General features: G+C 43.8%; 1 long non-coding RNA gene across 2 annotated transcripts, besides 1 other annotated feature; it reads left to right on the top strand.

The window, feature by feature from the left end:
• The first annotated feature begins 22,915 nt into the window (after positions 1-22,915).
• Positions 22,916-59,187, top strand: LOC105369608 (uncharacterized). Of its 2 annotated transcripts, none has more exons than XR_931557.4 (3): positions 22,916-22,990; positions 24,743-24,827; positions 58,119-59,187. It is a non-coding gene; the product is annotated as an uncharacterized LOC105369608 (long non-coding RNA). The 2 variants fall into 2 exon arrangements; XR_001748965.2 differs by lacking the exon at positions 58,119-59,187 and adding an exon at positions 29,897-30,834.
• Positions 36,223-36,736: an enhancer, noted in NCBI's record as "OCT4-NANOG-H3K27ac hESC enhancer chr12:4053989-4054502 (GRCh37/hg19 assembly coordinates)". NCBI's record gives its function as "activates a minimal SCP1, AML or CMV promoter by ChIP-STARR-seq in primed H9 embryonic stem cells {active_cell/tissue: H9 hESC(primed)}" and the evidence as "EXISTENCE:reporter gene assay evidence [ECO:0000049][PMID:30033119]".
• Positions 59,188-59,492: the final 305 nt, after the last annotated feature.

Below are 59,492 nucleotides of genomic sequence, written 5' to 3'. Positions count from 1 at the left end.
TTGTTTTTTGTTTTGTTTTGTTTTGTTTTTTTTGAGACGGAGTCTCGCTCTGTAGCCCAGGCTGGGGTGCAGTGGCACTATCTCGGCTCACTGCAAGCTCTGCCTTCCGGGTTCACGCCATTCTCCTGCCTCAGCCTCCTGAGTAGCTAGGACTACAGGTGCCCGCCACCACACCCAGCTAATTTTTTTTGTTGTTGTATTTTTAGTAGAGACAGGGTTTCACCGTGTTAGCCAGGATGGTCTCGATCTCCTGACCTCGTGATCCACCCGCCTTGGCCTCCCAAAGTGCTGGGATTACAGGCGTGAGCCACCGTGCCCGGCCGCCTTTCAATAGTTTTTTGAATAAATCACCAATCAGTAAAAGATTCTCAAAATGTGCTCTGCTCTATACTTACAAAAACCCATACTCTTCAACTAATCAGAAGATTTCTCAATAGTTCCTGGCTGCCATCCCCCAAGTCTCTATAGATCTTGCCACATGGTTGCTAGTCAGAAAAGGTCATATGTGAGTAAGATGTGTTATCCACCTGTAATCTAAAAGCCTATGAGTCAAAGGGTAACCTTCCTTGCCCCTTTCTCTCTTTCTCTCTTCCTCTCTCCTTTCCTCTCTTTCTCTGTTCCTTACATTTTTCCAACACATATTGAGTGGCTACTCAGTGTCTGATACTGTGCAGTCTCAGTGACGAGACCTCCCTGTTTCCTGGGGAAAGAGCAGCATCAAATATAACTTACGACACTATAGAAGTAATCTGAAGACTACCCGCTGTGAGCCTTGGCCTAACTAGCACTTAGGAGCAATGAATAGAAACTCTTATCTCCTTTTCATCGCCTTGTTTAGTCTTAACCTCCATGGGATAATCTATTTAAAAAGGCAAACGGTCTGCGGGACTAGGTATAAAAGGAAACAAGCAAACAAAGGCAAAGAGAAAAGAGCAGCAAAAAATTGCAGAAAGGTCTGATTTTAATTTACTTACTCTTGAAAACAAGTTTCGCTATTTTGTTCTCTGGAAAATGAGGACATTGCTCTTATTTTTCCCTTTAGAAAAAAAACCTGTTTAGATTATTAGAATTGTATCTTGCTAATTTTAAAATGCCATCCTCTTTGATGACCTGGAAGTGTGATGTGACTCTTCATGAGGCATTTCCCACCCTCTCTGCAACAGTGATGTATGAGTCAATTGTTCATACTTTTTTGCCCAGGTGGGGGAGAAGGAATTTATCCTTGTAGCTAGTTATTGGGCATGTTTTGAATTTGTGTATATGTAAATATGTGTGTGTATTTCAGCATACATTCTCCCCACCCCCACTGTGCAATTTTAATGGGACTGTTCTATGTCCACCCCTAGCTAACGGTGGGTACGTGAACTAAGCTAAGCCAATTAGATGATCTATTTTGACACTTAAGATCTTGAAGAGGCCAGGCACTGTGGCTCATGCCTGTAATCCCGGCACTTTGGGAGGCCGAAGTGGGTGGATCATGAGGTCAGGAGATCGAGACCACCCTGGCCAACACGGCAAAACCCCGTCTCTATTAAAAATACAAAAATTAGCTGGGTGCGGTGGTGGGCGCCTGTAGTCCCAGCTACTGGGAAGGCTGAGGCAGGAGAATTGCTTCAACCCGGGTGGTGGAGGTTGTTGCAGTGAGCCGAGATCACACCACTAAACTCCAGCCTGGCGACAGAGTGAAACTCCGTCTCAAAAATAAAAAATAAAAAAAAATAAAAACAAATTGGCCGGGCGTGGTGGCTCACGCTTGTAATCCCAGCACTTTGGGAGGCCGAGATGGGCGGATCACGAGGTCAGGAGATCGAGACCAGCCTGGCTAACACGGTGAAACCCCGTCTCTACTAAAAATACAAAAAATTAGCTGGGCGCGGTGGCGGGTGCCTGTAGTCCCAGCTACTCGGGAGGCTGAGGCAGGAGAATGGCGTGAACCTGGGAGGCAGAGCTTGCAGTGAGCCGAGATCGCGCCACTGCACTCCAGCCTGGGCGACAGAGCGAGACTCTGTCTCAAAAAAAAAAAAAGAAAAAAAAGAGGTGGTCCAGAAGGTGCTCTGATGCCAGTTCTGATCCCTCTTCTGTGTCCATGTCTAGTTCTGCAGCTTCGTATCCATTTATGATCTCTCTCTTATTTCATAAGTAGCTTAAGGGAGCCAGAATTGGTTTCTATGAGCTGCTACCAGGAGCAAAGATGAAACAGTCACCTCCAATATGGGGTACACAAATGATGTAATTCTCCTCCCCACCCCCAAACTCACAGAAAAAAACCACTGTGATGAATGCTGTGACGTACTGCCCAGACGTACTTCAGGATGAAGCATACATTCCTCCAGCTGCTGGACGTGTAGGTGGATGGGGGTACGTAGAGATCCGCTCCACTTCCCTCAGGACAGGATCACTCTCAGAAGCCATTTTGGCCCCAGAGCTCCTCTTGAGATCGTCTGAGGCTGTCATAACTATATTGCAGTTCAGCTTCGCATTTGCTCGTTTTACTTCCTCCACTCCCCAGTAATATTTTTTTCTGCAATAATTCCCCAGTAAACTTTCTGTAAACAAACCTCTGTCTCCTGAAGAACTGACCTAAGACACCCACTCAGGGCAGTAATCCATGAGAAGGGGCAGGGTCTGCTGCCACCTGTCTCTCGTCTGTGTGACTTGGGTTTTTGGCAAGCCTCAGACAAATTCAAAGAGATGCTTTCCTGGGAATTGATATCATTCATTTATTCAACAAATTTACTGAGTACCTGCTATGTACCAGGCACTGTTCTGAGTACTTGGGTTCTATCAATGAACACATCGATTTAAACATTTTTTTTAGGCCACACCAGTGGTTCACTCCTGTAATCTCTGCACTTTGGGAGGCCGAGGCAGGTGGATCACCTGAGGACAGGAGTTTGAGACCAGCCTGGCCGACATGGTGAAACCCCCACTCTACTAAAAATACAAAAAATTAGCCTTGTGTGGTGGAGGGTGCCTGTAATCCCAGCTACTCAGGAGGCTGAGGCAGGAGAATCACTTGAACCTGGGAGGCAGAGGTTGCAGTGAGCCGAGATTGTGCCGCTGCACTCCAGTCTGGGCAACAAGAGCAAAACTCCATCTCAAAAAAACAAACAAATATTTTTTAATCCCTGCCTTTGTGGGGTGTAAAGATGTTCTCATGGTGGGAGGCACAGTACTCCTTCAAAGGCAGTACTTCCTGTATTAAGCCTCTCATCTTCACCTTTCCAGAGGTAACGCTTCCCCTCAGGGATTCTTTATCATCATACAAATAGCTACCTAGTTTGTGTGCAAATACTTGTGTGGGGAGAGTTCCAGGTCCAAGCCAGGTACAGATTTCTCCATCTGCACCTGCTCAGGGCAGCTTGGTTTGTTTTTGTTTTTGTTTTTTAGACGGAGTCTCGCTTTGTTGCCCAGGCTGGAGTGCAGTGGCGTGATCTTGGCTCACTGCAACCTCTGCCTCCCGGGTTCAAGCAATTCTCTGCTTCAGCCTCCCAAGTAGCTGGGATTACAGGTGCCCACCACCACACCCTGCTAATTTTTGTATTTTTAGTAGATATGGGGTTTCACCATGTTGGCCAGGCTGGTCTTGAACTCCTGACCTCGTGATCTACTTGTCTTGCCCTCCCAAAGTGCTGGGATTACACGCATGAGCCACCACATGCCCAGCCAGCAGCTTGGTTTTATTTAATTGCTTGAAACTTTTACAGCTGCTTTCCTTCCCTTGGTTAAGATACCTTTCCCAGTGCTGCTCATTCCACTAACCTTCCAAATTGCATCAGATGGCTTCAGGCCTTACAGATCTTGCAGCTCCCAACCCCCATGTTTCTCCTGCTTCCTCAGGGCCTCTAATACCTTCTGAAAATCTCTCACATTCCCTCACCTGTGTTCTTCTTCTTCCCCATATCATTGAAAAGTACTGAGATCAAATGCTTGTACCTCTTTCCAGTTAAAACTTGCCAGTTTTAACTCATTTACGAAATAAAAATTTGCCTTTTAAGGTCTGATTTGCCTTTTGATTACTCCCACCATGTCCAGTTGTTGCTGTCACTACACAGTTTGGGAGGTAGTGGCCTATAATTTCAGGAGAACCTCTCTTTCTGAGGATATTTATTATTTTTCTTTCTTGTGTTTCAAAACAGGGTTGTGATAGGCTCCACAGGTCTGAGAAGTGCAGCTCTAACAGGTCTATAATGGCCATCCTCAGCCTGGGAACTTCTTTATTTTTGTCTTTTTAAAGCAATATGATTGCACTTGGTGGTTACAGTCATCCCCACTTCTGAAGAGCCAAGTATCATATCTAATGTGTAAGAAAATAGCCCGAACTTTGCAAGGGCAAAGCAGAGTAGTGGATTTGCTTGACTAAAGTTAAGAAGGTGAGTGGGGAAGTCAGGAGAGATGAGGATGGGAAAACAGATGGGGCATGCCAAATTGTGGTACAAAAGAAATTATACATGTTTTACTTTCTGCAACTAAAGGGATCTGCTTCATGGATTACCCAGGTTTCCCTGGCTCCTACCTGGCCATCGTACAATCAATTAGTACAGAAACTTGCCATGGACACAATTATAGACAATTCTTCCATCTCATTGTGAGCCCATTAAGGGCATGGACCATGGCACGTTTCAGCTTGGCCATGACAGATGTTTAATAGAAGGAGGAAAGGTCAAACCAAAGTCAATCTTCTTTGTTTCTTATGAGTTTCTCTAACAGGAGAAAACAAAGGTTCAGAATATCTGTAAGTTGCCTTACTCATTTTACCCATTCCTTTTCCTTCCACCTGCCTCTGCTATCGGCCCTCAAGAGTTGACCAAATACAGTAGCAGAGATGACAAAAGTCATATTGCTAGTTTGCAACTTAAAGGTCACAGTGTCTGAAAATTTAGAGGAAACCTAAAGTTCGACCAGCCGGCTTCCCCTCTTGTTTTAGATGAGCAGACTGAGGTCAGGGAGGTGAATGGTTAGTTGAAGGTCACATAGCTACATGGTGAGAGTTGGTGTTTGTAACTTCTTAACCAGGATCACCACCCTCTTTGTCACTTCACGACGTTGACTGTCTCTCAAAGGTTGGAGATCACAGAGCAAGCCTCACAGAAGCTGATGAGCTCTTCCTAGTGGTTTTTGTGCACTTAGGGTACCCTCAAAGAATGCTGATGTCTGCCCACAGAGTCTAGAGGCCTCAAGTTTTTCCTATAGGTGAAGATAACTTTAAAAAGTGGCCATACTGTTTGAGGTCTGCTTTTTAGTGCATCTTCTACAAAAATGTTCTTTATTAGGTTCACAGCACCCATTTAAATTACTCTCCCATTTCTACTTGTTTGAAATTAGATCAGAGTTCAAAATAATATAATACATGGGTAGTATTAAGTATCTTGGTACTTAACTTCAAAGTTGTTGAACAGTTCTGAATAACATTTTCACCTACTGGAGGGGTCTGCATTCTATTTTGAATAGCCAATCACTAGCTTTTCTATTCTATTGTGGTTGTTTATAAAAGTTAATGTGCAGTTGTTTTTTAAATTTCTCCCTTTAACTTTTTGAATTCTCTGCTCTGTATTTAGCTGCCATAAAGAAACTTCTTTAATGTTAGACAGAAAAACACATCCTGCTTATCTTGTTCGGTTAGCTCTTCGCTGGTCCCTGTATGTGTCTACATTGTAGAAAATGAAGTTAAGTCATGTCTTTGTTATGGATTTTCCCTGGAGAGGTTTCCCCTTGATTTTGCAACTAGTTAAGTTTCCTTTCACTGATTGCCAAGGATTGTTTTAAAACAAACAAGCAAACCAACTTCATCGGAAAAGCACAGTAAATATTAGCCAGCATCACTAATAACTAAACAATGGTATGTAAGTACAGTAAGCTTTAAAGAAACACAGAAGATGCACTGTTTCTCATAATAATAATGGCTAATACTTCCTGTGTGTCAGGCACTGTTTTAGGTGCTTTATACCTTTTTAATGAAATAATCTTTAGGAAAACTGTATTAGGTAGATTGTTTATTATGTCAAACTTATAGATCATGAAACTGAAGCAGAGTGAAGTGAAGCACGTTGGCTAAGGTCATGCTTTCGTTACCGGTGGGGCTTGGATTTGAACCTGGGCAGTCCGAATATGAGTATCACCCGTGACCCTTATCTCCAGTACCTTCTGCTGTACTGTACCAGCCCACTCCCAATCTACAAAACAGAGAAGCAATTAAGCCAGGTCATTAAGTAATTTGTTATACATAATAGTATACACAAGAATGCTTGGGTAACATTGAATTTTTCTTAACTTTGGAAATGACCTTATAGTACTATCTTTTGTGCAAAAGCTGCTGAGGACATAATTCTCGCTCAGGAGTCAGAAGACTTTTTCTGTCAATGGCTAGGTAGTAAATATTTTAGGCTTTGCTGGCCTTACGGTCTTGGTTGCACCAACTCAGCCACTCAGGGCAAAAGCAGTCGTGGGCAATAGGGAAACATGGGCATTGGACACTCAAATTTTACTTTCATATCATATTCATATGCCACAACATATACTTCCTCTTTTGATTTCAGAAAAAAAAAAAAAAAGTGAATTTTTTTTTTTTTTTTTGGCGACAGAGTCTTGCTCTGTCGCCCAGGCTGGAGGGCAGTGGTGCGATCTCGGCTCACTGCAACCTCCGCCTCCCAGGTTCAAGCAGTTCTCTGCCTCAGCCTCCCAAGTAGCTGGGACTACAGGTGCCTGGCACCAGGCCTGGCTAATTTTTGTATTTTTAGTAGAGATGGGGTTTCACCATCTTGGCCAGGTTGGTCTTGAACTCCTGACCTCGTAATCTACCCGCCTTGGCCTCCCAAAGTGCTGGGATTACAGGCGTGAGCCACCGTGCCCGGCCAATCATTTTTAGTTTATAGGCCATGCAAAAACAGGCAGCAGGCAGGATTAGGTCAATGGACCCGAGTTTGTTAAGCCCTGTTCTTGCTAGCTGATTCTTCCACCTCATCGTAAGCTCTCCAAGGCCTGGGACCATGTTAGAGTCAGCTTGGCACACTACAGACATTTAATAGAAGTTTGTTGAGTTGAAAGGAATTGAACTTAGAAAGGGGGAGGAGAAGGAAGGCACTTCAGAAACCCCATCCTGCTTCATGCTCAGACAGGAACTAAACTCAAACAAGCGTGGGACATTCCTTCTTCCCTGCATACCTCACTTGCTTTTTGTAATAGTTTTGTTCACTTTTGATTGCACTGGTACCTGGCTTATCCAGGTCTATAGCTCTCACTATCTCTGTATGGCAGGTTTCAGACTGCAATTTGTAGATAGAGATCTTGAACGAGAGAAGAAGAGGCTCCCAGCTTCCTCTGCTGGGCTCTGGGCCAAGCTGTCCCTGTGGCACTTCAAGAGAGACAGGGACCTTCCAGGGGATTTAGTGGTTCCTCATTTGGCTGAGTAGCAAATCAGAATGCTTCTTTCTGATTTCTGCTCCTGATAGCATGGCACACAGATCAAAGGAAGAAGTGCTCCCAATAATACTGAAACCTTCTGCCTCCAGCTGCACAAGAACTATTTGGAAAGTGTGTGACTCTAGAAGGTATGCAGCTTAGAGCAGAGTAGAGGGCACCTCACTGAGGTTTTCTAAAGATCTATGAATTTGAGACCCTTATGATTCTGGAGCAGGAGAAATTCCAGTTGTCCTATCATATAGGCAGGCTATGACCTCTGAAGCCTTTTCCTAGTTGGAGACTCAGTTACTAGAAACAAAACCCTCATCCTCATCTCCAGATGAATCTGAAGAGTTCTATAGCCAATAAGGGTTAGCCTGGCACAAAGGCAATTTCTGGCTGCTTTTAGAGTGCGGGCGCTTCCTCGTGGGTGCCTTTCTGTGTGCACCTGCAGTGCCGGCATTGGTCACCGCTGAGGAGCCACCAGCCTGGAGCTGGGTTTTGGCAGGACAGAGTAAAAAAAAAACCGGGTTTTTCAGTTTGGATGGGATATATTTCAACTGAGCACGAGAATCTTCCCCCCACCCACGTTCTCCAACATCATCTACTCTGAACAAAACCTCCGTAAGACTGCTTCGATAATATGATTTATCTCCTTTTTCTGTTCAGCTCTGCCTTTAAAAAGTGTTAAACTGGTTAAGAAGGGGATTTCCCCAGGAGCGTGGCATGAGTTCTTTCTCTCTTTGGGAGATGTGCTTCCAATTTTTTGCGTTCTTTGCTGAGATAATCAGCAGTTTTTGTGTTTTTTTTTTAAGATGGAGTCTTGCTGTGTCACCCAGGCCGGAGTGCAGTGGTACAATCTTGGCTCACTGCAACCTCCGCCTCCCAGGTGCAAGCGATTCTCCTGTCTCAACCTCCCATTCTTTCTACTCTTCCTTCCCATTTTTACTGTACTTGTCCCTGAGTCTAGAATTATGCACACACCAAGCAGGGTGTTGCCTAGTCTGGAGATCTGAAGGGATCCCTAAGGTTTTTCCTCAGAATTGCCTGATATTTTACTCTTAGTGACTCACTTCTTTGGGTTAAGCATGAATTCTTTATTATATTTTTAAAAAATCAAAACAAAACAAGAACAAACTTGGCAGGAGTGATGACTTGTCATGGGAACAGTAATTATCACAGGAAAAACCCAGGTTTCTTCCTGATATGTCACGAAGAGGTTCAAAGTAGATGGAATATAGTGTAGGGTCAAGAACACCAAAGTTCCAGGAGCTTCTAGTCAAGAAAGTGAACAATGGCTTCCCCTTCCACTTCAACCAAAACCCCTCACTCTTCACCACAGCCCACAAGGCCCCTCGTGATCTATTTCCTGCCAACCTCTCTCACTCCACCCTGGGTCATGCTCATTTCTTTCATGGTGCTTCAGCCAGAACATCTTTTATTTCTGCTTCTCAAACATATCAAGCTCCTTCCTGCCTCAGAACCTTTGCAGATGCTATTCCCTCTGTCCAGAATGCCCTTCTTCCAGATGCTTACATGGCGACTTCCTGTCATTCAGGCGTCCTTTGACATACCATTTCCTGACCACCCAATCTAAAATTGCCCACAGATATTCTCCATTACATTGCCTCAAATTGCCTCATTTTACTTTCATAGTGTTTACCACTCTCTGAAATCATCTTTTTTTTTTTTTAAAATGTGCTTCTTTCTTGTGATTGTCCTCTCATAAAATGGTAAACCCTATGAGAAAAGAATCTTCCCAATCTTAATTATTAAATAAATGAATCAAAGTAAGGGTCAGACCTTCCAGCAAGGATTAAAAGCAAAGAGATAGGAAGTTTAGGGGGAGGCGTAGCAGTGACCTGGAAGTCATAGACAGGTGTCCAGGTCATCTCTGGGAGCCTTAGAGGTTGGTGCTCCCTGGGAGGGGTGGTGGGTACATCTATGTAAGGTCTCTGAGAAGGCTTAGTCAATAGGACTCCTCTTTCCTACCCTGATTCAGATCCCTCAGATAAATAAGACAAAGGAGGCCGGGCGTGGTGGCTCACGCCTGTAGACCCAGCACTTTGGAAGGCCAAGGCGGGTGGATCACAAGGTCAGGAGATAGAGACCATGGTGAAACCCCATCTCTACTAAAAATACAAAAATTATCTGGGAGTGGTGGCTTGTGCCTGTAATCCCAGCTACTTGGGAGGCTGAGGCAGGAGAATCGCTTGAACCAGGGAGTCAGAGGTTGCAGTGAGCCAAGATCACACCACTGCACTCCAGCCTGGTGACAGAGCGAGACTCCATCTCAAAAAATAAAAAATAAAAATAAAAATCAGCTCATTCATTGCATCATCTGAGCACACCATCCCTTACAGTGATTCTCCCCATTATGTAACCTTACGGCACCATCGATCTCTTCCGCAGAATACGTGCCAAAGTTGTAATGGTGCATTTAGTTGTGTGATTCTTGTATTTACTTTAAAAAAAAAAAAAACCATTTATTATGGAAATTTTCAAACATTTGCAAAAGTAGGGTAAATAGTAAAAATAACTCCATGTGTCCATTGCCCAGTTTTAACAACTATCTACTCATGACTAATCTTATTGATTCATTGTCTTTTATAAATTTTCTAGACAGTGTTTTTTTTTTCTCACCACTTTGTCCCTGGCCTGACTCATATAAGGCACACATCCTTTGAAAGAATGACAGACTGAATGGATGAATGATATGCTGTGCATTACGCAAAAGGACAGCGCAGGCTGCCGAGAACATAGATGATGTGTTGGTTAGCTGGGGCTACCACAATAAAATACCATTGATTGGGTGGCTTATACAACAGACGTTTATTTCTCACAGTTTTGGAGCCTAGAAGTCCAAGATCAAGGTGCCAGCAGTGTCAGGGTCTGGTGAGGCTTCTCTCCTTGGGTTACAGGCAGCCAACTCCTCATTGTATCCTCACATGAAGGGTGGAGAGAAGGAGAAAGCTCGCTGGTGTCTCTTCCTTTAAGGGCACTAATCCTATCCTGAGGCCCCACCTTCATGACCTCATCTAAACCTAATCATCTCTCAAAGGTCCCATCTCCAAATACAATCACATTGGGAGTCAGGACTTCAACATACGAATTTTGGGGGATGCTATTCAGCTCATATCAGGTGAGCAGCGTCTAGCTTAGAGGGAGGATTCTGCACAAGTCCAGCTATTGCCAGCTTGCTTCCCACAGCTTTGTGAGGACAGAGGGGAGAGTACACAGGATGAAGAAGATGGGAGAGGTTGTGGGGGATCCACAAAGCCGGAAGAGGCAATGCAGACTTCCTTAGGTATCCTGGCTGGCAACAGCCCAGTTCGCCTACCTCACTTACTTGGGTTTATTTCAGCAGAATTTTTGCCTTGGCACTCATGGCCTAGAACAGCAATTCCCAAGGAACACTAGTCTAGAGTTCTCCTTCTTGAAAAAAGGAATCGGTGGTCCCTGTGTTTGGGAATGCTATTTACCCTCTTTTTAGGATATTAACTCTAATAACTCTCCCAGTTGTATGTGTTTTTTAAGTTATAATTTTGTCTAAGGCAATTCTTTCCAAGTTTATTTATCATGGATCCCGTTGCCACTAGCATAGATATCATTCACCCCATGGAGAACCAGTGTCTGCAGAATATGTTTGTGGCATATCATAAACACACTTTCCCCTTTACCGGCCGTTTCCAGAAAAGACAAAATTTAAATTTGTCCCTTTTCCTTTTTTTAAGCTTTTAAGAAATTATATAATTAACACATGATCAGTAGAGAAAAAAACAGAATGTAAAAATAGAATAAAAAAGAAAACCGCATTATGATTCCATGACACAGAAATAATACCCTTACCGTTTTCAGTGCTTCTCCTTCTGGACTTTTACAAATGCATAATTACTGTGCATGTTCCTCATAAGATATTTTTAAAAAGAATAATTGAGATTAATTACCACTGACAATGGCAAAACAGTCTTAAAAAGAGAATGCATTCCCTGACAAGAATGGGGTCCTGGCCGGGCGCGGTGGCTCACACCTGTACTCCCAGCACTTTGGGAGGCCAAGGTGGGCGGATCACGAGGTCAAGAGATCAAGACCATCCTGGCAAACACGGTGAAACCCCATCTCTACTAAAAATACAAAAATTAGCTGGGCGTGGTGGCGGGCACCTGTAGTCCCAGGTACTCAGGAGGCTGAGGCAGTAGAATCGCTTGAACCTGGGAGGTAGAGCTTGCAGTAAGCCAAGATCGCGCCACTGCACTCCAGCCTGGCGACAGAGTGAGACTCCGTCTCAAAAAAAAAAAAAAAAAAAAAAAATGGGGTCCTTCCTCAAGAATTCCAATGTGCCTTTTTCACCTTTTGTTTCTTTATTTTATTATGAGTACACTGCCATTGCTTTCCTCTGTTTACCTGACATTCCCCTGGACTGAAGTTAGTCCAATTTGACAGACAGAGAGCTAGTTCAAACACAGAACACAGGGCACTACACTTTTTTTTTTCTTTTTGAGACGGAGTCTCGCTCTGTGGCCAGGCTGGAGTGCAGTGGTGTGATCTCGGTTTACTGCAACTTCCACCTCCCGGGTTCAAGCCATTCTCTTGCCTTAGCCTCCTGAGTAGCTGGGATTACAGGCACCTGCCACAACACCCAGCTAACTTTTGTATTTTTAATAGATACAGGGTTTCACCATGTTGGCCAGAAATGGGTCTCAATCTCTTGACCTCCGATCTGCCTGCCTCGGCCTCCCAAAGTGCTGGGATTACAGACGTGAGTCACTGCACCAGCCGGCACTAAACTTTTAATAACAGTACCACGCAAGGAAAGAATGCAAGCTGCTTCACTTCTTGATATCAAGTGACTTGAAAAGTCCCTGAATAATCTTATAGATGAAGTCGGGCCATGGGGGAAAGGTGGGTGGGAGGAAGGGAGCTAGCAACCTGCCCTAACTATGGTTTTACTTACTCAAGATGAGACCAGGAGATTTAGAAATGAGCTTGAGCTTAGTCTCAAAGACTTGCCTTTGTAGCATGACTAAAACACAGCTCTCCATTCACATGTCCTGCTTTCCCTTCGAAGCTGGGTGACCCTGCCTTTTTGATTTTGCAATGTGTGCCATCTCCTCCCTTCTCTTTTCTGAAAATATTGCACAGCCAAATTTATTTGCATTTGAAATGAAAGGAATTTGGAAGAATTTTGAAAAGAATATCATGACACCTTTTTAATGAACTGGAAGCCTATTTTGAAAGTCTTAAGAATAGCTGGGGCATCTTTCTCTCAGACTTTACATGGTGGCCGATTGATCCCTGGTACCCGTTCTTCAGTCTCCCACAGTGATGTGCATAAACACCTTTGCCATGGCCTGCTGGTGGGCAGCGTGTACTGCCCTGCCCTGGGCTTTGGGTCTGGCATAGGACTTTCTTTGGACAACAATCTGTGAGAAGAAAGGACAAGAGCAAAATTTTCAATATGCTCAGCTGGCGGGTCTTGCCCTCTTGTGCACCCATCCTTTGCTCTGGGATGAATTTTCCCTGGGAAGCCTGTAGCCCCAGCAGGATGAGACATAGAGCAGACCAGAAACCAATCCATAGCTTGCAGCCAAGCCCAGCTGAGCCTACCCTGGGTCAGCCAACCCCTGGATGACCCACTGGTTGATACCTGAGCTAGGAGGAAATGCTTATAGTTGTATGCTGTTGAATGTTGGGGTGGCTGTTCTCATAGCACCATTGTGGTATGGCTAACTGATATGCATAGGATAGTCGCTATATATGGAAACTACGGGATGCTTGATAAAATGGGCAATTAATCAACATTAAACAGTAAACTCGTAGGAGATCTAGGTTGGTGGTAACATTAAGTCTTGCATTTTCCTGGGGCCCAATTGCAAATATTTGGACCCATTTTCTTCTAAGGGACAGTCCCATCCAGGAATAAGTGGATTGAAGAATGTGGATGCCATAACACTGGAAGCTGCCCACTCACCTGGTGTCCTGGGAATTTGCTCAGACTCTCTGTGTTGGTGAAGAAGCCCCACAGAGCACACCCTGATCAGCAGGCAAGCCAATGCAGGCTTTTCCGTGCAGGGGGATCTGCTGTGGCTCACCCACGGCCTCTAACAATTTGGGGAATCTAAAGCATGGGCTGCTTTTCTGGCGGCTCCAACCCGGCTGACACAGCCATCCGGCTAAGGAGATTAAGCAGGCTTTATTTACAGTAGCCTTCTAGTGACAGCAGCATCCACCACACCCAGGTAGAGCCTGGGAAGAATGAAAGTACATTCTTCTCTTGTCACTGGTGAATGCTGGGGCAAAGGCTACATCCACCACAGAGATAATCTAGACAGGTATCCGGGAGGCCTGCCTGGGGACTGTCCCGACACACTGCCAGTCAGCATCGTGGAAAGACTGACACCAGGGCAGGGCCTCAAGCATGATGGTGGTGAGTGCCCGGACAGGGTCTTATGTCCAGGAAGTCCGGCAGCACCTGCACAGGTTTAGCACAGGAAGGGGACGCAATGGCCATTTGCTGCATGAATGAATGGGGACAACCAATGCCTAGCCCCATTGCCTGTGTGTCCCATTGCTTCTCCAGTCTTCATTTCTGGAATAAAAAAAAAATTCAAAAATAATGAGTATTTTATAAACACGAGCATTAATAAAAATGGTTATTATGTTGATAAGCAAGAGCAATACAATACCTCTTAGATGTTGACTTTTCCCTCAAAGTGTTTGAGTGGTCAGAAATAATTTTTTTTTTCTTTTGAGACAGAGTCTCCTCTGTTGCCCAGGCTGGAGTGCAGTGGCACGATCTCGGCTCACTGCAAGCTCTGTCTCCCGGGTTCATACCATTCTCCTGCCCCAGCCTCCCGAGCAGCTGGGATTACAGGAGCCCGCCACTAATTTTTTTTTTTTTTTGTATTTTTAGTAGAGATGGGGTTTCACCGTGTTAGCCAGGATGGTCTCAATCTCCTGACCTCATGATCTGCCCACCTCAGCCTCCCAAAGTGCTGGGATTACAGGCGTGAGCCACCGCGCCCGGCCTAGAAAGAAATTATACTCCCTGTTCTCCCACCGCAAGCCTTGCACTTGGGTGTACACACCCATACACAGGTACGTGCACACACATCTGGAAAGATGGTACGAGATTGTGATAAGAACACAATCTCTGTAGTCAGACCCTTTGGGCTCAGGTCCCAGGTCTGCCATTTATGAACAGGATGACCTTGGACAAGTTACTTCACCTTTCTGAACTGCAATTTTCTTATAGGTAAGATGGGATGATAATAGCCCCCACCTCACAGAGCTTGTTGTGAGGATCAATGAGGATAATGTAAAGTGTCATAAAAAATGGAAAGGGGTACTGCTACCAATAGAGCAGCTGGGAGTTAGGTGAACATGAATATTTTGAGTTTGCTCTGCCCGGGAGTCAGTGAAGACAGGAAAAGAACATGTGTGCATTCCTACTCTGCACAGACAGGGATTGATGGATGATGCTGTCGCTGGAAATATTTCTGTAGAGTAAGTTGCTAAACTTTCAGAGAGAAACCAGTGGGAAGCCAGGGAAGATTTCCTTAAAAGAGATGATTCTGAAGAATACCCGAGATGCCTGAGGTCTCAGTGCTTATCCTCACTTTTTAAAAACCCAAATGCCTCAGTTATCTCTGACACCTTTAAAGATGCTAGTACTGTACTATATCATGACTTGTCTTTCTGATCTCTGTTGTATGATCTATGTGTGCTCTTGGATTTCTGCCCAGCCATGTCATTGTTGATGTCTGTACCCATCAGTTGTATAGCCAGTAGTTCTCTTTGTGAGGATTGCAGCCCCATGCCACAAGCAATTATAACAAATATCAAAACACTTTGAGTCATTATGCTCCTTAGGTCAAGGGGCTGGGTCAAACAGAGCCAAAGGACATTTTCAGGAGCCCTATTTCTTCAGCTGATTTCTCTTCTGTTCTCCCTAACTCCTTGTGTATTCCAGCCATAATTCCTGCTGAACTTGGCTTAATATTTTGATCTTAGTTTTCATCCTGGTGGCCCAAACCTATGAACCATTCTTTTTTCTTATGATATGGAGACTTAACACCTTTGTTGAACATTTTCACAGCAGCCTTTCAGGGTTGGCCACACCACTCAGCAGCACTCTGCTCGTTCTGGGGCAGCCTTCAGGACATGGTATACAGAACGGGAAGAAAACTGACATTCTAGTCTTCTTTATGCTACCAAGTAACTGTGTGACCTTGGGTGAGTTGCCTTACCACTCTCGCCCTCAATTTGTTCATCTGTTAAAATTCTGGGCTGGATCCACGCCTTCTTGCTCTAAAGTTCTGTGATTTATATGTTTTGCCACAGTGAATGGGAAAAAAAAATCCCTGACCTTTGAATTCCTCCAAGGTCCCATCCTTCCTGTGGCCTTCCTGTAGTCTGTTTCTTGTGAACTATTAAAGAGTTAATTTCTCGCTCGTGGTCAGCAGATAGGCTTTGCTTGTGGTCATGTAGGGATGCAGGCACCTTTCCTCTCATGGCTGTGCCTTCTCTAGGTCCAAAGGGGGAAAGAGATTGGGAATGAAACAGTATTGGTTTCTACGGGTCAGGCTGGAACAAAGTATACATGACTTTGCTCCCTTTCCATTGGCTGTGATTTAGTCACATGATGACCTCTCATGGCAAGGGAGGCTGGAAAATGAAATCTGATTGTCTGAAGGAAGAGGACATGGCCACGGGGAGCACCAGCAGTGTGGGAAACCTAGGCACAGCTTGCCTTGAGGCAGAGGCTGGCATGGATCGCCTCTGGGAAGCATACAGATCTCTTTCTGCACAGAGGTTCTCACATACCAGTTTAAGCCAGGGAGTCAGTTGACTGTAATGAAAAATATGTTCATTCAGCAAATAGTTGTTAACATCACATTTGCACCAGGAACTATGAATACACTAAAAATGAATAATTCATAGTCCGAGGCCTCAGGGAGCTCAGTCTAGCAGATGAGCTAAGACAAAAACAATTGTCATCTGCAGTAGTATGTACATACTATAATGCGTACATGTAACCAGTATAGGAGAGAGACAATGTATTATAGGATTTCTAGAATGGAGAATTATAGTGTTTGATGCATGCCTTGGAAAACAGGAAGGAGTCCTACAGAGGGATACATGATTGGGAAAGAGGTGAGCGGAGTTGGGGAGAGATGACAAGATGTAATGCCGTGGTGGAAGGATGAGAGTTAGCAGACCTGGAAGAGTTTAGACTGCGTTTGTTATAAAATGAGTGCCACTGACAGTCTTGAGCATTTGAGCCTGTGGGCTTTAGAGGAAAAAGTGATCTCTGGACACATATCATATTCTCCACCCTTGGCCCAGAGCCTTGCCCTGCAAAGGCTAACCTGGTTCTGGAAGGAACAGGAGAAAATTGTGGATGACTTAGACTCCTGGAAAATCAAACCAAACCCAGGTCCACAAAAGGGGCGGTGGTGGAGAGGGATGGAGAGGTACTACGGGTGATCTACGGACATCGCCTCTCCTGGAGACCCACACTTTGGGGAGAGTAAACATTCACTGACCTCTAGTGGTCAAAATGGCGCCCAAGCGGTCCCACAAGCCCGGCTGCAAATGATAGCTGTTGGGGAAGAAATTGCTTAGATTAAATCCTCGCTTCTTTCCAGACTTTCCTTTTTCAGCCTCCATGGGCTTTCCCCCTTCATCTAAATAAATCTCTCCACCACTCACCGTCCCAACAAGGGTGCCTGGCCCAAGCTGGGGCGCTTCAGGAATGAAGGAGACAAATGGTGCCCATCCCGTCTCAGTGTGGGCCACAGCCTGCTGGTGCTATTCTTGCTTCATGAAGCTTCCTGGCTGTCAGTGGATAGCAATGCATATATTAAAACTCGGTATCCTACTCAAGGTTAAATTTTATTAGATTGTGAAGTGGGGTCAAGTTTTCTAATAATAATCACTAATGCTTAAGGAGCACTATAAGCCAGATGCCATTCTAAGCACTTTATATTGATTGATTGATTGAGACAGAGTCTTACTCTATTGCCCAGGCTGGAGTGCAGTGGCACAATCATAGCTCACTACAGCCTCCAACTCCTGGGCTCAAACAATCCTCCCACCTCAGCCTCCCGTGTAGCCAAGACTACAGGCGCGCACCAACACGTCTGGCTAATTTTTCACAATTTTTGTAGAGATAGAGTATCCCTATGTTGTTCAGGCTGGTTTCAATTGATCCTCCTGCCTTGACCTCACAAAGAATTGGGATTATAGTTATGAGCCACCATAGCCGGTCCTCAGTACTTTACATATGTGTGTGTGTGTGTGTAGTAAATATATATATATATATATGTTTACTTCTTATAAAAACTCTTAGAAGTAGGCACTGTTGTCTTCTCTCATTTTAAAGATGAGGAAATTGAGGCATGAAGGGGTTAAGTAACCAGCTCAAGATCACAAAGCTAGGCGGTATAACTGCAGAGCTTGTGCTTTTAGTGCAGGATATCGTCCCAGGGCCATCTTGGACAAGCCATGCAACACTGACATTTCCAAGGACCCGAGCTTCAGATTCTTCATCTGCCATGTGAAGGGGCTGGACTAGGAGCAGAGGTTTCAGACTTTTCTTAGAGGTGGATCAAACATACACAACAGATAACAGGGCACTTGCTGGAGTTAAAGCCGGGACCCAATAACCCTACTCACTTTTCCTCTCCTCCCCAGCTGCTTTGGTTCTTAAACTCTTGGGAAACATCTCAGGACTCCAAGGAACTACTGGTACTTATTAGCATGTCTTGTATTTCAGGCATTGTATTAGGTGTTTTAGAAATATCACACACTTAATCCTCACAACCGTCTCATGAGGGAGCTGTTATTATGCTCATTTTACAGATGAGTAAACCAAAGCACAGAGAGAATGAAACAGCCCAAAGTCACAGAGCTAGCAAGCAGCAAAGCTGGAACGCGAAGGCCGGACCTTTTCACAGCCCCTCTGACAGCAAGAACTGTGCTGGAAATCAGTATATTGGAGTCTGGTTCCAAGCATACTCCTCAGTCACAGTGCCAGGGAAGGAGAAGGTGAAGATGATCCCTCCTGCTGGGAGTGGGGGAAGCTGAGTAGAGGTAAGCTTACAGCTGGTACCAGGACCCACTGGGGCAACCCTGGCCCAGCTCAGGCCACCTCAAGCACATAGCTAATCACCAGAGCCAGAGCCACCTCTGCCTTGCAGAAGGTGTAGGTCAAAGGAAACCGTCGTGATTTAAGCTTTTACTCTCAGCTTTCTTTCTAGTGTCTGGCACCCACACCTAGGAGGCAATAGAAGCAGAAGTGTGTGCCACCAGCCCAGACATGAGCCGCCTCTAGGAGGAAGCAGCAAGCCCTTGCTGGGCAGGGCTGTGGGCTGAGTCCACGTCACTCAGCCTCCTTGGTGGCTGCTTATCTCAAACTGGCAGTGAAGGAGAAATTGTTGGTTAGGGGCCCCTGGGAGGCTTTCTTTTTTGCAAGCATGTGTTTGTTCTCAAGTTTGTGGTGGTTGCTCTAAATCCAGAGTCTAGACAGAAAAATGATATCAACAGGTCCTCAGCGCCCTCTCCCAGTTTAAAAAAGACCTTTGAAGCACGGCATCTTGGTAAAAGAGAATCAGAAGGTCCGTGTTTTAGTCCTAGCTCTGCTCTTACTGGCTGTATGACCTTGGGTTAAGCTCATTCCCTCTCTGGACTTAGAGAGGGGAAGCGACTTACTAAGTTCACCCAGCAAGCTATGACACAGTAGCACTTAAAGCTCAGCCCCTGCTCCTTTCTCCGGCACCATGGAATGGATGGATTCGTTAAATCACCGGATTTATTCACAGAGTTAACAGACATTTACTAAGCTCTCCCTCTGTGCCAGGGACTGTGCTAGGAACCGGGAATCCTGTCATGAACAAACACACTCCAAACTGGAGGGGAAATCTGAAACCATCTAGTCCTTTGCACTCCATTTAAGGATGAAGAAAGTAAGGCCGAGAGGGGGAAGCAGAGTGACCTGCTCAAGGTCACAGAGAAGGTGACGTGGTGTACAACGACCTTGACGGCATGCTGACCATGAAGACAAACTGCAGAGATTGATGTGGTACATTTAGCTGAATTTTGTGACTGAGGGCTGTTAAAGAACGAGAAGAGAGGAGAGAAAGCCTTATTTGGAGGCCTAGAAGTCACAGACTGAGACGTCAATGCCAAATCTTTCATTTCCCACTGTGGCTTTTTGTTCTCTCTCTAGGAATAGCAAGAATTTTGTACATAGCTGGGAATGAAAGCGAGGAAAATGGTACCGGGATAAAGTTTGAGAAAACTATTTCCTTGTAAAGTCCGTGCTCCAACACTGGCCGTGTGCCAAACAGAGAAGTGCCCCTGCATGCTTTTCTGACCGTCTCAACTTGATGAATCTGAGGATGTATCCAAGGATGGCGGATCATGAGACTCACAGTCCAAAGGCGTGTCAGATCCCAGACTGCTTCGTGATCACAAGAAACACATTGCCAACTGAGTTTTGATGACACTTATTTTTCCTCCTGTGAAACCTGAGCATTCCAGTTAAAGACTGGAAGCATGCTAATTTTGTGTGAACTGAATTATGGGTTATTATAAAGCTCACCATTTCAAGTGAGTCTGAGTCTATTGTTAACCAGAATATCATTCGCTCATTTGTCTTTTCAGTAAGTTTTGATTTTAAATTTTATATCAGATTTTTTTAGTGTCTGACTTATTAAATATGACCATCGTTGAACATAAACTCTAAGATAAATCCAAAGAGGCAGGGAATAAAATTTGAATTCACTCTTTATGGGCTATATACATAGATACTGTCTTCATCATTTACTTACTCAGTCACCAGTGAAGAAACAAAAATAAATAAGAAAGGGTTCTTGTCTTTGAGGAATTTGCAGTCTAGTGGAGGAAACAGTTGCATGAAGAGAATATTTGAGTATAATGCAATGCATGCTCTTACAAAAATATACTGAAAGTGCAATGGTGAAGGCTATACTTTTAAGAAAAGATGAAGCACTTCCACTTTCCTATACCATAAGCCCCTACAAAAAGAGAATGTATTTCATGCCAGCTCATATAATGGAAACATAAGGCCCAGAGCAATTGTGCTCACTAAAGCAAGAATTAGGAGATCCACCGTCCTGAGCACTTTTCCACACAACCTCCAACAGCCCAGCCCGCTTCCCCTGAAAAGCCTGAGCTCAGACAGGCCAGTGCTCCTCCAGGACTTGGGCATCCCCTGAAGGTGATGGGCCTCAGCCCAGTGAACTGCTGGGACTGGCGGCTTCGGAGATCTCCTGGCTGGGAAAGAAGAGGGAGAGGATTGAGCCCCTGCTAAGTCACTCAATGACTTTTTCTTATCAGTATTTGTCCAGGTTCCTGGATGGAGGTCACCTGCCCTGAACACTAAACTCAGAGAGGTGAGGATGGTCTCTTGAAGGGCAAGAGTACTCAAAAAACTAGCAGAACTGGGAAACCAGAAAATTGGGGTGCAGAAGGAAATAGGGTGGAGAGAAGAGGGAGTCAGGCTAATGCGGGGAGTTTATAGTTTCTAGATCTAGTCAGATCCCACCTGGTGGAGGTGCAGACTTCACCAGCCTTACGTCCACCACGAGGGAGGAGCATGTGTCGGCCCTGAGCATTCATGTCCCAGCCAGACCACAGCTGAGTCTCAGGCTGAATCCATCTGTGGAGATTGGCCCCAGGGTGACCTTGGCCTCTTTCAAAACCTGTTCAGTCAGGCCAAGGATGGGAGGAATGGCAGAAGGCCAGATGGCAGGGGTTGAAGCTGGGGTGGGTGCCACGGCTGATGGGTTCAGGGCCCCTGGCTGGACTTCTGTCCTCATCCTTGTCAAACATTCCTGCTTGTGGCTGGCAGGAAGAAGTGGCGGCTGTGGAGAATTAGTAATGAGATACGGAGTCATTCACCTCCAGGTCACTAGTTCAAAACCAGGTCACCAGTGAGGCAAAGTTCCAACCAAGGGGGCAGGGTGGGGGTTTCATCTGAGTGGCTTGAAGGCAGATATTTGCCCTCCCGGAAGACAGCTCAGGCAGGTCAGCGGGGGCCACAGGGCAAGGAGCTCTGTCCCGCTGACATGAGATGCAGGTCTGGAGAGGCCTCCATGGCCTTCTGGCTCCATTCTCTCCAAGACCTCCCTCCTCTGCCCCCAGGCCAGGTCACACATTCAAGTCAAAAGAACCCAGGTAGGTAGCAGTTACTCAGATAATCTGGTGATAGCCCTGTTTACTTAGAAATTTCTGCTCTCTGAGGGCAGAGGCGGTATCTCTCTAGCACATATTTTATTATTATTTTTGGCCTTATCATTATCTAAATTTATTTATTTACTTGTTTGTTTACTTGTCTACCACCTGAACCCTACCACTATTATTACTTAAGCTCTTTAAAAATGGAGACCCCATGTACGCCTGCCACTTTTTAGGTGCTTAAGAATTACTAATTAAATGAATGAGTCCATAAAAAAAGAATGAATTCCTGGTGCCTGCCTCCCACTGTCTGGCAGACAGGATGTGCTCAAAGATATTTGCTGAATAAATAGATGAACAAATAAATGGATGGATCACGGAATGAAAGTTTTGAGAAATAATCAGTTTCCAGCACGCCAATGATAACATTTTTACAGATAGAGAATTAGGAAGTTTTTCTTTTCTTTTTTTTTTTTTTTTTTGAGACGGAGTTTCGCTCTTGTCACCCAGGCTGGAGTGCAATGGTGCGATCTCCGCTCACTACAACCTCCACCTCCCGGGTTCAAGCGATTCTCTTGCCTCAGCCTTCTGAATAGCTGGGATTACAGGCGCATGCCACCATGGCCGGCTAATTTTTGTATTTTTAGTAGAGACAGGGTTTCCCCATGTTGGCCAGGCCGGTCTTGAACTCCTGACCTCGTAATTCACCCGCCTCAGCCTCTCAAAGTGCTGGGATTACAGGCGCGAGCCACCGCACGTGGCCAGGAAGTTTTTCTTAACACCAACCTAAAGTCTCCAAACCCAAAGCAGAGTGCTTGGCTCACATTAGGTGCTTGGAAAATGTTTCTTGAGTGGATGAATGCTAAGTGGATGAGTAAATGGATGGATGGATGGACGGACGGATGGATGGATGGAGCAAACAAATAAGACTAGCATGCATGATGAAGCAAAACCCAAAACAAGTTATGAAAATTAATTTTTTTCCTCTTTATCCAAAATGATAGCCTTTTGGTTCCCTCTCTTCATAACTATAGATCTGGAATTTTCTCATGCATTCAGTTTCTACCTAGTTAAGTTTATTCAATCATTCATTCATTTGTTTAGCCAACACTTGCTGATATGGTTTGGCTGTGTCCCAATCCAAATCTCAACTTGAATTGATCTCCCAGAATTCCCATGTGTTGTGGGAGGGACCCAGGGGGAGGTAATGGAATCACGGGGGCCGGTCTTTCCTGTGCTATTCTCGTTATAGTTAATAAGTCTCACGAGATCTGAAAGCAAGGGTTTCTGCTTTTGCTTCTTCCTCATTTTTCTCTTTCCGCTGCCATGTAAGAAGTGCCTTTTGCCTCCCACTATCATTCTGAGGCCTTCCCACCCATGTGGAACTGTAAGTCCAACTAAACCTCTTTTTCTTCCCGGTCTCAGGTATGTCTTTATCAGTAGCGTGAAAACGGACTAATACACTCAGTGAGTGTGTTCAATGTGCCAGGTACATACAAGGGTGAGTGAGAGAGAGCCCAGCCCTGTGTCCAGAGGTGGAGTCAAGTTCACACTTGTGTCCATGCCAGTCACTATGCCACGGGTTACAACAACGAGTAAGGCAGCCTGGTGGTGTTTTGGTGGTGCTGTCTGCCTTAGATTACAAAAATCTACTCAGTTAGATATAGCAGCAGAACTTAGTCATGAATCAGGACTGACATGTAATCAAAATTGTAGATGGGCTGGGCATGGTGGCTCATGCCTGTAATCCCAGCACTTTGGGAGGCCAAGGCAGGTGGATCACTTGAGGTCAGGAGTGGAGACCAGCCTGGCCGACATGGTGAAACCCCATCTCTACTAAAAATATAGAAATTAGCTTGGCTTCATGGCCTATCCCTGTAATCCCAGCTACTCGTGAGGTTGAGGCACGAGAATCACTTGAACACAGGAGGCGGGGGCTGCAATGAGCCAAGATCGCACCTCTGCACTCCAGCCTGGGTGGGCAACAGAGCAAGACTCTGTCTCAAAATCAATCAATAAATAAGTTGTAGATGGACTGTTTTAAATCTCTTTTCCACGTATTGTGGCTCACCTAGCACCTCTGACAATTAGTGGCTACGTGGAGATTTTTAACAATAAGACTGCTTACGACACCCACAGAGGTCATAATTTCAAACTATACTTCTCTTGGCAAGAATCAAGTAGTCTCGCAATCCAAGAAGTTTGCTATAGCATTAATGAGTAACCACTATGTGCCAGGGATTGTGCTAAGGGTTGGGGATGGTACATAAAACCCTGTGTTGGCCTCTAGAAGATCTGAATCTAGTCGAAACATAAAAACAGAGACCGTGCAATGTAATAACGATCACAAACAAGGAATATTCAAATGCAATGGCAGCATAGGAGAGAACTTGATTGATTGTATTTTGGGAAGTTGGAGTGGGTTTTACAGACGAGTTAATATTTGAGGTTTGCTTTGGCCAGAGAATAAAAGTTTGTGAAAGGGAAAACAAAGACCCTTTGGGAGAAGGGCATGGCATAGCCTAAGTTTGACAGTTGTAGATGTATGAAAATTTGTAGAACCATGAGTTGTCTGTGTGACTAGAACGTAGCATGTGCAGAAGAGAGAGATGGAAATGGAACTGGAAACACAGGTATGAACCAGACTGTTTTCTTTTTTCTTTTTGGAGATGGAGTTTCGCTCTTGTTGCCCAGGATGGAGGGTAATGGCGCGATCTCGGCTTACCGCAACCTCTGCCTCCCGGGTTCAAGTGATTCTCCTGCCTCAGCCTCCTGAGTAGCTGGAATTACAGGCATGCACCACCACGCCTCGCTAATTTTTGTATTTTTGGTAGAGATGGGGTTTCTTCATGTTGGTCAGGCTGGTCTCGAACTCCCGACCACAGGTGATCCGCCCACCTTGGCCTCCCAAAGTGCTGGGATTACGGGCGTGAGCCACCACACCTGACTGTTTTCTAAAGGCAATGCTGAAGAGCTTAGTTGTAATGCCCAGGTAATAGGGGGTCATCAAATTAGGATTTTTGACCACTTACGTCAGGGGGTTAGGTCTCCATTTCCTACAATATGGCAGCTTAGATGACCTAACAACTCTCCTACAAATGCTGAACAAATGATAATGTACATTTTTCTAAATGCAAAGCTGAACTCACAAGAAAATAAGGAAGACCTCCTGGAGGGAAAACAAGCAAGAACTGAAAACAAGTGCCGTCAGTGAATGGAATGAGGTGAGGCAACTCAGGGTGTTGGGACAAGTACTGGGGGGATTAGGTTTTTAGGCATTTCTAATTGTACATTTAAAACGTGTAGAATGGGGCCGGGTGCAGTGGCTTACACCTGTAATCTCAGCACTTTGGGAGGCCAAGGCGGGCGGATCACGAGGTCAGGAGATCGAGACCATCCTGGCTAACACGGTGAAACCCCGTCTCTACTAAAAATACAAAAAAATTAGCCGGTCGTGGTTGCAGGTGCCTGTAGTCCCAGCTACTCAGGAGGCTGAGGCAGGAGAATGGCGTGAATCCGGGAGGTGGAGCTTGCAGTGAGCCGAGATCGCGCCACTGCACTCCAGCCTGGGTGACAGTGCGAGACTCTGTCTCAAAAAAAAAAAAAAAAAAAAATGTGTAGAATGGGTTTTTCAGATCCGCAGGAATATTGACTATGGGGCCTGTGCCTGTGCTGGGTGGAGAGTTGAAATTAGGCCTTCACGTAAAACCAGGAAAGATTTGTAAGGAAGGAAACACTCTACTCACCTACAGAGAAGAAGCTTTTGACTGTTGAGACTGAGCTATGAGTAGAAGGGAAAAAAATGTTCCTGAAATTTCATAACCATGTGACCAGCTTCCTGAGAGTCAGAGGTTTGCATTTACCTTACTTGAATGGTCTGGGAGTCCCTAAGTCAACAAAATAATGAGAAGTCCTCTTTGGTGGATGATACTACTGGGGCCCCAATAAGAATCATCCACAAAATGGACCTGGTAGGACTCAAGCTTAATGCATTTCTCTCAGAATTCTCACTGCCAAAGTGGTGAATTTTCAATTCTGAAGTTATAGTCAGAATTGAGTCTTACAATTATAGAATTGTGAGTTCTACAAGAGTAGTCTCAGCCGGGCATGGTGGCTGGCGCCTGTAATTCCAGCACTTTCAGAGGCCAAAGCAGGCAGATCCCTTGAGCTCAGGAGTTCGAAACTAGCCTTGGCAACAAGGTGAGAACCTGTCTCTACAAAAAATACAAACAATTAGCTGGATGTGGTGGTGTGCACCTGTAGTGACAGCTGCTTGGGAGGCCGAGGCAAGAGGATCACCTGAGCCTGGGGGCTTGAGCCTAGGTGACAGAGTAAGACACTGCCTCAAAAAAAAAAAAAAATAGTAGTCTCACAGAATAGTCTCATAACCTGCTGTCAGCAAACGTCAGCAGGTACAACAGGCAACAGGTGTAGACTACTAAGAATCAGAAAATAGAGCTATTGAAGAGAGACAATAGCTTAGTATTTTTTTTTAAAGTTAAAGATATATAAAGAAAAAATGGAAAAAATAAAAACCGTAAGACACTATGAATGAAACCCAGACAGATTTGAAAAACAAATAGAACTTAGAAGAAAAGTGTGGTAATTGATGAGGCTTACATATAACTGTAGTGAGAATATAAGAGCTGGAAGATTTGAGAAAACTGCCCAAAATACAACACGGAGACAAAAAGAGACAGAAAAGACAAAAGCAAGATTAAGAGACGTGAAGGACAGAATGAAGGTAAATGTATTACTAATAGAAATTTCAGGAGGAGAACATTAAGAGAATGAGGAGAGGAACTAATCAAAGAGAAAATGGCTAAGAATTTTCCAGAATCTATGAAAGAAATGAATCTTCAGGGCAGGAAATGAGTCCTGAGAAAAATCAATGAATGAAATCAGTACCAGGTCACATCACAGAGAAACTCTTAAAAACGCAAAATAAAGATATTTTTAAAACAACTAGAGAGATGTGTGGATTGCCTGTAAAGCAACTAACTGACTTTTCAAAAGCAATGATGGAAGCCAGAAGCCCATGGAATGATATTTTTAAAGCGTTGAGAGAAAATAACTGTCTGCCTTCATTTTTACCTCTTTTAACTGTCATTTTAAAATGAGGGGAAATAAAGATATTTTTACACAATGACCAGGAGAATTTACCATTCAAGGACCCTTGTGGGAAAAATATTCTAGACTATGGACTTCAGGATAGAAAAAATTGAACCCCAAGGGAGGTGAAGGCAAAAAGGAAGAACAATCAAGGAAGCTGATAAACAAGTAGGCAAAGTCAGAAATTCATCCACTGCTCAAAATCACCATAAGCCGGGCATGGTGGCTCACACCTGTAATCCCAGCACTTTGGGAGGCCAAGGAAGGCAGAGCTCTTGAGCCCAGGAGTTTAAGACCAGCCTGGGCACCATAGCAAGACCTCGTCTCTACTAAAAGTAAAATTAGCTGGGCACAGTGATGTACGCCTGTAGTCCCAGTTTCTTGAGAGTCTGAGGTGGGAGGATCAGCTGAGTCCAGGAGGTCGAGACTGCAGTGAGCCATGATCATGCCACTGCACTCCAACCTGGGTGACAAAGCAAGATCCTGTCTCAAAAAGAGAAAACAAAACAAAACACCCCCAAACAACTATAATGACAATAATAACAAAATTGGGGGGTGTAAATATAAGGTGGGCCAGGCACAGTGGCTCACGCCTGTAACCCAGCACTTTGGGAGGCTGAGGAGGGTGGATCATGAGGTCAGGAGATTGAGATCATCCTGGCCAACATGGTGAAACCCAATCTCTACTAAAAAAAAAAAAAAAAAATACAAAAATTAGCTGAGTGTGGTGGCACGTGCCTGTAATCCTAGCTACTTGGGAGGCTGAGGCAGGAGAATGGCTTGAACCCGGGAGACAGCGGTACAGTGAGCCGAGATTGTGCCACTGCACTCCAGCCTGGCAACAGAGCCAGGCTCTGTCTCAAAAAAAAAAAAAAGAAAAAGAAAAACAAACCAAACAAAAATAAGGTGGAACGATCTAAAACGCTGCATGGCGATAACACATGTGATGGGTTACAATGTCTAAATTCCGTCTATTATTTGTGAAGAGAGCAGTAACATTAACTTTAGACTTTAGGTCAAATGTGCTTGACAAAAGTTTAGGGCTCACCACTAAAACACTGGAAATAGAGTGTGTAATTTCCAAATTAATAGAGGGAAAAGGGGAAAATAAAGAAAACTTGATGAAACCGAAAGAAGGCAGGAAAGGAGGAAGAAAAGGCATTAGAAAGCATAGTAAATAGAAACTACAAAAAGAAATGGTGGAAATAAATCCAAATATATTAGGAAACAATAAATGTAAGTGAATTAGACTCACTAGTTAAAAAATGATTGCCAGGTTCAATTTTTTTTAATAAAAAGAAAACTTGCTTATGCTGTTTTAAAAATACATACCTAAGACAAAAGGACACAACAAAAAGGCTGAAAGCAAAAGGATAAAAAGAGATATACCAGGCAAGTAAGAGTCAAAACAAAGTGTAGCTATAATAACTGTAGCAGAAAAAAAGTCTGAGGCAAAAAGTGATCATTATATAATGATGAAAGGATCAATTTATAAGAAAGATATAACAAATGCAAATTGTATTTATCTATTATAGACTTTAAAAATGTATAAGACAAAATTTGAATGAATTACAAGGAGAAAATTTTGAATCTTTATAGGAGATTTAAAAACACACCTTTCTGGTATGTTCAAATCGCATAAAAATTGGCATGAATTTACAAGATTTGAATGACACAATGAACAAGATTGATCAATCTTGTATTCAACAATTGAAGACTGTACATTTTTCTCAAATGCACAAGAAATATTTGAAAAATTAACAAGTTACTAAACCACAAAGCAAGTCTTAACAAACACCAAAAAATAAATACCATATAGTTCACCTTCTCTGATCAAAATCTAATTAAGATAGACATGAACAACAACCAAAAAAGTGACTTTAAAAGAAAACAACACCAAATGTTTAGAATTTAAAACATTTCTAATTAACTCGTGGATCACAAAAAAAAGTATAATAGCAATAAATAAATATTCAGACAGAACAAAATTTAAAATCCTACATAAAACTGGAGGAATATAAGGTACAGAGAACAGTGGTTCTGAATAGGGGGACTTTTGCTGCTCAGGGGACATTTGGCAGGTCTAGGGGCATTTTTGGTTGTCACAACTACGGGCAGCTGTTACTACCATCTAGCAGGTAAAGGCCAGAAATGCTGCCATCCCTACAGTGCATAGGACAGCCCCCTACAATAAAGAATTATCGGCCGGGCGCGGTGGCTCACGCCTGTAATCCCAGCACTTTGGGAGGCCGAGATGGGCGGATCACGAGGTCAGGAGATCGAGACCATCCCAGCTAACACGGTGAAACCCCGTGTCTACTAAAAATACAAAAAAATTAGCCAGGCGTGGGGGCGGGCGCCTGTAGTCCCAGCTACTCGGGAGGCTGAGGCAGGAGAATGGTGTGAACCCGGGAGGCGGAGCTTGCAGTGAGCCGAGATGGCGCCCCTGCACTCCAGCCTGGGCGACAGAGCCAGACTCCGTCTCAAAAAAAAAAAAAAAAAAAAAAAAAAAGAATTATCTGGCCCCAAATGGTGACGGTGCGTAGGTTAAGAAACCTTGACTTAAAGAAAAAGTTATGATCCTAAATATTATATTAGAAAAGAAGAATGATAACTATGCCGGCGAGGTTGAGGATGGATTAGAAAAGGGAGCCCGTTGGCAGAGAAAATTAGTAGGCTATTGTAATAATTAAGACAATAATGAGGACGTAGCCTAAGGCTTTGGCAACAGAAATAGAGAAAGAAAAGAGATTCAGGGTAAAATGGACAAGATTTGGAGATAAATGAGGCAGAGAAACTAGTAAAAACAGAAATGGCTCAGTAGAGACACTCCAGGGTGGGAACAAACCACATAGCTTCACAGATGCATTAGTGTGCCACGGTAGACCACGGGGGCTGGTCCTGATGGGCACCCGCAAGCAGTGCGCCCCAGGGAACAGGGCATCAATGCGGTGTGGGCTCCTGCGGAGTCCAAGAGCCTGCCCGAACTGCAGCGGTGCCCCAGAGAAAAAAATGAGGTTAAGGCCGTGTCCAGGGAGGTGGGAAGATGCAGTGACGCGGGCTCTAGAGACAGGATGCAGTGAAGAGAGGGGAGGGCATTCTTTGTGAATTCTCAGGCACGAGATCACCTGAGGTGCGGGCGTGAATGGGCTTGGTCCCCAAATCCTTGCCTGGTTTACAGGGATACGATGCAAGTCACGGAAGAAGAGTTTCCAATTACACCATGGCGGAGAAGAAAGAAAGAAAATGACACAACCACACGTACCACAGCTCAGAGTTTCAAAGACCACGTTAAGGTGTGATTCAAACAGCCATTGTGCAGCTCAAGCACGTTCCAGACTCAAGTCTGTGTAAACAGAGTTATATTTACTAGCACAAGGCCTGAAATAGAAATCCCGCAGCAAGCTCCTCTCTCATTAACGGGGTCTCTTTCACACCCTAGGGGATACCCATGAGCGGGCTGTGTCAATTGTTAGTGCCAGAAACAGTGGCTGGTTGAGAATGCCTTTTCTTTCACATTTTACAGGGAAATTCACATGGAACCAGATTCAATAGTCTCGCGACATCCTTGTTAGAAACACTTAGATTTTTCTCTTTTTGGCAGTAGCTGGTCTCCATGAGTTGATGTTTGGTGTCAGAACAGCCTCAAACAGGTGGCTGAGGGAATTTGTAGGCTCGTTTAAAATCGTGCTTAAGATACTCACAAAAGCAACTTCTCTAGGCCGCTTTGAAGGTCCTGGGACATTTCTGATCTAAAGAGGTGTTTTGTGGTTTGTTTTGTTTTGTTTTGTTTTTTTCCTATCTAGATAAAAGATAATGTTAGTCAATGCAGCTGGCACTTTTTATTCATTTGTTTCCCATCAATCTCTGTCTTTCTGAAATAGACACAGATCTTTATTTGGTGTGTCAGTGTGTGGGAGAATGGCATGCAGACACAGGATAACAGGCACAGAGACAGTGCCTGGTCTATGTTCATGTGCTGTCCTCTGTTCAGTTGTCTCTCCTGTTCAACTGTCTCTGTGAACTAACAATATGTAGAACATCCCCTAAGTAAATGGTGGTGGTGGTCGTGAGGAGAAGAGAAAGCAGAGAGAAAGACCAAGCGATGTAGGGCAAGAGAGATTAAAGATAAAGAGAGGAAGAGACAGGGAGAATGGCAGGAAGGAGAGGAATGAGTGGGGCCATTTTCCACTGCTCTTAGCCGGCAGTTTCTGGGCTTTCAGTCTGCGTGTGGACAAGACATGTCCGTGTCTCTGAGAATGGATCTACCTGGTTTCCTGGGTCTGCTCCTATTTGGGGCCTTAGGGTTATGAGGGAGGAGTGGAAGGAAAAGGCGATGGCAGCTTTAGTTTCAATGGGTGCAGAGCTGGGATGGTGGAGGGAGGCTGATATCACTGCCCGCCTGGCACTGGGCACTTTTCTTACTCTACCAAGGGTCAGGAAGGGAAATTGGTGGGACTTGTACAGACTGGCTGAAATGTTTGTGGGCTGAAGTGATTGTTAGATTTCAACTTTAAGATGTTAGCCTATTTGAAAGTTTCTTTGCCTACAAAGATGAATTTCTTAGCACTCTTCCAGGAAAAACAAAGCTGTTACAATGAAAAATTTCTCTTTTATCTTGTGGAAGAATTCTTTATGAATACCTCCCTGTATATCATAGTACCTTATGTTTATTTAAGTTATTTTCACAGCTGCAATGTCGTCTGGTTCTGTAAGGAAGTTAAAGGTATACTGTATCTCTCTTTCTAGCCCTAGGACATAGGTATGCTTCCTTCTTTCTGATGATAAGAATTATGTAATTGGTCATTTCTTATTACTTTGGTTACCAGGAAGCTCAGAACCAAATTTGTAGCACAAACATCACTTATTCTATTTGTTCCTTGTGTTGATTTTTCCCTGGGTCTGTTTTTCATTTGTTTCAAAGTATACATTGCCATTCTATTCTGAGTTTAATAAGAAATTAATTGCATTCATTTAACAAATATTTATTTGTTACCGAAACACCAGGGGTTTGGTCTAGGTCCTGCTGCTTACTGCACAGAAAGCCAATAACTGAGACGATTATTGCCAAGGAAGAAGGCTTTTGTCGGGTGCTGCAGCCAAGGAGATGGGAGCTCAGTCTCAAATCCATCTCTCTGACCAATTAAAATTAGGGGTTTTTATAGCAGGGAAGAAATGTAACAATGTGTCAGAAAACAAGAATTAGGAAGGGGTAAGGAAACAAAATGGGGGACCTGGTGTCATTGTCTTGATGTAGTTCTTTGATCTGGTGAGTTTTAGTTCTTTGATACTTTGAGAGGCCTGGGGGTCCTTTCCTGAGGAAGGAACTCAGATAAAACAAATGCAAGTTTCAAGCTTTAAGATCAGAAGGGTCCATTTTTATGTTTATCCAAAAGAACTGTCTGTGGGGCTGCTAGGTTGGTTTCATACTGATTCCCTCATTCTCTATTCTTCTCGGTTTTATTTATCTCCACATCCCTCAATACCATCTAAGTTATATCTCTTATTTATTATTTATTGTATACCCTCTCACTTCCTACCACTGTCAATAGAAATTAAGCTCCAGGGATGCTGGGTGCGGTGGCTCACACCTGTAATCCCAGCACTTTGGGAGGCCGAGGTGGGTGGATCACAGGGTCAGGAGATTGAGACTAGCCTGGCAACATGGTGAAACCCCGTCTCTACTAAAAATACAAAATTTAGCCAGGCATGGTGGTGGGCGCCTGTAGTCCCAGCTACTCAGGAGGCTGAGGCAGGGAAATCGCTTGAACCCGGGAGGCAGAGGTTGCAGTGAGCTGAGATTGCACCACTGCACTACAGCCTGGGTAACAGAGTGAGGCTCTGTCTCAAAAGAAAGAAAGAAAGAAAGAAATTAATTTAGCTCCGTGAAGGTAAGGACTCCACTGCACTCCAGCCTGGGTGACAGAGCGAGGCTCTGTCTCAAAAGGAAGGAAGGAAGGAAGGAAGGAAGGAGGGAGGGAGGGAGGGAGGGAGGGAAGGAAGGAAGGAAGGAAGGAAGGAAGGAAGGAAGGAAGGAAGGAAGGAAGGAAAGAAAGAAATGTAGCTCCGTGAAGGCAAGGACTTTTTCTCTTTTTTGTTCCATACTGTATTTCCAGAGTCTAGAGCAGAGCCTAGCATACTGCATGCAAAATACCTGTCGAGTGAAGGAATTACCTATTGTATGTCAAGTTCTGTGCTAAAAGATGGGAATCAGAGATGCAACCTGTGCAGTCTCACAGGGCCTCAAACTCAGTCCCCTCACTTAGCTTCACGCGCTGCTGTCACTATCATGAAATTCTTAATATGTTTTGAACAAGGAGCCCCACACTTCCATTTTGCACTGGGCTCAACAAATTCTGTGGCCAGTCCTAATGGAAACAGGGTTATTACTTTCAAGGAGGTTTTGATCTACTTGGAAAGGAATTATTAAAAAAGATACATATCCAGTGGCTCATGCCTGTAATCCTAGCACTTTGGGAGGCCAAGGCAGGCGGATCAGTTGAGGTCAGGAGTTCGAGACCACCCTGGCCAATGTGACAAAACACTGTCTCTACTAATACAAAAATTAGCTGGGTGTGGTGGCAGGCGCCTGTAGTCCCAGCTACTCAAGGAGACTGAAGCACGAGAATCACTTGAACCTGGGAGGCAGAAGTTGAAGTGAACTAAGTTTGTGCCATTGCTCTCCAGCTTGGACGACAGAGTGAAACTGTGTCTCAAAAAGAAAAAATATATCTATTTACCCTAAATATTTATTTTAACACAAACGATGTATATGTATGTATTTATATCTACATATCTACATGAATCTTTTGATGCAGAGCCAATGCCTTTTTCTTTGTCATCTTTCTTGTTTAAACCACACCCTTAACGCATCATCTATGATTTCCTGTTTTCATTTCTTTAAAGTGGAGAGAGAAGTTGAAGACACACTTGAAAAGTAATCTGACTGCAGAATTCTTCTTTAGTTTTATAATCCACTGCACAGTCTTTCGCAATTGTCTTACCCATTCCTAAATAAGTAGCAAGTTTTGATGCCTCACCTTTGTCGAGTCTGTCCAAATTATTCAATTTAGTTCTCATACAAACGAATACCATTTGCATTCACATTTCATTGGCTTACGTAATATTTAATTCTATTATGTAAGTTACAAAGATGTGTACAACTTTCAAGTTGATGGAAACAAATACAAATGACTCTTGATAAACCAAAACTGAACAAGAAAGAAGCAGAAATATTCAGACATATTAAAGAGTGGCCTCCCAGCCACCAGCAATCAAGATAAGGCGGACATCAATCAGTATGCCTCACAGAGAGGTGGAAAATGCTGATGAATCTGGGAAGCTGCTTAAGTATAGATTGGTTAAGAGATGTTTTATGGTAATTAATGGTATGAGAGCAGATAACAGGAAGATTGAGCTAGGTCAAGGAAATCACAGAAGGCTTTCCCGAGGAAGTAATGGCTGAGATAAACTCCAAAAAAAATAAAAGATAGAAGTTTCCTGGGGGAAAGAAGAGGAGTATTCTAGGCTACAGGAATAACATGTACAAAGGGCCCGTGGAAGGGTGGAGACTCGGCATATTCAGAGACCTAAAAGAAGGTGAGAATAACTGGAACTACAGGATGAGAAGAATCATGGGGCATGATGAGCTAGGGGAGTCAGGAGGGAAAACCTGACAGGCCTTGTGGACCTGCTAAAGATTTTGAGTTTTATGATGGGAGCAAGGAAAGCTACTGTCTTAGTTCATTTTGTGTTGCTGTCACAGAATACCCGAGACAGGGTAATTTATAAAGAAAAGAGATTTATTTGGCTCATGGTTCTGCAGGATGGGAAGTTCAAGATTAGGCATCTGGTGAGGGCCTCAGGCTCTTTCAATTCATGGTGGACAGCAGAAGGGGAGCCAGCAAAGAAATCACATGGTGAGAGAGGAAGCAAGAGAGTGAAACCGAGGAAAATAGATTCGTTTTAACAACCTGCTGTCTTGGGAACTAATCGGCCTTGCCAGAGTGAGAATTTACTCACTACCATGAGAATGGCACCAAACCATTTATGAAAGATGCACCTCCATAGCCCCAAACACCTCCCACTAAGCCCCACCTCTCAACACTGTCACACTGGGGCTCAAATTTCAACATGATAGTTGATGGAGACAAACTCAAACTCAAGGGTGTTTGAATATCCAAACCATGGCAGCTACTAAAGATTTTGAGTAGGAGTATAACATTATCAGATTTGTGATTCCTAAAGAACACTCTGGCTACAATGTGGAGAACAGATTACAAGGGAACAAGGTGAATTTGGAAGAGCAGCCATGGTCCAGGTAAGAGATGCTGTTAGCTGGACAAGGGTTGTGAGGATAGAAATGAAGAGGATACTTAGAACTTGGTGATAGATTCAATCCTGCGAAAAGAGATGGTTAATCAAGAATGATATCTAGATATCTGGCTTGTAAAACTGGGTGGATGATGTCACTGTTGATTGAAATAGGAAACACTGGAAAATAACTACGTTTTAGGAGGAAAAGTCCTGAGGTTTTGGAAATTTCAAGTTCTAAGTGCTCTTGAACATGTAAGTGGAAGAGTCAGGTTGGATTTAATTATGTAGGTATGGCAAAAGGAGAAAAGGTATTGACTAAAGATAAAAATTTACAAACTGTCTTTAAATGATAGAAACAGAAGTAAGGATTAGATTACCTACAATGAGAATCCAGAATGAGAAGATAATTTCTTAACCGAGTCTGATATTTAATTGATGGATAGAGGAAAAAGAGGCTGTAAATGGGAGAGGGAAGTAGCAGGCAAAAAGGTTGGAAGAGAACTAGGAGGCATTGGGTAGTGAGAGTCATGGAAATAGAGCATTCCAAGAAGGAAAGTCTCCCGAGAGTTTAAGTAAAATAAGGGCTGTAAATATCCTTTGGAATTAGCGACATGGAAGTTACTCATGACTTCAGTGAACGCTGTTTCCTGGAGTGATGCAATGGTAGTCAAACTGGAGTGGGTTGATTACAGAGTGGGGGAAAAAGGAGATGGAGCTCTGCAGATCCTTTCCCAGAGGAAAAAGGAAATAGATCTATTCTCTCTCTCTCTAATATATGTGCACTTCCTTATCTCTCCAGAAAGGACTTTCTGTATGACTTTCAGCAAGATATGTAATTTCTCTGAACCTCTTTTCTTAACAATAAAATAGGGATTTGTGAGTGCACGAGTATACAGACACAAATATGGAGATATATGTCTCCATATGTGAACATATATATATCTCTATCTGCCTATTATCTATCTGCATATATATGTATGTGTATGTGTGTATACACACACACACACAAATCCCTATCTTATTGTTGAGAAAACAAGTTCAGAAAAATTATACGATTTGATGAAAGTCATTTTTAAAACCTGTAGCCAGGCGATGACCATAGACCAGTCTTTCTGACTTGTCACAGGCAGCTCAGTACGGGGAAAAAGGGGTTGAATTAAAGAGCTCTGGAAAATCACTCATCTCCTCTGAGCCTTGGTTTCTTTAGCTTTGCTTCACTTGTTGTGAAAATTGCAGGAGATAACCATGTAAAGAACCTGACACTGGTAGCATTCAGGGAATGTTAGTTTCCACGTCCTCCTTCCCTCCTAACTTCCTTCTCTCCTTTTCCCCTTAATCCAAGAAGAGAGGAATAAAATGAAGGGAGAGAGAGGATATGGATATTAATTTTGAGAAAGGCTATGAGGGGAAAATCAGGCTAAAATCAGTTGGAGAGATGTAGGTTAGGTGAAACAAACAGCGTATTGGCTATCAGGGAACTGAGTGAATAGAATGGTGCATCAAGGAGAACTAGAAACTCTTTCCCTGGAAGTCTTTCAACTAAGGCAATCATTCCTTTTAGGGTACTTCAAGCCCTTTGTTCAGTGCCATTGTCTCTGGCTTTCAGAGGGGGTGATACATTAACAAGTCTGAGAACTTTGTAAGCAATTCTGAAATAAACTCTTCATTAGCATTTCAGAGGAACATCTAAATGCCACCACTAAAGTGCAGGCTTCCATGGCCTCCTCAAAGCACATTGGGCAGATTCTTGTAATGCCAGGTCATTAAGCTGAGTTTCCAAGGGTGACTGAGTGGGAATGAGGCCGCTCCCAACCATGTGCCCCACCTCTTCATTCTGTCAGGAGGAGAGTGCAGAAAATGCAGGTTATCCCAGGCACCAATGCCCAGTTGGCCTCTGCCTCAGCCCAAAGATGTTAAACCAATTTAGATGGCTAGAGTTGGCAAGGGCATTAACTTTTTCCAAGCTATTTTTCAGGCATCCTGTTATTTCTCTAGGAGCCCAGTTAAAGAAGAGAACAGTTTCTTGTCAGCCTGACCCAGCATATGTGTAGATTTATCTAAAGGTTGGGACTGAGGTGAGGGTGGAGGGTGAACGACTCTCAGATACTGCCCAACACAAGGGGCATAAAATTTGCAATTCTGTAGATTACATGTGGGTTCTTCTACGCAGTTGAGTTTTGTGGGCTTTTTTGTTTGTTTGTTTCCCATGAACCAGCCCCAGAAGTTGCAAATGCCATTCTACGTGCTTGAAGAAACTATTTCCAAATAATTCACTCAGCATCACGGTGCTGGCCAGTAGGTCTATGTCCTGCTACTATAGTTAGGGGAGGGTGTGTGTGTGTATGTTGGGGGGCACAGATCTGGAAGAAAAATAAAGCCAACTGGATATAGTCAGAATAAATTTGAGAGTGGAAGAGTTGTATGGCTGATCACACTCAGCTTGTGGAAAAGGTTAAATAAATAACCTTGAGATCTGAATAAAACAGAGGAAGCTCAAACCTCCCATCGTTTCAGGGGGGTTTCTACAATTCATGGACTTAGCTGTCTTCCAGGGTCCCCGTCTTCAAATAGCTGTTTTCTGTCTACCCTACACAAACACTTAGGTTAAAAGCATGTAATCCTTTTTTCCCCCAAAGATTGAATACTCAACCGTAGCATCTCTTTCCTTGGTGAGTTTTAGGCATCATCAAGTTTTCTTGGTGATGTTTTAGGTTCAACATTTGGTTTATAATTTAAATATCACCATCAAAAGATAATCTAGTGCGCTTACAAGCAGATAATGCTCAGCCTTCTTTTCTCATACAAGATTAGAGTTTAAAAACATCTTAGAGAATGTAGAACAATCTGAGCATCAAAATAAAAAAATACTAAAGGAATATAACCCATTAATAACTCCACATTAATATAAATAGATAAATACTTTAGGGAGAAGGAATAACACTTTTTTTTGCCATGGAAAGTCAACTAATAAATGTAGAAGAAATGATGAAATTAGAAAATTACCATTTGGCAACCATCATAATAATAATTGGATTAGGCAGGAAACATCAATAGATCATAAAACTTTGAGGCATGCTTTTATATCATCTGAAAGTGTCTTCCCATAAGTCACTTGCTTACAATGGGGGAAAATGTCACTTTACAATGGGGAAACCTGGCAGACAACTTCTCAACTGAGCAATCAAAGTTACCATCACCAATAATGAGATATTCCTTGACTGTTGATATGAAGCACTAAGGAGAACATATCATTTCTTGAGGTGTTCCTGACAAAAACGTGTAATCTAAAATCACCAGGAAGTATAAGACAATGCCAACTTAAAGGACATTATACAAAAGAAGTGGGTTGAATTCCAAAAATATCTATGGCATAAAACACAAAGTTGGACTGGGCAACTGTTCCAGATTAAAGGAGACTAAATTAAAGACAGGATAAATTAATGTAATATGAACCTGGATTTTCTTTTGCAGTAAAGGACAGTATTGGGGCAACTGGTGAAATCTTTATAAAGTCTGTAGTTAAGACAGTAGTATTGTTATTGATGCTCATTTCCTAATTTTTTTTTTTCCTTAAGACGAAGTCTCGCTCTGTCGCCCAGGCTGGAGTGCAGTGACGCGATCTCTGCTCACTGCAAGCTCCGCCTCCCAGGTTCACACCATTCTCCTGCCTCAGCCTCCTGAGTAGCTGGGACTACAGGCGCCCGCCATCACTCCTGGCTAATTTTTTGTATTTTTAGTAGAGACGGGGTTTCACTGTGTTAGCCAGGATGGTCTCGATCTCCTGACCTCGTGATCTGCCCGCCTTGGCCTCCCAAAGCGCTGGGATTACAGGTGTGAGCCACCGTGCCCAGCCTAATTTCCTAATTTCTATAATTGTATTATGGTGATATTAAAGAATGCCTTTTTTTGTTTGTTTGTTTTTTGTTTCTTTTTTTTGGAGACACGGTTTCGCTCTCGTTGCCCAGGCTGGAGTATAATGGTACAATCTTGGCTCACTGCAACCTCCACCTCTCAGGTTTAAGTGATTCTCCTGCCTCAGCCTCCTGAGTAGCTGGGATTATAGGCGCCCACCACCATGCCCAGCTAATTTTTTTATTTTTAGTAGAGACGGGATTTTGCCATGTTGGCCAGGCTGGTCTTGAACTCCTGACTTCAGGTGATCCACTTGCCTTGGTCTCCCAAAATGTTGGGATTACAGGCGTGAGCCACTGCGCCTGGCCAAGAATGCCTTGTTTTTAAGAAAGGAAGGACACTCTGAACTGTGTAGGGTTGAAGGAGTGTCATGTTTGGAGTTTGCTCTCACACAGTTCATACACACACACAGAGAGAAAGAAAAGGATAAAGCAAAGAGGATGAAAAGTTAACCATGAATTTTTTGTACTAGGGTTTGTTCGTTTGTTTGAGACAGGGTCTTGCTCTGTTGCCCAGGCTGGAGTGCAGTGGCACAATCACAGCTCATTGCAGCCTCAACCTCCTGGGCTCAAGCAATCCTCCTGTCTCAACCACCCAAGTCAGCGGGACTGCAAGTGTGCACCACTACAGCCAGCTAATTTTTGTATTTTTTGTAGACATGGAGCTTCATCATTTGCCCAAGCTGGTCTTGAACTCCTGGGCTCAAGCCATCCTCTCACCTCGGCCTCCCAAAGTGCTGGGATTATAGGAACCACCATGCCCAGCCAGAAGAACTCTGGCCTGGCAACTTTTTTGTATGTCTGAAATTACATCTTAAAAAAATTTAAAGGAGGTCTTAGAGATCTGCTGTCAAATTTTCTTATTCTATAATACAGATCACTCTTTTTTTTGTTGTTGAGATGGAGTCTCACTCTGTTGCCCAGGCTGAAGTGCAGTGGTGCGATCTCGGCTCACTGCAGACTCTGCCTCCTGGGTTCATGCCATTCTCCTGCCTCAGCCTCCCAAGTAGCTGGGACTACAGGCATCCGCCACCATGCCCGGCTAATTTTTTGTATTTTTTAGTAGAGACAGGGTTTCTTGCAACTATATTCAAGGATGACAGCTTACAGGAGATTCAGAAAAGAGCTTCAGAAATGATCAAATTAATAGATCATAAAATTTTAGGAGCAAGATAACAAAATTACTTAGTTCAGAGTAGAGAAGACTGAGAAGTCTTTAAGGATATGAATGAACTTATTAACCACCAAAGCACTGCTGCTCCAGAATCCAGTATTGTTTTGAGGTTTCCTCAACAGACATGTAAGCAAGACATTTCTGACCAGAATTGGTGGTCAGATCCTGGCCCAGGTTGATAAAGCAACTAAGAGTAAGATGATTGTCTGAATGATTAGTTACATCTTTGCTTAGAAGTAGGGATACAGAGAAACCACTTTTAGAGTGGTGGTTCTCAATTTTCCTGAAACAGGATTTCCTGCAGGATGGACTAATCCCATTCACTGGTTGGAAGAGTACAAAAGGCCTTCCAGCCAGCAAATAGCTGCCCATGATCCTGTCTGCCTGTCTGATACTCCACTCCCTTTAAACTTTTCTCTGGATGGACCTTTTGAAGGCTCTGGGGAGATGGGATACGCGACAAGTAAATTTTGATGGGTAAGGAACAGAGAAGGTTCTGAGTCAGGACAATATTGAGAATGGTGGGCAGGGGAACTGTGGGCATTGGGTGTCCAGTATAATAATAAAGCTAACAGCCGTGTCCCAGAAAGAAAGCTGGCAGAACCAAGGAACCACGGATGTGATGGCTTGTCTGTGAATCCTCAGAGCCTGTGGGGCAGAGTCCTTGCTGAGCTGCCACTAAGTCATAATTCCATGGCTCAGTTGACACCGATCAAAGCCACCTTCTTTGTCATTCTTAAGCACTTCTTGTCCTTTTGTGGGCATTTCTTTACAACAGAATCTAAAATAAATCCTTTTCCAGTTTGCAACCAACCATTTTGGTTTCTATCCTTTTATCGCTGCATTTCTATACAAGAAACATTCCTTGTGTGACTGCTAGATGTCAGAACCCATGGTTATGAAGATAAGTAGTGCACTGCTGAGCTGGAGGGACTTCCAGCACTGTGCGGCAAGGCCATAATGGAGGTGTGAGCTGGGTGCTATGGAAGCACAAAGATGAAAAATTGACTTTGGCCTTGAAAACTAGGAGAGCATCACAAAGGAGACATTTGAGATGGGTTTTGAAGGATGAGTAAGAGTTTGACAGGCAGTGAAGGAAAGAGTGGGGACAAGGATTATTAGGTAGAGGAAATCATATATGCAAAATACAGATGCTCTAAACAACGTTATTTGTTCTAAAACTACTGTCTCAAAGTACTATATCAAAGGCTAATGTAAAAGCATAAAGAGAGAATATTTGCTGAGCACTTGCTAAGTACCAGGCACTAAGCTAAGTGCTTTAAGTTTATTAACTCAACTGATGATCACAATGGTCATGTGAGTTTTATTATCACCATTTTACAAAGGAGGAAACTGAGGTACAGGGATGTTCACATATGCGAAAGATTGGTCTAAGGATGGGAAGACGTAGCACAACAGGAGGCTGGAGATTTTAGATTGTGAAGGGCTGTTTGTGTCATGCTAAGGAGTTTGTATCATGTCCCTTGGACCAGGGTTTCTCCAGCTCCGTTCCGGGTAGGGGCCCAGGGGTCCTTTGGAGATGCCTCAGGGGCACCTGCTTGCATCAAGTGGTTGGTGGATCATGCTATGAGCTATTATTATTTTATTTAATGGGTTGCTGTTTTATTTAATGGGTTGCTCATTTGGGAACATTGTACTCCTTTCAAAGGAATGTCAAAAAAGCACTCCTTTTGGCCATGGAGAAGGATTACACAGTTTTAGACAGGAGAATAAAATGATTGTACTTTTTTATGTAGTTCAGTGTGGAACATGGATTAGATGGGGGGACACTGAGGACAGTGAATTTACTTCCTTTTCAAGAAAGAAAATGCCATGGTGTTTAGAACGTAAGAAGCTCCACTTAGATATTTGTCAACGATTCTTACTGCCTCAAACTTCCAGGTAGCCTTCTAGGACTTTTACAATCTAGGCTTCATAACTTTGATAGATTTAAAAAATACATATGTAAGAGGGTGGATATGCATCTCTGTGTCACTTGGGACTGGGATAATTTGTGTATGTAAGTTGCCCATGAAAACGAGGACTTGTACTTCTTTAAATACAGTGACATTTCTCTTACTCAGAATTACTTACTGTACAACTTCAACAGCCTAGGAACAGGAAGGCTTCAGAGCAGTCAAAATAAACATCATACTACTCATGCACTAAAACTCATGAAGCTTACTCAGGGCCCATTTGTTCTCGGTTTTCTTCTTCAGATTTAGCTCCTTTTGGCTTTTATTATTTTTAATTAACACATAATAATTGTACATATTTATGGGGTACAGAGTGATATTTTGATACATATGTATACAAATGTGTAATGATCAAATCAGGTTAATTAGCATATTCATCACCTCAAACATTTATCATTTCCTTGTGTTGTATCAAGCTAATTTTTATAGATGTTTGTTTTTTCCTGTGTTAAAGGATTTATGCCTCCACAGAACTGGTTCCTTGACCGAGAGTCAAATCCAGGCTGCAGCAGTACCCATTTATGAGTCCTAGCACAAATTCTTATAAATGATAATGCTTTATAAGCTGCTTTTGCATATATTATCTAACTTTAATCTTCACTCACTGTAATTTTTCAGTACTTCCTTACTTTCTGGCAATACAAGATGTTCCAGATTCATTTTGTAAATTTTCTGACCTAGTCCTAGAATCAGATATTTCTTCAAGGAGTCTGGGTTTTTGTTTGTCTGTTTGTTTGTTTGTTTTTTAATTGAAGAATGGTGTTAGAAATCAAGATCTGGGTGCTAGGTGTGCTCATTGCTATTGGAGACCCATTGGTTCTATGCCATTTCAGCTGGCATATCAAGGAAATGTATGTGTGTTCACTAACCTGTGGGTGTACAAGTCTATACGTATTTCTATGTGTAAACATCTATGTACGTAAATTCATACCAATGTCTTCAATTCAAAACCATTACCACATGGTTAATTTTAGCCTCCTCCCCTAGCAAACCTGTAATTCCCTAGTCCAGTAGTAAAAATCTGGCTACCACCACCTACCATCCATTTACTTAATTGTTCATTTCCAGTATACATGTATGGTAGTGTAGTGTCAGGCTGTGTACTCATATCCCCACGGGAAACAACCTACCAGGGAGAGTTCGGTGTTTATGTATCATTTCTTTTGACTGTAGTCTTACAGATTCTATTCATTTCCAAAGTTGTTTAGGTCAGCTCTTTTCCCAACTCCCACAGTGAGGTTGTTTTATGTATTTATGATAGAGTTAGATTGCTTCATCACCTTTATCATTCCATTCTGATGTTTCTCAACCTCTTAAATGATTTTTTTAAAATTTGTATGCATTAAGATTCATTCTTTGTGCTGAAAAGTGCAATGAATTTTGAATTTTGACAAATAGTATCCAACGTTACAGAATCATGCTGAATAGGTTCACTAAAAAATTTCTTGTACTTCACCTATTCAACCCTTCCTCTTGTCTCATGAGCCCTTGTCAGCCACTGATTTTTTTTTTTTTTACTCTGTTGCCCAAGCTGGAGTGCAGTGCCACAATCTCTGCTCATTGCAACCTCTGCCTCCCGGGTTCAGGCAATTCTCTGCCTCAGCCCCCCAGGTAGCTGGGATTACAGGCGTCCGCCACCATGCCCGGCTAATTTTTGTATTTTTAGTGGAGATGGGGTTTCACCATGTTGCCCAGGCTGATCTCGAACTCCTGACCTTGTGATCCACCTGCCTCAGCGTCCCAAAGTGCTGGGATTACACATGTGAGCCACTGTGCCCGGCCAGCCACTGATTTTTAAAACCATTGCTGTAGTTTTGCCTTTTAAGACTGGCTTCTTTCATTTATCAATATGCATTTAAGTTTCATCCATGTATTTTTGCCACTTTTTGTTCCATTTTTTAAATCACTGATGAGTATTTCACTGCTTGGATGTGCCTATTTTGTTTAATCCATTCACTTATTAAAGGACATCTTGGTACTTTCAGTTTTTGGTGGTTATAAATCAAACTGTTGTAAATATTTGTGTGCAACTTTGTGTGGACATAAATTTCAAATCCAGTTGCATAAATACCCAGCAGCACAAATGGTACAGGCACTTTTGAAGACAGTTTGGCAGTTTCTTAAACTGCCTTCAAAAGTGCCTGTACCACTTTGCATTTCCGCCACCAATGAATGAAACTTCCTGTTACTCCACATCCTCATCAACAATTTATATTGTCAGATTTGTGGATGTTGCAGATTGAAGCCGGTGTGTGGTGATATCTCATTATTGCTTTCATTTGCAATTTTCTAGCGACAAATGATGTTGAGCATTTTTTCGTATACTTATTTGCCATCTCTATGTCGTCCTTGATGAGGTATCTGTTCAAATTTTCCGTCTATTTTTAATTGAGTAATTGGGTTTTTTTACTGTTGCGTTTAAGAGGTTTTTTTTTTTTTTTTGCATATTTTGAATACAAGTCATTTATCAGTTATGTGTTTTGAAGATATATTCTCCCACTCTGTGGTTTGTCTTGATTCTCTCAAAAGTGTCTTTTTAGAGCAGAAGTTTTTTAATCTTAGTAAAGTCCAGCTTATCAATTTTTTTCAAAGGTGATTCTTTTGATCTCGGCTCACTGCAAGCTCCGCCTCCCAGGGTTCACGCCATTCTCCTGCCTCAGCCTCCCGAGTAGCTGGGACTACAGGCGCCCGCCCCCACGCCCGGCTAATTTTTTTGTATTTTTAGTAGAGACGGGGTTTCACCGTGTTAGCCAAGATGGCCTTCATCTCCTGACCTCGTGATACCCCCGCCTCGGCCTCCCAAAATGCTGGGATTACAGGCGTGAGCCACCTCGCCCGGCCAGCTAGAACTTTTCAACTTGTATGGCTGAAACTCTATACCCATTGGACATCAACTCCCTACCCATTGGACAGTCCCCTCTGCCCACTCTGGGTAATCACCATACTACTTTCTGCTTCTATGAGTTTGACTATTTTAGATACTCATATAAGTGGGATCATGTAAGATTTGTCCTTACATCACAGGCTTATTTCACTTAAAATAATGTCCTTAAGATTCAGACATGTTATAGCATATAATGGGATTTTCTTCTTTTTTAAGACTTAATAATATTCCATTGCATGTACATATCACATTTTGCTTATCTATTCATCCATTGATAGACATTTAGATTGTTCCCGCCCCTTGGCTGTTGTGAATTATGCTGCTATGCACATCAGAATGCAAATATCTACTCAAGACTCTGCTTTCAGTTCTTTGTGATAAATATCTATATGTGAGATCACTAGATCTTATGGTAATTCTATTTGTGATTTTTTTTGAGGAAACCTCAGTACTGTTTTCCATAACGGCTACATGATTTTCAGTTCTCACCAACAGTGCGCAAGGGTTCCAATATCCTCCTCAATCATCATCTCCATATCCTCATCAGTGCTTACTCTTTCCTGGTTTTTTGATCGTAGCCATCCTAATGGATGTGGGTGATATTTCATTGTCGTTTTGATTTGCATTTCCCTTGTCATTAGTGATGTCAAACAACTTTTAATATACCTGTTGACCATTTGTATGTCTTCTTTGGAGAAATGACTATTAAGTCCTCTGCCTATGTTTTCGTTTGTTTGTTTGTTTGTTTGTTTGTTTGTTTGTTTGTTTTGAGACGGAGTCTCACTCTGTCCTCCAGGCTGGAGTGCAGTGGCGTGCTCTCGGCTCACTGCAAGCTCTGCCTCCTGGGTACACACCATTCTCCCACCTCAGCCTCTCGAGTAGCTGGGACTACAGGCACCCACCACGACGCCCGGCTAATTTTTTTGTGCTTTTAATAGAGATGGGGTTTCACCGTATTAGCCAGGATGGTCTTGATCTCCTGACCTCGTGATCTGCCCCCCTCGGCCTCCCAAAGTGCTGGGATTGCAGGCGTGAGCCCACCTCACCCGGCCCTTTGCCTGTGTTTTAATAGGTTGTTTATTTTGTTTATTTTTTTCTCTTTTGGGTATAGAGTTGTAGACGTCTTATATTTTTAAAATATTAATCTCTTACTATATATATAATTTGCAAATATTTTATCCTGTTCTTTGTGTTCCCTTTTCATTCTGTGACTGTTTTCTTTGCTGACAGGAGTGTTTTGGTTTGCTGTAGTCCCACTTGTCAATTTTCGCTCTTGTTGCCGTGCTTTTGGTTTCCTATTCATTGCCTTTTGTGGTTTCAATTGAGCATTTTACCTGATTCCGTTTTATTCTTCTTCTTCGCTCAGTTTCTGATGAGAAGTTGGAGGTAATTCTTATGTTTGTTCCTCTATAGATAAGGTGCATTTTCCTCTGGCCTCTCTCAAGACTTTTTCTTACTTTTGAATTTTCTGCAGTTTCAATACAATATGTCTAAATATAGTTGGTTTTTGTTTTATGGTTTTTTGTTTTTGTATTTATCCTGCTTGTGTTCTCTGAGCTTCTTAGATCTGTGGATCTGTGGTTTAATGTCTGACCAAACACAAATTTGTGGAAATGTTCAGTCATTGTTGCTTCAAATATTTATTCTGTTCATTTCTTTCTTTTACTTCTGATATCCCCATTATATGAATGTTACACCTTTTGTAGTCGTCCCACAATTTGTGGAGTTTTCTCTTTTTTTCCCCAGTCTATTTTGTGTGTGTGTTTTCATTTTGAAAGTTTCTATTGACATATTCTCAAGCTCAGGGAATTTGTTCCTTAGCTGTGTCCATTCTACTAATGAACCCATCAAAGACATTTTTTTTTTTCAAATCTCTAGCTTATTTATTTTATTTATTTATTTTTTTGAGACGGAGTCTCGCTCTGTCACCCAGGCTGGAGTGCAGTGGCGCGATCTTGGCTCACTGCAAGCTCTGCCTTCCGGGTTCACGCCATTCCCCCGCCTCAGCCTTCCGAGTAGCTGGGACTACAGGCGCCCACAACCATGCCCAGCTAATTTTTTGTATTTTTAGTAGAGATGGGGTTTCACCGTGTTAGCCAGGATGGTCTCTATCTCCTGACCTCGTGATCCCCCCTCCTCGGCCTCCCAAAGTGCTGGGATTACAGGCGTGAGCCACTGCACCCAGCCATCTCTAGCTAATTTTTTTTTATCTCTAGTGTTTTTTAACTCTAACCTTTTTTTTGCTTTTTTCTTAGAATTTCCATCTCTGCTTACACTGCTCATCTTTTCCTTACACGCTGTCTACTTGATTTACTAGAGCTCTTACCACATTAATCATGATAGCTGTTTTAAATTCCCAGTTCGATAATTCCAACATCCCTGTTGTATCTGAGTCTGGTTCTAATGCTTTTTCTGTCTCTTCAAATTGTGATTTTTGCCTTTTAATATGTCTTGTAATTTTCTTGATAGCTGGACATACTGGATAGAAGGAACTGCTGTAAATAGGCCGTTAGTGTGTGGTGGCAAGGCATGAGAGGAGAGTAAACATTCTATAGTCCTCTGGAGCAGGTCTCAATCTCTTAGTGAACCTGTGCCCCTGGGCTGTGAACCTCACAAGTGCATCTCAGTCCCCACACCCTGCCCTTGGGTGGGACAGAATGACTCTGGGGGCTGGAGTTTGGTATATTTCCCTTTCCCCAGTTTAGCTAGGTTCTGGTAAAACTCCAACATTTTAGGCTCTTTTAGAACAGTTTCTCTTGAGGGGAGACAGAGTACTCTGGTGTATTTCAGAATGGTTCTTTTCGCTCTTTACCTGCTAGGAATACAAGGGGACTTTCCTCTGATACTCACTGTAAGAACCTGGTGGAGCTCCTGCAGTAAAACTCACAAAAATGTGGTTACCCCTCTATGACTGGGTCTCACCGGAGTGTTTAACTCTCAAACTTGTCCACACTGAGCCTGCAGTAATTTGTCAGTTACAGTTCAGTTTTCCAAGGCGGGCGTTGCTTCCTGCAGTGGTTTCTGTGAGTAGGTTCCGGCTCCAGTTAGGTTGTAACTCTCTGTATTCACCTGTCTGTCTCTCCAATTTTGGGGGCAGCAGTTTACCCTGTGATTTCACATGCCTGATAGTTTTAAGGAGAATTATTGATTTTTTCAGTTTGTTCATCTTTTTACTTATTAGGACAGAGAGGCAACTTCCAAACCCCTTACATACCGGTCTGGAAACTTGAAGTCTGTAATAACTTTTTCATCAGTCTGGCTCACATCCTCCTTTGACCTTCAGAGTAGTCCTTAAGCAAGTCATTGCTATTTCTGCCACAGTGTTAGGTAGCAGCTGAAATGTAAGTATCGCATAGCCACAGTCTACGGAGTTCACCAGATCGCTCATCAGCTTTCCTGGAGGAAATTATCTTAGATCAGTGGTAATTCTCAATTGGGGACACTCTGCCCTCTAGGGAACATTTGGAAATGTCTGGAGACATTTTTAGTTGTTACAGCTGAGGAAGGTACGACTGGCATCTAGCAGGTAGAGGATGCTACTAACCATCTTACACGGCACAGGAAAACCCTCCACAACCAAGAATTATCCTGTCCAAAATGTCAATAACTCTGAGATTAAAAATCCCTGTCCTAGACAAACCCTGAGGTTTTCTTCTCCTACTCCCACCCCACCCCTCATCTTCACTTCCACCAATGTTGAGCCAACTCAATGCCTTCAGTGCAATTTTACAACTTTGAAATCCAACTTTTCTCTTGATTATTTTTCGGTCTCATCACCATAATCAGCATGCCAACACTTTCCTGAGTATCTACTGCCCACCAGGCAGCATGCTTGTTACCTCGTTATCTTGCTTCATTCATTCTCGTCAAGTATTAATTGAGCCCTTACTAGGTGCCAGGTAAACCACTGAGGGAATATGAGGGAAAGATGGCTGTCCCTGTTTTTATAGATGAGGGAGCTGAAGCTCACAGAGGTTAAGAGAAGTGTCCCAAATCACACAGCTCATAACTGGCTTGGCCCGCCGGACTTTGAGGTCACAGGTCTTTATAGTATGCCAAGCTAGTGCTGCACATGCTGAGAGAAGCCACCATAACTCTTCTGTCTTCTGGGATTCGTGGGTGCCCAGATGCTCTGTCTAATTGAGGCTAGCACTAAGTGTTTGCCAAAGTTGGGAAAACCAGGGCAGGATTGAGGAGGTGACACCATCAGGGCAGGGAGAGGAACAGAACCCCAATGTTCCAAGTCCCCACCCAGGTGCTCTGCAGGCCTCCCAGAGAGTGTGAATGGGTTTTGATGGGGATAATAGTCTCTCCAAATACACTCACTGCTAGTCTTTCCTATTGAGCAATTCAGCTTTCAAATGCTCGGTACATTAGACCAAAGGATGGGTGTTTTGTCTTCTTTTTTCCCTGCCTTTTTCTTTTTTAGGGAAAGCAATTTGCTCCTTTCTGATTTAGAATGAGATCTGGCAAGTAAGTGCTTGTTCTCCCTCCTTCCCTTGTTCCCCCACTCCCTCCCCACCCTTCAGTTAAAAAAAAAATCTTGGGGGGAGAGAGGGGGAATAAGAACACAGGATCCATGCTAAGCAAAACTATTTGCATAAGCTGTACACTTGGTCCTTAGAGCTTGAGCTGATCTAACCTATGACAAATTCCTCTGTCTCGGCTACCTGCCAGCTGCGTTTTCATCGGGGCTGGCAAGACAACTGAAGTCTACATTCTGTACTAATTAACGACCTTCAGGGGAGAAGACCACCAATTGCAATGCCAGCACACTTCGCTTGTTAAAGGGGACAGGGGGCCTTGTTGGACAAGGCCCAGGCTTTTTTCTTTGGGTGGTGGGCGGGTAAGCAGGCCAGGAAGGGTGAGGGGTGGGCTGGGGGTGGGGGGGGCGGGGTGCAGTAAACAGACCAGAAAGACAAACTCCAAGTTGTAGTAAGAGTTGGGAAGGCATCTGCACATGCCAGAACATTGTAGTGAACCCTGGGCTTCTGCAAGGTAACTCCACAGCAAGCAGAAAGGGGCCTGGGGGAGAGGGGCTCTCTTTTGGGGAAAGGAGTTCTGCTGACCTGAGAGCTGCAGGTGGAGCCCGCACTATCATGGGTAGCCTTGTTTAAAAACATCAGGGCTGCCTTATCTGGCTGGCTTCATGGTGGGAAGTGCCCTGGGGCCTGCCAGCCACACCCGCAGCACAGATAGTCATCAGCCTTGGTGGCATCACCTTCATCTGGTGAAAAGATCAGAGATTTGTTGTTACAAGCCACACAAGGAGGAAAAACCTCTGCTCTCCGGGATTCTGCTGATTTCATTTTTCTCTATTCTTGGGGGATGAGAGGAGGGATGGTGAGAGGACACTCTTAAAGAACATTTGGGGCCGGGGAAGAATCCTTCATGATCTCGCCCTATAACCTGGCCGCTCATCTTGCATTCTGCTGCACGCTGCCCGGCCTTTGGCCATGTTATGTGAACTCCTGGAGCCATCCTTCTTTCTTCTTTACCTGGATGGAGAGGGCCTCCACCTACAACACATTAGGACCTGAAGGGACCCTCAGCTCTCATTTCACCAAGCCTCCTGGATCAAGGACTAACTTCTTAGACACTAACCCCAGGTGGACGGTGACACCATAAGCTTTTAAAGAATGGAAGGGGATGCCCCAGTGTCCTCTTCTTCCTAGTTGCATGTTGCATGATGTTTGGAGCCTCTCTGTGAAAAGGATGTGGGCAAAGTGCTCTTGGCTAATGCTCCTTTTTCCAGGACCTCCTGCCCACCTGCTTAGCAGTGCCCTTTTTCCTGAAGAAGAAGCTGAGCTCTCTCTCTTCCATCACCCACTTGCCACCCCAGTCACCAAAGCCTCTCCCTTGAAACGAGTGAGTTCCTTTCTTGCAGGCACATCCATGTGGACCATGAGGAATAAAAGGGGGGCCAATTGTCCTTTCCCCCAGGAGGAGCCTGGAGTAGAAAGATGGGGTGCCCCTCTGCTCACCCCTTGCTTCTGCAGCCTGCCCCCCCAGCCCTGTATCACCAGCCCTATGCTTCATTAAGGGAGCACAATGTGTCCCCGTGGTCGCCTGCCAGCCGGGATGTCCTGTGTGACAGCAGATGCAAAGAGAATGAACAGGCGGCTGAAAAGGCTGGAGACAAAAAGAGCACATTGTCCAGAGCTCTGAAAGGGCTGCCTGAGAGGGGACATATGCATCTGAAAAAAATACCCCAGTGAGTCTCCCCCCCGCCAGCCTCAGCCCGCCCTCACCCAAACCTTCAACTGATACTGCACAATGATGTCTCCAAGCCAGGCAGGGCCAGGCCAGCTCCAGGCTGACAGCAGGCATGGGGCGAGTGAGTGAGTGTGGAGGGAAGGGTCCCAGGCACAGGTTCCCTCAAGGAAAATTCACCACCCCTGTAACCTGTCTGCTCTTGAATCATTGAAGACTGTCATGGAATCACAGCGTCACCTAATCACAGAAGACTGGAGCTGGGAGCGTCTACAGAAATCACTGGCTTAAACTCTTCATTTGACAGGTGAAAAGGGTAGATGACTCACAGCAGTGGACAGTAGACGCAGAGGCTGCCTGGGCACCCAGATCTCCCACTTCCTGATCTAGTTTGGGTGCCACAGCTACACATCCAGAGGATGAAGATGGAATTTCCAAAAGAGATAGGTGTCCTCTCTGGACCTCTCCTTGCTTCTTTGTCAGGGGATGGGGCCAAAACCCAACCTGGAAAGTGATTGTGTCATACCCATAAGAATCCCAGGGCTTGGTTGGATTTCTGAGGCTGGGGGTCCAAGAAATGGGAGAGGAAGGAAAAGCTAGCTTGCAAATGAGCTGTTATTTTGTGAAAGATGACTTCATAGTTTAGCAAAAGGGGTTCACAGGTCAAATATAAGACTCTAAGTTCTCTGCTCTGCTTTGTGAACTTGGGCAATTCACGAAACTACCGTAAACCTCAGCTTCAACACTGGAAATTCAGGACTAATTCGTCCTAATGCCAATGCCAATATGCTTATCAATACCAATTCTGGTGTCAACACTAATGCTAGCAATATCTTCCCTGTCTCTCCCAGAAAGCCTCTTGAGGATCTAATACATTACTATGGGTAAAAGCTCTTTGGAGTCCACAGAGCACTGTAGAAACCAGAATATTACTTTCAACGTTAAAAAGCGTGGGGGAAGCTGTCATTGCCTGTGGCCCTAATCCTTTGTAGGATATTTTCTAAACCAGGAAATGCTTCTTGACTTTGGCTTTTTGGACGAGGGGAGGAGGACTTGATGGGAGTCAAGATTCTTTTTAAAATCAGTTGTAAATTTGAAAAGACCTCTTTTTAAACATAATGAGCAAAGGGGCTTTCTAGAAAGCAAACTCTCCTAGGCAAGGAAGGAATCTGTGGGATCACCCTCCCTTTAATCTGTCTCCAGTGAATTTTCTGACATGAGAAAGTTCCCCCTCCACCTGGGGCCACTTCCTCTTTTCTCCTCAGCCCCTCCCAAGGTATCCTTAAGTGGACCCCACAGACTCAGACAGCATCTCCCCGGGAAATGAGCTCACCGGCTGTGTGCGAGCAGATGTGGGGAAGTCTGTGTGGTCTCTCACAACAGCTGTTCAAAATTCTTTTCCCCTGAAAGTTTCCATTCTGTATATGGGGAGGTGGGCAGGGGGGAGGGCAGGCAGACAGGCGAGGAAAGAATGTGAGCTCTCCACCCTGTTTTGGAGCTGTTTTGTTTCTTTGAGATCTCAATGTTTCAGAGACATTGTACATGCTGGAAGATGTCATAAATGAGTTTATTTTGTTCCAGATGTATGACACCAGGATCTCCGATTCGGATTATTCACATTGTGTTGCCATGACAACACACACACATACACATGCACACACATGCTAGTGTCCCAAACTGTGCCTGGCCCTGGAGAGGAAACAAGGGGACTAAGAGAAATACTTTTTCTTTCAAAGGAATTTCCCATTATGAAGTCAAATAACATATTTCCAAACCAGTTAGAAGCCTGGTCTATGCCATACTGCCCAGAACCCAGAGCAGAGGGATTGCCCTTTGGACTGGGGTGGTCAGAAGAGGCTTTGTGGAAGAGGTGGGACTTGAGCTGCCTAGGGAGGAGGAACAACTTGGGCAGAAAGGCAAGAGGCATCCTCAACAAGGTGGGAAGGGTGAACACGATTGGGGAAGTGGGGACAAGCTGGTTCTTTTCATCCACATGCACCCTACACATATCCAGATGTCTACTTAATCATTCCTGGAACCGAGAAGGCCAATGGAGAGCCAACGGGTCTATGCTCCATCTCTGAACTAGGATTGTGACATCATCCTTTCTCGCTTGTAAAATTTATTCAAGAAAAGGGTTCCAGAATCTTCAGTAGGTTGTTCTGGAGTTTTATGTTATTGACAGATCTTCTGTCATATTTACTTTTGATCCCTTTGGCAGCCTGGTGTTCACAACCTAAAAGCAGATCTTAAACTTATGGAACCCAAGACCCCAAAGAGTTACTATAGGCTGAAAGGGCCTCACTCAGCAAACACTATTGAACACCTACTGTGTGCCAGGCTACGTCAGGCTGTAGGAATTCAGACGTAAATTAGGGCGCTCCTGCCTTCAAGATGCAGTGTGGCAAATAATTAGGCATAATTTCAGAAAGTCGATGATAAAATGTAGGCCAAAAACTACACAAGAAAAAGTTACTCTGCTTGGAGGTTGGGGATGTTAAGAAAGGTCTGACAAAGGAGGTTATATTTGTGCTGGGTTTTGAAGGATGAATAGGGGTTTGCCAGGTAGACAAGGGAGAAAATGGCATTCTGGGTGCAGGAGTCAGTAGGTGCAACTGGGTGAAGAGATGGATAAGGATCCTCTTCTTTCCTCTGGGAACTTGCTCTCACACTTAACATGTAGTCAATTAGCATACACCAAAAGAATAATTAATAAATGCAGAAATCACCTAGCACTTCACAGGGAATATGAAGACCTTCTAGGTGGACCCAAGACAGAATACCTGAGACTAATACCAAATGTGTGGGTTTCTAGCAGTGTGCCCAGGATATTGAGGGCACTGGATCATTCCATTATTCATAGACCACCCTGAGCAAAGGGACACCAAGCTGAGCTCATAGATGCTTTAGCTATTTCCATGAAAGCCAGACACCAAGAGGAGGGAATGCAGGTTTGATGTGATGAAAAAGAGTCACATCTGTCTACGTGTGTCCCTTGATCTGTTCTCAAGTGTTTTGGTTATAGCATCTAAGTTTGTTTTCTCAACCTCACTGGGCTGAAGAGCAATACTATATGATGGTATTTGTTATTGCAATAGGAATAGTAATGATGGAAACTTACTAAACTCTGTTCAGAACACTTTGCATTTATGAGCTCACTTAATCCTCACAATTCTGTGAGGTAAGAGCGATGAAAGACAAGGACACTGAAGAGTCGGGTCAAGCAACCTGCCCGGGCCCGGGACACACAGCTGCTGATTACAGAGGCTGGAGTTGAACCTGGGCAGTGCCGTTGCAGAGCCTCTCTGTCTTCTTCCAAGGATGAAGGGCAAATCAGAACTCTTCCTCTACCGTCTTTATGCCCATTTACTGAGTTTCTTATAATAAAGATTATTGTTATTATTATAACCACCTTTCAGTGTTTCTATCTTACCCTCACATCTTCACTTTTCCCCTAATCTCAAGATAGAGTGGAGGGGAAGAAGGGGTACAGAAAACATAGACATTGGAGCTAGGATAGAGTAGTAAGGATCCCATATTATTTGGTGAGTTTTTAAATATTCTTTTTTCTCAACTCTTATTTTAGAATCAGGGGGTACATGTGCAGGTTTGTTACAAAAGTATATTTCATGATGCTGAGGTCTGGAATATGAATGAAACCACCACCCAGGTACTGAGCATAGTACCCAGTAGCTAGGTTTTCAGCCCTTGCCCCTCTCATTCTCTCCCACCTCTAGTAGTCCTCAGTGTCTGTTGTTACCATGTTTATGTCTATGAGTACCCAGTGATTGGCTCCCTCTTATAAGTGAGAACATGCAATATTTGGTTTTCTGTTTCTGTGTTAACTTGCTTCGGATAATGGCCTCCAGCCGTATCCTTGTTGCAGCAAGGGACATTAATTTCATCCTCTTTTATCGCCGCATAGCATTCCATGATCTATATGTACCACATCACATTTTCTTTATCCAATCCACTGTTGATGGGCACCTTGGGTTGACGCCTTATCTTTGGTATCGTGAATAGTGCTGCCATGAACATGTGTACACATGTGTCTTTTTGGTAGAATGATTTGTTTTCCTTTGGGTATATACCCAGTAATGAGATTACTGGGTTGAATGGGAGTGCCACTCTTAGTTCTTTGAGAAATCTCCGTTGTTTGATGATTTGAAAGGGATCCTAGGCATCTTCATCTCCTACATGGTCTTTTTCTTTTACTGGGGGGAATACAAGCTCCCCTTTGATCTCTGCTTCACCCCCCAAAACCCTAACAGAAAGACATCTCATTATGTAGATGAACATCTGAGGCACAGGGACAAAAATTCATGTACTGCTCATCGGACCCTGAGAACATGAGGGCAAGACAGGACAGGGACCACTATCATATAGTCCAGGCTTCCACATGGCTTGTGTGAGTAGTCCAGACCAAACCGGAGGGAGGCAGCCATGGGGCGGGCATGGCTCCATGCCCCAGTTCTGAACCACAGCAGACTGCACAGACCCATTAGGGTGTGCTTCCCCACCACATCTGAATGCTCCTCAGAAGATGTTTCATTTGAGTATTTCAGGCAGTTAACCACCTCATAACCTGATTTGTCCCATGACGTGACACCCCTTTGACACCCCTGGAGCAGCCATTGGCTGTTTGAAGGGGGACCAGAAGGATCTTCTTCAGTTCTCACCTTGATCTAGAACCAATGTCCTGTCTCCAAGGAGAACTGGATATTTTCTCACTGTAAGGTTGTTGAGCTAACTATTGTTTCTTCCCTGTGACCAGAACAGGAAGAGCAAAAATCTGAGCAATACTCCCACATTAATTTGAATAACCTTTTATTATTTGCCAGATCCTATGTTAAAAAGTCTTACCTATCCCAAAAGCTGCTGCTTAGGGTTGTGCAGGGTGTATTTAGACTACAATGTGAATGGCACCCCATAGGGTTGGGCAGTACACAACCGGCACAACTGTCCCTCAAGGCCTTCATTATCACTGCCCTCAGGCAGCTCGGTCTGGTTGGAGAAATGGTATCCAAACAACCACAAGTCCGTCTCATCAGCCTGATCACTGAGACACATCCAAAGAGCATAGAGAAGGAGGAAACCAGGACTTATTTTTTTGGGAACTGGGTAAGATTTCACAGCACGAATGTCCTTAAAGCTAAGCACTGAACAATGAATAGGAGTTCTCCAAGCAGAGCAGAAAGAAGGGGCATTCTAGGGGGAGGGACCAGAATGTGGAAAACCATAAGTGCAAGAGGACAGTTCATGGGTGGGGAAGTGGGGTGGTGGGGAAGGGTGGGGTGTAGAGAGGGGGTGGGGCTGGTGAAAGTCAGCTCACCGTCTTCTCAACCACACTGGTAATGCCTAGGTGGCTGCAGTTCAGTCAGGCCCCTCCCAAGAATCCTCTTGTCCGTGTCACTCAGGGCTGTCTGGGAAGGAAAAGTCCCCAGAGACAAGCATGTCCAATGCAGAAAGGAGATGAAGAGATTTATTTTTTTTAAGGCAAAAACCCCAAGCCTCAGCCCCACAGTACATCAGTGTGTAGAAGTGAGAGCAACAATTCACTGCCTGTTTGCACGGGCCAGGGCAGGGAGGCTTTCTGGGAGTGAGGTGAGAGCAAGGCTGTTCCCAGAGGCTCCAGTCTCTATTTGTGCAGACAGCATGGAATCCTTTCAAGCCATGACCATGTGGCATCCGCTGTTTCCCTCCAGGAAAATCCATGACATGTGAGGAATGGGCTGGCTTGGTCTGCCAGACGTGGGGGCTCCTTGCCCACTGGGTCGGGCAGTCCACTCAAGAGACCACAGAGGTACCAAGGATCTTTCAGCGCAGTCTCAAGCTGAATGTAAAGACAATCTCCAGGGTGAAGAGAGGGAAGGGAGAGAGGGTTTGCAGAGAGCACTCCTTTCTCAAGAAAGCACTCCAAAGACAAACCCGCCTCTAAGCCAGATAGGTCCCCAGAGCACTAGGCTACAGAGAGAAGAGCCCAGCAAATCTGGCTAGAGTTCTTATTTCTCCTACAGCCTTGGGGGAAAAGTACACAAAGTACCGGTAACCTCGAGCCACGGGGCAAACCCTGGCTGGCCATCAGGGCCAGCACTCTCTTGTCAAAACTAGATGTCAGGTACATGTCACTGTTCCAGAAGCTTCAGTCACTATCCTTTGCCTGCGAGCAGAATCCACCGTCCTCACCGTGGCTTATTAAAATCTGTCCCTCGCTCCCTCCATATTGGCATGGTTCATCTGCCAGCACCACGGCCGCCCCCGTGGCTGCTCACCCTTGCTGGAGCTCGCCACACCCTCAGTGCTGTGCTTCCAGCCTGCGAAGCCCTTCCCTCCCTTCTCCATCTATTGAAAAGGCAGCTACCCACCCAGAGCTGACTTGCACACTGCCCCTTCTTGCACCAGTAAGGTGTGATCTCTTTTCCTCTCCCTCCACATGCCTGCACTGTGTTGTCTGAACCTTGTTTTACTCTAAAATAAGAAGCAAATCTATATAATACAATGATGGGGGAGTTAGGTATCTTTCACTGGAGTTCAAGCTCTGCAAGGGCAGTAACCAATCGCCCATGGTGGCTTGTACAGTACCCCAAGTGTTATTGTGTGCCTGTTGGACAAAGGGAAGGAGGAGGGACCGGACCAGGTGGGAGTAGAATAAAAGGAGGGAGGAAGAGAGGGAGGGAAGGAGGAAGGAGGAAGTCATATGGTTTTTTGAAAACAACTGTGTTTAATGAGGTGATTTCTTATTCTTGAAGGTGGACCTTACAAATACTGCCTTCTGATGTGGATATAATAAACTCTGTCTGAAAGGGAAACCCTGAAAGCCAGATGCTTTTACAAAGATATCTACATGTGAGGTGGCATTATGTATTTGAATACAAGAACAATATGAGATACTTTTAATAAAGTTTGTCTTTATTTTTTTCCCAATAAAGATTTCTCAAGCATGTACCCTGTGACAGTCACTTCACTAAAAATCAGAAACTCAAACATGGAACTGGATGCTAGTTCTGTCCTCAAGAAGCTCAGAGTCTTTCAGAAAAAGAGGAGCCGTGAGACAAATTACCAAGTGCAAGCTCAGAAGCCTTGCGTTTGTGGTGAGAGATGAAGAGGGAGTTTGTAAAGATGTGAAAGCAGGGTCTTTCTCCTTGAAGTTCTGGGGAGGAATTGTAAATCTGTTTGTCTATTGCCAAAGAATACTTGCCTTGGAAACTAGAGAGAGCCTCAGATTCAGTCTCAGTGATAAAGTGCTTCTAAACTGGGTCAGGGACAAAAACAAAGGACAGACGATACCATAAATAATGAACTTATGGGGCAGAAAGTGTCAGCTCAAGTATTTAGAGGCTCTCTACAAGGAAAAGGAAACTAGGAATGTAATGATTTCATGAGAGGTTTTGGAAGCCTTCAAAATCAATAAATCAATTAATTATTTAGTTCAGTACTTTTCTCTCTTACTAGCATATTATGATTTCCCCAACTTCATCTCTCCCTGGTCATATCTGTCCTCTACAATATTCCAAGGTTGATCTTTCTGGGATAATATTTTGATCTTGTTACTCTCCTTTTAAGAATAAAGGTAAAATTTAAATGGTCATTTGAGGTCATTTTAACTGTATTCTGTGTTTTAAGAAGCCCTCCAACTGATTCTGATGCATAGTAAGTTTTGGGAATTAATCACTATATGGCTTATCTCTTCCACAAAAGAAGTATATTCTCCCAGGACAAGAGTCTTCCCTAATGCACCCCTGTAGCCCCTCAGCTCAGTGGCTAAGCACATGGCAGGTGTTCAAGAAATTATGGAAAGGTAAGATGCATCTTCTGAGCAGAGGCTGCTTGTCAAGTGGAAGGCTGGGTGCTGTGAGGAATAGAGGAGAATTAGATGAATTACTGTGCATTAGTTTAGATTCTACTGGAGGCGACAAAACCAAGACATACAGCAAGTGAGAATAACTAAGTGCTGATCCATAGCGTGCAGTAACAACGCAACACAAGCACAGAAGAGGAAAAGAGGTGCTGGGGGGTTTAATTGTAGGTCCTTATATGACTGAACCCTTCCTTCGTGGGTGCTTGATCTATTTCTTATCTGCTCAGGAATAAGCAACCAGCAAACTAGAGGTTAATAATGATGATGATGATGATGATGATGATGATGATGATGATGACGACAATCTACTGCTGTTTATGATAATACTAGCTAATATTTACTGAGGTTCCGCTACACGTTGGGAACTAGTCTGAGCACTTTATATATTAACTTATTTAATCCTCATGACAACCCAATGATAGAGAATTGTAGGCAGAGATTGGAG

Source organism: Homo sapiens, chromosome 12 (genome assembly GCF_000001405.40).
Source record: "Homo sapiens chromosome 12, GRCh38.p14 Primary Assembly".
NCBI classification, from domain to species: domain Eukaryota; kingdom Metazoa; phylum Chordata; class Mammalia; order Primates; family Hominidae; genus Homo; species Homo sapiens.
This window is presented reverse-complemented; position numbering and strand designations above follow the sequence as displayed.